We start from the raw sequence: 72,089 nt of genomic DNA on the forward strand, positions 1-72,089 counted from the left end.
CGTAAATTGTAGTCTGTACACTATCTTCCTATGTTTTACTTCCTTAACTCATTTTCAAAATTCAACTCAAATTGTATCTTCCACAAGGAGTATTTCCTGCTCCCATTTTTTCCCCTAAGGGACTTTCTTCTGAGGTCACCTTCCATTTTCACTATATGTAACCTGTATGTACATATTTATTTACACTTTACTGATGAAGACATCAATTCACTCCATCTTTACTTAGGTGGTGAGTCCCCTTACAAGAGAAGGATCATATTGTGTGTGTGTGTGTGTGTGTGTGTGTGTGTGTTGATTTGATTGCTTTTTGCTTTTCTTCATGAATCAACATTTTCCCACAGTGTCTGACATATAGTAAGTGTTTAATAAATGTTTGTTAACTGACAGATTGATAATTAAATTGAATTTTTCTTCATGTCCAAAAAATGATCCATACCACATGTATAATTGCCTGATTACAAATCCTTACAGCTACTTTCCAATAAACCTTTTGTAATAAAATATTGTTTACTATTTCCCCATATCTACCTCATTAATTCACTTGCATTTTGTGACTCTTCCCTTGACAATTTAACCGGCTCATTGAAAAGATTATGTGGAACTGTGAGATTATATCACAATATAGTATTGGAAAAAATACTAAGCATGGATATGCTTTCAATGTTCCACTCTTCCCATCTAATAGGTAATATGGAAAGTTTATGTATTTTAATTGATTTTATAAAATAAAATATTCTGTTAAACTCTCATTTGTTGTTTAGAAGTTTATGAAGAAGATAACTCCTAATGATATGAGAGGAGACTTGAAATTCCTAAGCATACATCACATTGATAAATCACTTGCAAAGACAATTACAGGGGTGGATTGTATCTTGCCAGTGGAATTTATTTGAATCCAATCTTGGAATATGTTTTCTAGTAATTGCTACTGAATATGGTTATATCTTATAATGACAGGATAGATTCTCTTCTTTACCATCAAGGTAGCAAGTTAACAATTCATATAACAGATTACTGTATTGCTACCTTGCTTTTATAAGCTTTATCTAAGCATGGGAATTCTTAGTTGAATCTCTGATTACAAATTTGGGTTCTATTTTCATAGATTGCAAAATCCCAGGGTTACTTACATGCCAACCTGAGACAATAGGACTTTACTAGAAGTTTTTGAAGAAAAGCTGCTCATAATTAAATATCTGTTCTAAACAATAAAAGTGTAATAAAAATACAAATGAGAATTTTATTTGATCTGGAAGATCCCCTTAATAAATGTCTTTCCTTCACTTGTTCCACTTGTTTTTTTCTTTTTAAAGAAGTATATTTATTCCAATTTTATTTGAAAACATATTTGAATTGATAGTTCACTTACAAATTAGTGAATTAGAAATCTAGCTTTGAAACACATCTAAAAGTGAAATTAGGAAATCAAAGTATAACCCTAAGAATTAAAAAAAATAAATAGTGTGTCAGATTACAAGAGGGATATTTCAATTTTCAAACAAAAAAAATGATCGATTACTATTCATTTTGAAATGCTTTTACTCAATGTGTAATAGTATTGAACTGATTAAATTTTTGTTGTTTTCTGTAGTTTATGAATACAGTTTTATTGGTTCCTATTCATAGTTTCTCTGTAAAAAGCTGTAACAGAGTTGCAGTGAGTGTAATTTGAAATTTTCTCAAAAGTGTGGTATGTGGAGGGGTGCAAAGTTCCTGTACATATATGTATTGTTCTCCAGGTAAAGCAGACTCAAAGAAAGACTGATAAGCTATGAAGTTGAAAGGGTAGAACTAGAAGGTGACATCTGAAGCGGAGAAGCAGAGCTCCAACCAGGAATTACAGTAGAAGAGGCTCACAAGATATAGGATCAAAAATCCAAGTTGCAATGTTTTGGTCCCATGAAAGTGATGAAATCCAGAACCACTCAAAGAATCATTGCAATTTTCCATACTTACCTGAGTTGTGAATCTTTATACATTTTATTGTTTTATGTCACACTCTACGGGAAAGCCCAACACTCTAGCTGCTTCACTGTTATCTGGGATAATAATCATATCCTGTGAGCCAGATTTATTCTTTTTCAAGAGATTTAAAATCCATTAAGACTTTGAAGTCACTGAATGTTACAAATAGGTATTAGTATTAGAGTACTAATATTTAGCATTATGTTAGCTGCATAACAAGCACTTAATAAATGCTTATTGTCTACCTTACTTTTTTAATAAAAAGAAAAAAAAATTCTTAGAATCATAAATTTAGAGCTAGAAGGGAACTTAGCCTCCATTGATGCATTTCTCTCATTTTTCTAGTTTAAGAAAGACCCAGGAAACTTTAATCTTTGTTCAAAGTTATGGATCTTCTGGCTTAAAATCCAGCACTTTTTGTCTTCTGCACTGACATTCCTAATGTCATTTCAAATGGGTAATTGGAATTAGATATTTTGATACCTAATTAGCCCAAACAAAAGCACTTTTTTTTGTAAAATAAATGAACTGAATAGCATTCAAGTTGGAGTCTTGAAAATAGGAAGATAATACTGAGTTACCACATAATTGTACATTTTTGTGCCCATTCAAATTGCAAGAAAGAAGATTAAGAACTTAAAGTGTTTTGTTTACTGTGGATACACAAAGAATAATCAACAACAACTACAACCACAACCACTGTGTGCTCCTTGGTGTCCAATTATACAGGCTTTAAAAAAAAAAAAAAAGACTTCCAACTTAGTTCTCAAGGCTGAGAGATAAATTAGACAATTAGTTGTAGGAAGGTCAGTGGAGGAAACTACTTCCTCTTTCTGGACAGAAACAAGACCATAATCGTGATTCACTTTCTTTTTCTTTATGCCCTAAAATCACATAGTTTATTGAAGTTATTATGGGAGTCATAGTCTCCTAACTTAATTAATTGTAATTTCATCTATGTCAGAGTTTTTTTTTTTTCTATATGTTTAATATATAGCAGTGTTTGCTTTTTAAATTAAATTTTCTGGAGAATCTTGTGTGAATTATGAAAAAATTGCCACAATATTTCTCATAGTCTAGAAAGTTCCCTTCATTTAATCATCAAATATACTAATTAATGTATAATATATAATTTAGGTATTAAGTAACTTTTTTCATGTAATCTCAAAATCATATTATTATTCATTTTAAAATCAAATTAACTAAAGGTTTATTTATTTTGTTTTTTTTAATAAAGCAATCTATTGGTTCAATAGTTTTCTTACTTTTGATTTCATTCATCTCCCCTTTTATTTTCAGAATTTTAAATTTTCCATTTAATTGAAGCTTTTTTTTATTTGTTCTTTCCAGCTTTTTAATTGTATGACCAATTCATTGATATACTCTTTTGCTATTTTGTTCAAGTAAGCAGCAAGAGATGTAAAATTTCCTCAAAGAACTTGCAGCTGCATCACATAAATTTTTATATACTGTTTTATTATGGTCATTCTCTCACATTAAATTATTGATTATGTCTATAATTTGTTGTTTTACCCACTCATTCTTTAGGATTAGATTGTTTAGTTTCCAATATTTTTTTTTCCTCTGGCCCTTTATTACATGTAATTTTTATTGCAACATGATCTGAAAAATATGCATTTATTATTTCTGCCTTTCTGCATTTAATTTTGAGCTTTTTCTACTCTAATATATGGTCAATTTTTGTAACGTTTCCATGTACTATCAAAGAAGAAAGTATATTCCTTTCTGTCCCTATTCAATTTTCTCCACAATTCTATCATACCTGACTTTTCAAAAATTCTATTTACCTCCTTAATTTCTTTCTTATTTATTTTGTGGTTCCATTGATCTAGTTCTGAGAAAACAAAGTTGTGATCCCCTCACTAGTATATTTTTTCTACCTATTTATTTTTGCAGCTCTCTTAACTTCTCTTCTAGGAATTTGGATGCTATACCACCTGGTACACATGTTTAGTACTGATTTTACTACATTGTCTATGCTACTATTTAGTAAAATGTATTTCCTTCCTCATCTTTTTAAAATTAGATCTATTTTTTTTTGCTTGAACTGATATCAAAATTACTACCTTTTTTTTTCTTTTACTTCAGCTGAAGAATAATAGATTCTACCCTAGCCTTTTGCCATTACTCTGTATGTATCATTCCTTTAAATGTATGTCTTGTAAACAACATACTGTAGGATTCTACCTTTTAATTCAGTCTGCTATTCACTTTCATTTTATGGGATAGTTCATTCCATTCATATTCACAGTTATAACTGCTAAATGTATTTCCTACCATCTTATTTCTCCAAAGTTATTATACTTTTCTCTTTCATTTCCTCCTTTCACTTCTCTCCAGGGTTTTGCTTCTGACCACCACTTCCCTCAATCTGTCCTCCCCTCTTACAGTCTCTTCACCTTTCTTATCTCTTTTCTCTTCTACTTCTTTTCTCCCCGATATTAGCCTCCCATTTTCCTTTCCCCTTTCCCCTCCCTGTAGGATGAGACAAGTATCTCAATCAAACTAAATATGTCTAGTATTCTCTACTTATGCTAAATCCAATGAGATTAAACTTTACACAATGTCCATCATCTATCCTTTTCCTCAACTGTAACAGGTCTTTTTTGCTTCTTCATGTGAGGTAATTTACCCCATTTTACTTTCTCTTAAATCTTCTTCCTGTAAAATTTCCTTTCTACCCCTAATTGCTTTTTTATATCAACACAATAAAATCAAATTATACTTATACCCTCTAAGTATACCCCTAACTAAGATATAGTTCTCAATTGTTAAACATATCATCTTCCCATATAGGAATGTAAACATTTTAACCTATAAAAAACATGTTTTCCCTTCCCTTTTATGCTTCTCTTGAGTTCTGTATTTGAAGATCAAATTTTCTGTTCACCTCTGGTCTTTTCATCAGAAATAAATGAAATTCCCCAATTTCATTTGTTATCCATCTTTTCCCCCCTGAAAGATAATACTTAATTTTGTTGGATAGTTGATTCTCAGCTAGTCCAAGTTCCTTTGCTGTCCAGAATATCATATTCTAGATCCTTAAATCCTTTAAAATGGAAATTGGTAAGTCCTGTGTAATCCTAATTGTGGCTCCTCAATATTTTAATTATTCCTTTCGGAGTGCTTGCAGGATTTTCTCCTTGATCTGATGATTATAAAATTTAGGTATGATATTCCTTGGAGTTTTCATTTTAGTTTCTCTTTCAGGAGGTGATCAGTGGATTCTTTTAATCACTATTTTACCCTCTAGTTCTAGGACATCAGGGCAGTTTGCCTTGATGTTTCTTGGCTCTTTTCTTGATTTCTAGGCTCTTTTTTCATGTAGTTTTTAGGTAGTCCAAAAGTTTGCAGATTGTTTCTCTCCTGGATCTATTTTTTGGGTTACTTGTTATTCTAATAAGGTATTTTACGTTAGCTCCTATTTTTCACTTTTATGGTCTGGTTTGACAGATTCTTGATATCTTATTGAGTCATTTGCTTTCATTTTTTCAATTCTAAATTTTAGTAAATTATTTTCTTCAATTGACTTTTTAATTTCCTTTTGCATTTGGCCATTTAAGAAATTCTGTTTTTCAAGGAATTGTATTATTTTTCTATTTCTCCAAACTATTTTTAAGGAGTGCTTTTCTTCAAACTATCTGCATTTCCTTTTCCAGAGCACTCATTTCCTTTACCTATTTTTCTTCTAACTCACTATGATATTTTTTGAATTCTTCCAAGAGAACCTTTTGAGATGGAGACAAACTTATATCTCCCTTTGATGCTTCATCTGGAGACTTTTTGTCTTTAGTGTCCTCAAGGTTTGAGATCTATTCTTTCCTGTCTCCATAAAAGCTATCTATGGTCAGAGCTCTTTTTGCCTTTTTATTCATTTTTAAAGAGATTTGCTCTTAGGGCAAAAGGGAGATTTCTCCAAGCTTCCTCTATAGGACACTAGGAGCACTACCTTCTGGAACCAGTGCTGCTGGCTTCCTTCCCACACTGGTGGGAATGGCCAAGACCTGCTAATTATGCTGGGGTTCAGAGGATCACTATCTCCTTTTGTAGTTGTGTTGGAGGTCTCAGAGTTTGTCTGCTAATCCAGTGGTTTCTGATTTAGGACAGACTAGCCAATTCTGTTGTATTAGCTAAGAGCCTCCCAGTAGATTTCCCTGGTATGGGAAGGCACTCTCCATATTATTATGGGTCCTTGTGCTGTGCCCATGCTGGACTGCTCCCCCCTCCCCCAACTTCACTTTCATCCATTCTAGCACACCCTACCTGCTCTATTGAGACAGACCTTTCCTGAATATCTTCCAAAATATCTTCTGATGGAAATATGTTGTGCTCCAACATAGAACCAATTTGACTCTGCTTCATGATTAATTTTCAAATAAGTCATTAATATAGATGTAAATTACCTAGCCTTAATCACTGAAGGGGCACTGAGACCTCTTAAAAATCTAAGCTTAAGAAGGTCAGGATCTCCCCTTTCATCCAGGGCCATTTCTAGTCATTTTGATCTATATCTGGTCACTAAACCCTGTTGGTTCTGGAGGGGAATGTGAGGCCGGTGACCTTGCACAGCACTCCCTAACTTAAATCCAATTCACTTACATGTCATTGCATCACTTTTCTGATGTCATGATCATCTTTGAAAATGAAGGACAAACAACAACAACTAAAGATTGCTAAACTCTATTAAAATTGTCCTACTTTTCTGATATGTTTTCTTCACGTGTATGGGTATATTAGGTCTAAATTAACAAGTGATATAAACTAAAATTCTGTCATAAAATATCCTTGGTATCATGAACCCCATGGCTATGTAACAATAGTATTAGAAATTGAATAATAATAAATATTTATGAAGTGCTTATTATGTAACAAGCACATTTTATAATCAATATCTTATTTGGTAGTTACAAGAACCCTTTGAGATAGATGCTACTTTGATTCCCATCTTATTATTGTTGTTTAGTTGTTTAAATTGTCTCTGACTCTATACGAGCCCATTAGGAGTGTTTTTTGGCAAATATCCTTAGTTTGCCATTTTGATAGAAGAAGAAACCGGGGTAAAAAGGACAAATAGACTTGTTGAGGGTTACAAGCTAGTTTCTGAAACTGGATTTGAACTCAAGAACATGAGTCTTCCTCATTCCAAATCTAGCACCCTATCCACTATCTGCCTACACCACCTGATTGCCCAGTTTCCATTTAACAGATAACGAAAGTGAGACAATGTTCAAATGAGTCCATAGCTAGGAACTATATGGAGTTAATTTTGAACTTTTTAACTCTAGAACCAGTGCTCTAACTATTGTACCTTTAGACATAGTCAAAGAGAGTTCATCTGAACCTCTCATTTTACAAATGAAAAATATTCAGTCCAGGGACAACACTTGCATATTGTCACACAGATAAATAAAAATGAGGAGAGACTGGAATCCAGGAGCCCTGGCTCTAGAGCCAGATTGTTTTTATTATACCCCACTGCTGCCTCTAAGCAATTGTCTCTCAGTTTCTATTCTAATACTCATTACAAACATAGCTCCTTGATGGCAGAGACTGTTTATTACCTTTATTACAGAGCAAAGAGCCTGGCACATAATGATTGCTAATAAATGCTTGATGAATAACTTAGAGACATATTTTGCTTGCTTCACTTAATAATTGGTATATAGCTTGCTTCCTCATTGGTGAGAAAGGGGTAGAGGGAAATAATTTCAGAAAATGAATATTTCAAAAATAGATAAATGCTCATCTATTTGACTCCTGCTGACTTCTGCTATCACATGATAGGAAGAAGAGCTGACATAGAATTTTATCTTGATTGTGTAAAGGTCTCAACCAAAGCCATGCTCTGAGTCCTCATTTTATGGCACAGCTTAGGGTACTTCTTATTTTCATGACTGTGTTGATAAGTCCTAAGCTTTAACTCATTTTACCAAGATGTATATACCTAATAGCTATTGTTCATAGCAACTCATAGAATATGTGAAGAAATGGAGAAAGGAACCATACTTAAGAAATCATGATTTTTTTTTTGAAAAAAAATATTGACAAAATTCTATCCTCTAAAAGAAAAAAAAAGTATGGGGTTTTGGTAGGTGGAAATCAGATTTTTTTCTGTTATCTCTACATTTCACAGTTTTGAACAAAAATCCATCCTACCTGTGATGTTTGAGTAAGCAAATATTTGTATATATACATATATATATATATATATGTATCCTTTTGTTGTAATGTTTGTGTATGTATGTGTTTAAACTTGGTTTTCTGACAAACCAACATACATTTGGGTTTTTATTTTTCTCTGTATCTGAGTCACTGTCTAGTAGTCAGCTGGCATCTAATCATGAAGCATTTATTCTTTTAGCTCACTGGGGGAAATTTACAATACTGTGTTAGCAATAGACAGTAAGATATGTGTAGTGTCCCTATAGAATGTCATCATGATCTTCATTTATTTATACATTTATTCAATCATCTGCACATTCTGCACACACAGTCACCATATGTTCTACCTGCATTAGCAATAGAGTAAAGCAGTCAATTTTCAATTTTACTTGGATTATTTTTCAGCTGAGTTATTTTTATCTTTCCATATTCCAGATTTTAGAGTTAGTTCCTTTTTTCTCTCCCTTAGCAATCAAACACAATGGGCAATTAAAATTTGTGTATAGTCAATAAATATCAATTTTTAAAAATATTTTAACCAATATAACAAAGATGAGGAATTTATTGACATATCTATCAAATGATGCATTTCATATTCCAATGCAAGAATTTGAAAATTATTTTTTCAGATCAGGGAGGTATAGATCAAATCATAGAAGACAGATTTGATATGATAAAAACCAAACTATTCTAGACCTTTGTAGAAATGAAATTCATTTTAGCTTCATGTCTGATACTAGTAGGTTATATAACCCCAGAGTCACTTAACTTTGTTTCTACCTTAGTTTCTTTCTTTTTTAAAAAAAAAAGAATAGGAAAAATAATGGAATATATGGTCAAATCAAATGTGCTATATGGGAAAAATAATAACAATCACAAAACTTTAGAAAACCTTTCAAAATGCTATGTAAGAAGAGATTTGGGTTTAATTGTATATGGATCATTTAGGCAACAATTATACTTATTCTGATCACATTTCATGCTGTTATAGATTTTTGAAATTGGGATCAATACTGAAATGGATATATGATCCCATTGATTTAAGACTTCTTTCTAATGATGGAGATTAAAGTTCATCCATGAATTCCCATCCCATGTATGTTTTGTATTTGACGTCTCATATCACCATACAATGCCCATTCTATGTGCTGGATACCTTCCTTACTTATTTTCTGGCACTGTGAGCATACCCGGGAAACACTCTAGTTATTCAGCTGTAATTCATCATTCATGCCACCTGAACAATTCTTTTTCTCTTCTTATCATGCAAGAAGTTCCTTTTACTCCTGTTCTTTGAATTTCCTCATTAGCTAAATGTTGCCATATATGCTTATATTAACCATGATGATCTCCATTGTGCTCATTTTGATGTTCATTTTTACTCTTCAGATATTTTTATATAGCATATTTCACTAACCTCTTGCAATAGCATTACAATGTCAGCACTGAAAAAATAGCCTTAGCTTTTATGAATAGTTTGATGTCAGTAAAAAAGTTTTGAAATGTTTTGAAAACAATCCAACCTGACTTCATTCTAATTGAACTCTGGATATGTTTCATCCCTCTGTACTCTCTCTACTAGACATACATATTAATGTGTAACTTCTATATAGTGTCTATTAAAATGAATGTTGAAATCTCAGCAATAGAAATTCTCTATTTATTTGATCTTCTCCATATAGGTAAACAGCACAAGCTCCTTTAAGTGAAATAGATCTTTAAGGAGACTTTGTAATTGTATTGAGCTTAATTCAAATTGAAGAACTTCATTTCCAAAGTTCAGCATTTGAAGGACCTCAAAATTCATAATGAAACTATGTCTAGATTCTGTTTCTCAATTTCCTCTAGTACTAAAGATTGCCAAGCATAAATCCCTCAGTGTTACACTTTGCTCAATATTTATCAGTAAAGCACCAGCTCTGAAGTCAGGAGGAACGGAGTTCAAAAATGATCTCACTTCCCAGCTGTGTGATCCTGGGTAAGTCATTTAACCCCAATTGCCTCAGGGAAATTTATATCAGTAGAGAGTTGCTAAATGGGATTATTTCTTTTGTGATATCTTCCAAGGAAACAAGGTACTGTAAAATTGCCTGAAAGGTGCTTCTTTCTGTCTGTATTTGTTTGTGTAGAGAGACAAGAGACAGAGATAGAGAAAGGGAGGAGAAAGAGAGAAAGAGATCACATCTATCTATCTATCTATCTTTTTTTTGTTTGTTTGTTTAGTAGCACATTAGTGAGATTTGAATCTTGGTGAGACTATTTGGCATTTTCTTGGCAAAGATACTTTAGTGGTTTGCTATTTTTTTTTTCCATCTCATTTCACAGAAGAGGAAATTTAGGCAAATAGCATTAAGTGACTAGCCCAAGGTCACATAGCTAGTAAGGATCTGAGACAACATTTAGAGTCAATTCTCCAGACTCCAGACCTAGGGCTCTGGAGCCCTATTATACCACCTAGCTGCCCATTTCTTTTTATCTATCTATCTATCTATCTATCAATTACCTATTTTCTATCTCTATGTGTCTGTATTTATCTCTGTTTCTCTCTCTCTCTCTGTTTCTCTCTCTCTTTCTCTCTCTCTATATATATTTACCCATATATATGATATATTATCTAAGATAACACATAATATATTCTTATACATATTATAGTTTATTCCATTATATATTATCTATGTTTATGACAATGGGATCTTATATTCTAAATGTCTTTCAGCTATTCTTGAAATGAGAAAAATATAGTCCACTGTGAAATATCTCTTATGAAAATGTGCTTGATTCAAAGAAACAACGTGATTAGTGCATGGATTAGTCTCATAAAATTTTGTAGAGAGAAACATATAGGTCTTTAGTTCTCAGTTACCTTTTCCCATTAATAAACATGCATGATTCTTTCCTTGCTTATCCTTGATTCTTTCCCAATTTTGGATTCCATGAATATCAGTCTTTAAAAATTTTCAGGTCTTTCCATTTCTAGAATAGATCATATAGATGGATAAATATATAGTTCAAATATAACTGCTTTTTCTACTTTGTTCTCTTTAATGTTATTTTTATCCATAAAAATTTACATCTAAGTAAGGCTTACTTAATGGAGAAAACATTTTGTTAACATATTTTTTGATTTTGCAAATCTTTTCTATTTTTCTTCTATTAATAGTCTTCCTTCCATGTTCATCCTTGAATAGCCCTGGTATGACTGTACTTAATTGTATATCCAGTCAGACTTGATTTAAACCTATTTTATCTTCACTGATTCTGCTTGATAGGTTTATGCTATTCATAATTATCTATCACCTTCATTGTAAGAGTTTATGAACTAGCCTATAGTTGAACCTGGTAATGACCTTGCTCTCCATCTCTTTCCATTCAGCAAAGAAGGCTTCACTTTATGGCCTTTTTCTTTTGATAATTCAAGTGAACTCAATAAAGTTCACAATAGCATTATTATGTTTGATAATGATATTGTCCATATCCTATTTTCTTCTTTAAATTTTCTATTTTTAAATAGTTTGGGATTAAGTTATATCAATTATGTGTCACATTTTTTCTGATTATTATTTTTTTCTTAAAAAATAGTAATTCTTCTATTAGTCTGACAAATTAGTGAATTGTTTGTACACAGACAATTGACCTGTTACTCAGTTCTTATGAATACTCACTAAACTCAGTGCTTACAACTTCCTTTTTCAATCTAAAGAAAATATTTTAAATCTAGAAAAATGAAATTCCCATTTAATCAAAAATTTTAACCTTTTTTCCTTCATAAATACTATATTCCCATTATTCTGACCTTTATTCACCTTTATATTGAAGACGTAAATATTAGAAAATAATTTATTTTGATTTTAATGTCTTTATATGTTCTTTCTTCTTGATTCCTAAAACTCAATGTTATTCTACAATTTGTACTTGCATTTGTTGTCATATTTCTTTACAAAAACTTAAAATTAATCTTGTAATTCATGATTAACAAATATCCACAGATTTGGTTTTGTCTTTTCTCATAATTTGAAACACACTTCACAAACTTTTTTTTCCATAAAGTACTTGGGATCTGCCCTTCTATTTAGCTCCAACTTGCTACATTTGCCTGGTTTCATTTATAACAAATTTCTTTCTTTTTTTTTAATAGCCTTTTATTTACAGGATATATACATGGGTAACTTTACAACATTAACAATTGCCAAACCTCTTGTTCCAATTTTTCACCTCTTACCCCCCACCCTCCCTAGATGTAGGATGACCAGTAGATGTTAAATATATTAAAATATAAATTAGATACACAATAAGTATACATGACGAAAACGTTATTTTGCTGTACAAAAAGAATCAGACTCTGAAATATTGTACAATTAGCTTGTGAAGGAAATCAAAAATGCAGGTCTGCATAAATATAGGGATTGGGAATTCAATGTAATGGTTTTTAGTCATCACCCAGAGTTCTTTCTCTGGGCATAGCTGGTTCAGTTCATTACTGCTCCATTGGAAATGATTTGGTTGATCTCGTTGCTGAGGATGGCCTGGTCCATCAGAACTGGTCATATAGTATTGTCGCTGAAGTATATAATGATCTCCTGGTCCTGCTCATTTCACTCAGCATCAGTTCGTGTAAGTCTCTCCAGGCCTTTCTGAAATCATCCTGTTGGTCATTTCTTACAGAACAGTAATATTCCATAATTTTCATATACCACAATTTATTCAGCCATTCTCCAACTGATGGACATCCATTCAGTTTCAGTTTTAGCCACTACGAAAAGGCTGCCACAAACATTCCTGCACATACAGGTCCATTTCCTTCTTTATAATCTCTTTGGGATATAATCCCAGTAGTAACACTCTGGATCAAAGGGTATGCACAGTTTGGATAACTTTTGAGTCATAGTTCCAAACTACTTCTCCAAAATGGTTGGATTCGTTCACAACTCCACCAACAATGCATCAATATCCCAGTTTTCCCATCCCTCTCAACAATCATCATTATTTTTCCTGTCATCTTAGCCAATCTGATGCAGGTGTGTAGTGGTATCTTAGAGTTGTCTTAATTTGCATTTCTCTGATTAATAATGACTTGGAGCATCTTTTCATCATGACTAGAAATAGTTTCAATTTCTTCATCTGAGAATTGTCTGTTCATATCCTTTGACCATTTTTCAATTGGAGAATGGCTTGATTTTTATAAATTAGAGTTAATTCTCTATATATTTTGGAAATGAGGCCTTTATCAGACACCTTTGACTGTAAAAATATTTTCCCAGTTTATTGCTTCCCTTCTAATCTTGTCTGCATTAGGTTTTGTTTGTACAAAACTTTTCAGTTTGGTATAATCGAAATTTTTCTATTTTGTGATCAGTAATAGATCTCTAGTTCTGCTTTGGTCATAAAGACATTCCCCTTCCACAGGTCTGAGAGGTAAACTATCCCGTGTTCCTCTAATTTATTAATAATTTCATTCTTTATGCCTAGGTCATGAACCCATTTTGACCTTATCTTGGTGTACTGGTGTTAAGTATGGATCATGCCTAGTTCTGCCATATTAGTTTCCAATTTTCCCAGCAATTTTTATCAAACAGTAAGTTCTTATCCCAAAAGCTGGGATCTTTGGGTTTGTCAAAGACTAGGTTGCTATATTTGTTGACTGTTTTATCCCTTGAACCTAATCTATTCCACTGATCAACTAATCTATTCACTTAGCATACTGCAAATAGTTTTGGTAACTGCTGCTCTATATAATATAATTTTAGATCTGGTTACAGCTAAGCCACTTCATTTGATTTTTTTTTTCATTAATTCCTTGAAATTCTTGACCTTTTGTTTTCCATATGAACTTTGTTGTTATTTTTCTAGGTCATTAAAATGGTTTTTTGGGAGTCTGATTGGTGTAGTGCTAAATAAATAGATTAGTTTAGGTAATGTTGTCATCTTTATTATATTTTGCTCGCCCTATCCAAGAGCATTTAAATATTTTTCAATTGGTTGATCAGAACTTAATTTTGTGTGAAAAGTGGTCTTGATTTTGCTCATAAAGTTTCTGATTTTCCCTTGGCGAGATGGATTCCTAAAATTTTATATTATCAGTAGTTACTTTAAATGGAATTTCTCTTTGTAACTCTGACTGTTGGATTTTGTTAGTGATATATAAGAATGCTGATGACTTATGTGGGTTTATTTATAACCAAGCAACTTTGCTAAAGTTGTGGATTTTTTCTAATAATTTTAGCAGAATCTCTGGGGTTCTCTAAGGTATACCATCATGTCATCGGCAAAGGTGATAATTTGGTTTCCTTTGCCTATTCTTATTCCTTTAATCTCTTTCAGCTCTTATTGCTATAACTAGCGTTTCTAATACAATATTAAATAGTAACGGTGATAGTGGGCAACCTTGTTTCACTCCAGATCTTATTGGGAATGGTTGCAGTTTGTCTCCATTACATATGATGCTTACTGATGGTTTAAATAGATGCTCTTGCATTATTTTAAGGAAAGTCCATTTATTCCTATACTCTCAAGTGTTTTTAATAGGAATGGATGCTGGATTTTATCAAATGCTTTTTTCTGCATCTATTGAGATGATCATATGGTTTTTGTTAATTTGGTTATTAACATGGCCAATTATATTGATAGTTTTCCTATATTGAACCAGCCCTGCATTCCTGGTATAAATCCTACTTGATCATAGTGTATTATCTTGGAGATGATTTTTTCTGTAGTCTTTTTGCTAATATCTTATTTAAGATTTTAGCATCAATATTCATTAGGAGATTGGTCTATAATTTTCTTTCTGCTGTTTCAGCCTACCTGGTTTAGGTATCAAGTTACCATGTCTGTGCCATAGAAGGAATTTGGTAGGACTCCTTCATTCCTATTTTATCAAATATTTATATAGCATTGGGTAATTGTTCTTTAAATGTTTGGTAAAATTCATGTAAATCCATCTGGTCCTGGGGATTTTTTCTTAGGGAGTTGTTTAATTGCCTGTTCTATTTCTTTTTCTGAAATGGGACTATTCAAGCAATTACTTCCTCCTCTGTTAGTCTGGAGTCTATATTTTTGGAGGTAGTCATCCATTTCATTAGGTTATCAAATTTATTAGCATAAAGTTGAGCAAAATAACTCTTATTATTTCTCTAATTTCCTCTTCATTGGTGGAAAGTTCTCCTTTTCATTTTTAAGACTACTAATTTCATTTTCCTCCCTCCTTTTTTCTAATCAGATTTACAAAGGCTTATCTATTTTATTGGCTTTTCATAGAACCAACTCTTAGTTTTATTAATTAGTTCAATAGTTTTTTTACTTTCAATATTTTAATTTCTCCTTTTAATTTTAGAATTTCCAATTTAGTATTTGGATTGGGGTTTTAATTTGGTCTCTTTTGTTTTTTTCGTTGCAAGCCCAATTCATTAATCTTTTCTTTCTCTGTTTTATTCAAGTAAGCCTCTAAGGATATAAAATTCCCCCTTATTACCGCTTTGGCTGCATCCCACAAATTTTGGTATGATGTCTCATCATTGTCATTATCTTCAGTGAAATTATTAATTGTATCTATAATTTGCTGCTTCACCCAATCATATTTTAAGATGAGATTGTTTAGTTTCCAATTACTTTTTGGTCTATTTCCCCCTAATTTTTTGTTGTATGTAGTTTTTATTGCATCATGATCTGAAAAGAAAGCTTTACTATTTCTTTTGTTCTTGCATTTAATTTTGAGGTCTTTAGTGTCCTAATATATGGTCAATTTTTGAATAGGTTCCATGAACTGCTGAGAAGAAAGTATATTCCTTTCTATCTCCATTCAATTTTCTCCAAAGATCCAACATACCTAATTTTTCTAATATTCTATTTACTTCCTTAATTTCTTTCTTATTTGTTTTGTGGTTTGATTTGTCTAATTCTGAGAGTGCAAGGTTGAGATCTCCTACTATTACAGTTTTGTTGTCTATGTCTTCTTGCAACTCTCTTAACTTCTCCTTTAGGAAGTTGGATGCCATACCACTTGGTGCATATATGTTTAATATGGATATTGCTTCGTTGGTTATGCTACCCTTTAGCAGGATGTAGTTTCCTTCCTTATCTCTTTTAATTAGATCAATTTTTACTTTTGCTTGATCTGAGATAAGGATGGCTACCCCTGCTTTTTTGACTTCACCTGAAGCATAATCGATTTTGCTCCAGCCTTTTACCTTTACTCTATATGTATCTCCCTGCTTTAAATGTGTTTCTTGTAAACAACATATTGTAGGCTTCTAACTTTTGATCCAGTCTGCAATCTGCCTCCTCTTTATGGGGGAATTCATCCCATTCACATTTACAGTTAGAATTACTAAATCTGTGTTTCCTACCATCCTAATAACCCCAGATTGTGCTTTACTTATTCTTACCTCCCCCAACCCTCTTTCCCCCTTTTAAACTTATGTACCCCTCTTGTAACACGATGCTTACCCTCTTTATAATCCTCCCTCCCCTTTGAGTCTTTTTCCTTCTTTCCCTTATTACTCTTTTCTTTTCCTTTCTCCCCGTTTTTAATGAGGCGAGAGAAATTTTCTCTAAAACAAATGTCAATTATTTTTCTTTGAGCCAACTCTGATGAGAGAGTTCACTTAATGTCTCCCTCTCTAAATTCCCTCAGATATGATAAGTTTCCTTTGCCTCTTTGTGGGATGTGGTTTCCCTCTTTTTATCCCTCCTTCCCACCTTATTCTGCCATCATCCTTTTTCCATATCTACTTCCCTTTTTTATGTTATATCAGTACAGTCAAATTATACATGTATTCTTTTTGTATATCCACAACAGAAATACAATTCTCGAGTTATTTTTACCTTTTCTGCATCTCTTGAGTTCTATGGTTGGAGATCAAATTTTTTGTTTAGTTCTGGTTTTTTCTTCAGAAACAAATGGAATTTCATTTGTTTCATTAAATGTCCATCTTCTTCCCTGGAAGAAAATGCTCAGCTTAGCTGGGTAGTTTATTCTTGGCCATCCCAAGTTCTTGTGCCTTTCGAATATCTATTCCAGGCCCTTCTTTCCTTTAATGTAGAGGCAGCCAGATCTTGGGTGATCCTTATTGTGGCACCTTGGTATTTAAATGTTTTTTTTTTTGCTGCTTGTAAAATTTTTTCCTTAATCTGATAGTTCTGAAATTTTACCACAATATTCCTTGGGGTTTTTATTTTAGGGTTTCTTTCGGAAGGTGTTCGATGAATTCTTTCAATGCCTATTTTACCTTCTGATTCTATTACATCTGGGCAGTTCTCTTTGATGATTTCTTGTAAAATAGTATCTAGGCTCTTTTTTTCATCATAGTTTTCAGAAAGTCCAATAATCCTCAGATTATCTCTCCTAGAACTATTTTCCAAATCTGTCGTTTTTGCAAGTAGATAATTCATGGTTTTTTCCAGTTTGTCAATTTTTTGGTTTTGCTTGACTGATTCTTGCTGTCTCAATGAATCATTAGTTTCTATTTGTTCAGTTCTAATTTTTAAAGAATTATTTTCTTCATTAGCTTTTTTTACTTCTTTCTGTATATGTCCAATTGAGTTTTTAAATGTATTGTTTTGGTCTGTGGAATTTTTTCCATTTCACTAATTTTTTTTAGTGAATTATTTTCTTTTTCCAGTTCACAGATCCTACTTTCTTGCGAGTTCTTTGTCTTTTCCAATTCACAAATCCTACTTTCTAGTGAATTCTTTGTTTTTCCAATCAAATTCTTACTTTCCTGAGATTTTTACTTTTTCAATCTGTATTTCAGGAAGTTGTTGCTTCTCTTGTAAGGCTTCTCTTTCCTTTCCCTATTTATCTTCTAACTCTCTTTTGAGACTTTTAATGGTCTCTTCTATGAAAGCATCATGTAAAGGAGGACAGTCTGATGCATTTTTGCTGTTTGAGGTCTCTTCAGGTTTGCTGACCTGCTCTTTTTCTGCATAGAAGCTGTGGATCGTTCTTTTCATCTTTTTATTCATGTTTTAAAGCCTTTAGGGTAGGTCTCCTAGGAAAGGGGGTTACCAGCTTCCTCTGCAGAGCAGGGAGAGATGTAAACCGATTTCCGGCTCTGAGGTATGGGAGTGCTCTGAGTGAGAGTTTTCCCTTCCTCCAACAGGAAGTGGATTCAGCACTGGCGGAGCTATCAAACTGCTTAGTAGGGCTGAGTGGGTTAGCGATTGCCCTCGGCTAGAGACTAAGGGGTGAAAGTGTCACTGTCCCAGGCCGGAGCCTCTTGTGGGACTGTGAGTATTAGCAGCTGACCACAGACCACAGACCGCAGACCGCCGGGAACTCTGCCCCAGTGTCTCTGCCCAATGCAAATCGGCCCTGGAAAAGCTCTATGGCCCCAAGCCAAGCTCCCCACTGCGCAGATTGGAGGCTAACCCGGGCTGTGCCCTCCTGCCGTGCAGGATCACAACTGCCCCAAGGAAAAGGCCTGTATTGCGGGTTGGGGCTGCGAGCTTGTGCTGAGATCTGTGCTTTCACTTTCGGTTTGAGGCTCTCCTCAGAACCTAATTTCTCTCCCTGTCTGCACAGATCTCCCCCCTGGCCCCGGAACCAACCTTTTTTGGCGAGACTGCAGATTTTCTTGGGCTGGTGAGTTGTTCTACTTCTTATCTTTACAAATTGTAGCAGTCAAGACTATTTTTGAGGCTCGATATAATATTGATAAAGAGGGTAAGAGAAGAGCTTAGAAAGTCACGTGTCTTCTCCGCCATCTACAACAAATTTCAATATTGATATAATTCAGTTATTATAGGAATATACTTTGGACAAAGCTATCACATTTGTAACACATTTCTAAAAGGTGTTGATTCTTAGTTATTTTGTTATTAACACAACAAAACAGAAGGGAAATGCCCAAAATCAGTTGATTACTTTAAATATCTCTTTGATTCCTGGACCTTTGTGAACAAAGCATCACCCCAAAGTCATCTTACTAGAATTTTGTATTTCTGTAATTAATTAGCTTGATCTTCATAAAGCAGATTTGATCTGCTGCCAGGTTCATATTTAAAGACAGTATGTCATGAAAGAACATACTTAAGCTTATACTCTGATGACATAACCCTTGAGAATGAGGGGCATTAGGAGAAATCACAAATTCAACGTGGCTTTCAAATTCATCTTCAATCCTTGTAATCTAAGAGTAGATCTAATTAAGTAATAAGAAGTAATAATAAGTCAACACAATCAGAAAAGTTTACTTCTAGTCTTAGACCTGAACACTTTCACTACAAAGCAGAGACCTGAGGTATATCAAACTCTTGGACTACAACTAACAGCTTTGTTCTGGTATGGATACTTAGATGATATGAGGTTCTGTGTAGCTGTCTAACCACTAAAGTTAGTCTAATGTCTGAAACAGAGAAGATCAATTAGTAGATTCATTAATCAGGGTCTTGATTACATTTCCATTGTCAGCTCTAATCATCTGTTTTAACTAAACTCTCTTGTTTTCATGACACTCATTAGTAACTGTCAGTAAGGAAGAATGTGCTTGGATTTTAAAAGTATGGGTAAATTTCATTAAGTATGTGTGAATTTCACATGTATTAAATTTTCTGATGGATATATTTTTATAATTTCATGAGATATTTTCACAAGGTAGTTATAATGGAATCTCATTTAAATAAACAATTGATTAGTCTTTATTTTTTGCTCTATTACAAAGAAGAGCTCTGGTAATTTATACATGGTTATTTTCAAAAGATAAATGAGTAAGACTTTGATGTAAAGGGACAGTTGTGACTCAATATCCATAATTTATTATTGAATCTTTTAAAAGATAGGCTATTTTGATGAATGTACCATGTTTTCCAAAATTCCCCAGGCAATTTCTAACCATGGATAAAAAAAAATGCCTTTTTATTTTCACTAACTTTTAAGTTCAACTTAGTAGAATTTTTTTTTGATAGAGAGGAGAGAGAGATGGAGAGAGAAAAAAGAGAGAAAGAGAAAGAGAGAGAGAGAGAGAGAGAGAGAGAGAGAGAGAGAAGAAGAAGAAGAAGAAGAAGAAGAAGAAGAAGAAGAAGAAGAAGAAGAAGAAGAAGAAGAAGAGGAGGAAGAAGAAGAAGAAGAACTCCTGCTACATGAGTTGTAGGGTACTATATTTTTAGTCACAATATAATATTTTCTAAAGATAAATTGTACTTCTCCTTTTATATGGACTGACCCTCCCAGCACTTATATGGAATGACCCTCCTTAGTCATTATATCCAAAAGAGTAATCTTAAATGCATATGGAATGGGAAAAACAAGTTAGGATCCCAGTTTTCTCTTGTGGACACATTAGTAAGCCAAACTATTAATAGGAGTGTCATCTTTATTAGTCCATTCCTCTTCAACATTAGTTTAGTTTACTTCATTACCAACCAGGCAAGTAAAGAACCTTCTATCGTGCTCCTTAGTTAAAGAGCACTAAAGTTTTATTTTTAATTAGCCTATTTTATCATCTTAACCCAGTTTCATTTTGGAAAGCAAAATGTATAAAATAGGATAGCATGAATGTAAGGGAAAACAGTAAAGTCACCATCAGTATGATACAGTGGATATAGAATTGGATTTGGAGTTGGGAGACAAGTTCAAATTTTAGATCTATTACTCTTGACAACTGTTTGACCTTAAAAAAGTTACTTAACTCCCTATATATTTACTTATTTCATCAATAAAATGAGATGATTGAACTAGCTGAACATCAAATTTAAATATTTTATTTAGACATATGTAACCAACACATATGAGAATGAGATAGATTAATTGTACAAAGTAACCAGTTGACTTGAGAATCTTGGAAGAACATCACTGGGGAGAAGGAAGAAATCTGAGAGTCCAGGGAACATCAGAAAATCATATAGATGTTAAGAGATACTCAAATTCTAGTGGCTAGAAACTGGAAACTGAATTGATGTCCATCAGTTGGAGAATGGTTGAATAAATTGTGGTATATGAAAATTATGGAATATTACTGTTCTGTAAGAAATGACCAACAGGATAATTTCAGAAAGGCCTGGAGAAACTTACAAGAACTGATGCTGAGTGAAATGAGCAGGACCAGGAGATCATTATATACTTCAACAACAATACTATATGATGACCAGTTCTGATGGATAAGGCCACCCTCAGCAACGAGATCAACCAAATCATTTCTAATGGAGCAGTAATGAACTGAACTAGCTTTGCCCAGAAAAAGAACTCTGGGAGATGACTAAAAACCATTACATTGAATTCCCAATCCCTATATTTATGCACACCTGCATCTTTGATTTCCTTCACAAGCTAATTGTACAATATTTCAGAGTCTGATTCTTTTTCTACAGCAAAATAATGTTTTGGTCAGGTATACTTATTGTGTATCTAATTTATATTTTAATATATTTAACATCTACTGGTCATCCTGCCATCTAGGGGAGGGGGGTGGGGGGGTAAGAGGTGAAAAATTGGAACAAGAGGTTTGGCAATTGTTAATGCTGTAAAGTTACCCATGTATATATCCTGTAAATAAAAGGCTATTAAATAAAAAAAAAAAAAAAAGAAAAGAAAAAAAAAAAAAGGAGATACATAGGCATAGGCAAATTTTTGTCAGAGACTGCTGAAAGTTTTTCCTAAATTAAGTTATCTTAACCAGGTAAAAAGGAAATAGAGCAGTAAGACATATTCTTTTGGTTTCCAAACATATTGTACAGCTTTTTCTTTGGTAACAGATACTCCTAAATGTCAGAGGGGATAAGAACATCAGTATTTGGAACCCTGAATATGTGAATATTAAATTTGAATAAATGGATTGCATAAAAAAAAAAAGAGATACTCAAATTTCTTAAAACTGGAAAAAGACACATGCTTTCCACAAGTGAAAGGCAGTGTGGTGTAATCTAGATTTGAATCTTGATTCTCGGGCATGTGACCTGGCTGGACTTCAGTTTCCCAAGCTATAAAATAAGATAATAATGTCACCTTTCCTACAGGCTCACTATGAGGAACAGATTATATTGGATGTAAAGTAATCTGCAAATTTGTAAGTGTTGTGAAAATTTGAATAAGTAGATCTACCTTGAAATTTTAGTGTTGCAGAAATAGAAGATCTTGGAGTTTAAAGACATTAAAGAGTCAAGCCCCAACACTGCCAATTACTACCAATCAAATTTTGAATAAGTCATTTGCTTCTCTTTCTTCATTTATAAAATATGGACTTGGACAAGATAATTGAAAAGAGTTTAGTGTTCTAGGAAAGAATTACATTTTTAAAAATATTTTATTATTGGGGAGTGTCTTAAATGAGAGGGAAAATGTTCATTGAATTGAATTCTGAATTCAGAATTTACAGAAGAAAATATGGCATTTATTCTTTCATAAAACAAACTAAAACATAGATTTTATGTCATTTTTTGCTGTCAAAAGTGAATACTCTTACCTGATATTTTCTGGCATATCTTGACTTTAAAAACAAATTAATAATTCATAGCAGATCTAAACATTTTAAGTGAACAAAATATAAAGGTCAATGAGTAAGATTTTGATGTAAAGGGACATTTGTGACTCATTATCCATATTTTTTTTATTGAGTCTTTTAAAAGGTAGGCTATTTTAATGAATTTTTTCAAAATTTCCCAATGTGACATCATATTGAGATGACACTTCACATTGATTTTTGTGGCTGCAAAAACACTTCCTATTTGTTTTCACAATAATTTAATTCCATTTGGGAGAGAGAAGATATCATAAAAGTTATGAGATCTCTGACATTAAATTTCTTTTCTAATTTTTAGTATAATTACTTTAAATTTAGGGAACAAATTTTAGCTTGAAATAGTCATTCCTATTAATATTCACTCCTTTTCTTCTGAAGCATTATAAATATGTAGAACATTGGTGAGGTTACTGATTAGATTCCTGATACCCATAGCTTCTGAGTATTATAGTTCTAGCAATAAGGGATAGGTGGTTTTTATAATGTTTGACTAAACTAAGTGACAATTTTGATATAATTGTTTAAAGTTTTCCCTTCATTATGCCAAAAGGACTATCAAAATGTGCATACCCTTTGATCCAGCAGTGTTTCTACTGGACTTGTATCCCAAAGAGATCTTAGAGGAGGGAAATGGATTCACATGTGCAAAAATGTTTGTGGCAGACCTTTTTGTAGTGGCAAAAAACTGGAAACTAAACTCTCTCTCTCTCTGTGTATGTATGTAGGTATGTATATATGTATAAGAGTGATTCATTCAGCAATTTGGTGAACCTATGGAGAAGTTCTATTGGGGGGAAGTAATTAAATCATAATTAGAAAAACAGTTGGAGGATGGCTGGATAAGTTATGGTATATTATGATATAATAATATGGAATATTATTGTTCTATAAGAAATGATCAGCAGGATCATTTCAGAGAGGCCTACAGAAATTTAAATGAACTGATGCTAAGTGAAGCAAGCAGAACCAGGAGATCATTGTACACAGAAAATACAAGATTATATGATAAACTGTGATAGATGTGGCTCTTTTCAACAGTGGAATGATTCAGGCCAATTCCAATGGTCTTATGATGAAGAGAACCATCTACACCCAGAGAGAAGATTGTGAGAACTGCGTGTGGATCACAGCATAGTTGTTTGCTTGCATTTTTTTTCTCATTTTTCCCTTTTTGATGTGATTTTTCTTATGCAGCAAGATAATTGTATAACTATGTATGCACATATTAGATTTAACATATATATTTTACCATGTTTACCATATATTGGATTACTTGCCATCTAGGGGAGGGAGTGGGGAGAAAGGGGGAAAAACTGAAATACAAGGTTTTTCAGGGATCAGCATTGAAAAATTATCCATGCATATGTTGTGAAAATAGAAAGCTTTAGTTAAAAAATGTTTTGCATTCTCTTGTGTATTTTTTACTTATTTAATAGAAATCTCTTTTTTGTAAACAATTCCTGAAGCAGTGGATGATAAAACACAAATATCCATTTATAAACAACTTATGAAATAGATAAACTAGAGCTAACTACCTGAGGAAAGATATTAGAATTATGGGACATTTCAAAAGACTTTCTGAAGAAGGTAGCATTTAGCTGAAACTTCAAGCTAGCTATACTTGATTTCTAGGTATTTTTCATATTAATACTCCTTGAATAAACTGAATCAAAAATTTTGTTGAAAGAGGACTCTGTCTTGTCTTTTTGTAAAGATTTTAAATTTAAAAGTCATATTTTTTACTGTAAAGAAATTTTTGTTTATAGTTGATTTAATTTTAAACATATATCTTATCTTTTGACAATATTTCTTTCTTTTCTTTTTACTTTGAGAAAAATCAATATAAATACAAGCTTTTTTCCCTTTCAAAAAATAATCATGTTGAATTGAGTCAGAATATCCTTGGCCTCTACTTACTTCTGCCTACTTTTTTCATATTCCTAATGGTGATGATTTTTGTGGTAACTATAGATTTTGAGTGTCTTATTCTAAATACTACTTATTGTTGGAAGCATATCATAAGAGGGCTAAAATAGGCAGAGAAACATCCAAATTGTACTGGGCATTTTTCTTTAAAAAAAAAAAAAAAAGGTAAGACAGGTTGAGGAAAGTTAAGCTAGATTGCTCACCTTTTCTTTGCCACTATAATTTCATGAGTCTTTCAAGTTTGCAGATTGTGTATAACTTGGGAGCATTCAAATAAAGTGATAATGTAAAACATACTAAAAAGAAATTACCCTTTCATGTAATATCTTATATCTATGCAGAGCTTAAAGTTTTACAGAACAGTTTCCTACAGCCACCCTTTAGGTAAGGTACTGTTAGCAATATTATCCCCATTCTAGAGATTATACAACTGGCCTAGAGGGACAAAATTATTTATGTTAGGTCATACAGATAGAAAATATCCAAAATGGAATTTAAACACTAGTTTCATGCTCCCAAGACCAATGCTACTTTCCATATATTGCTGAAATACCTACCTTCAGGATTTCATGGAATGCCTCTCTTCTCTGCTATATTTATTTTTATTATGCATAGGATATACACTGCCCATCCTCACCTGCGTACATAGGAATTAGGAACTAGTTCTTCAGTTGAACTTAAACATTTTTCATCAATAAGATTTTACAAAGGGATATTTACTTCAAAGGCATTGTTAGTAGCCAACAAACATTTTTAACTCTATTTGTCAAGCACTGTACCTAGACCAAAGCAGATGAAAGGAAATGATATAATACAACTAAAAAGGTGAGTTGGAGCCAAGTTATAGATGGCTTTAAATTTCAAACTGAACAGTTTGTATTTGATCCTAAAAGTAAGAGATTTACTGATTTATTTTTTTTTAATCTCAGGAGTATTATACACAGAGTTGTCCTTTTGGAAAATCACTTTGGTATCTATCAGAAGACTTAGAATGCCTATAAGAAGAAAAACTCTTACAATAGTCTAAATAAGGAATGATGAAGGCCTAAATTGAAATGATTTCCATGGAAATAGAGGGAAAAAATATTGTAAAGGAAAATTTGAGGGAATAGCATTGATTATATTAACACAGTCCTCAGACAAATTAAAATCTTTGACCTACACATTTGTCTCATGAATAGATGTTCAATTAAATTAAAACAGATGTATAAAATAATTATACATTATTATAATATAATGCTAATTGATTTTGTAAATATCCTTTATATTGACAACTGGTATAATTAAAATTACAGCCAAAAAAATTGCTACTTTTATACACAGACACATATAGTCATAAAACACTTTCAATTTGAAAATATAATGACAGAGTAATCAGAAAATTTATTGGAATCACAGAATAGATTGGAATTACTGAATAGATTTAGAAACTAAAATCCAACAATATTTTTTATACATGAGATATACTTGAAACAGGAAGATACATAGAATTAAAATAAAGGGGTGGAGCAGAATCTATTATGCTTCATTTGATGTAAAAAAAAAAAAAAAGACAGAGGTAGAAACCATGATCTCAGATAAAAAGAAGCATATGTAGACCAAATTGAAAGATATAAAAAAATAAATAAATAAACTTTGCTACAAGATATTATAGACAAAGTAAATACCAAAAAAATTTTTAACAGCTAATTCCTCTGATGATGGTCTGATTTCTTAAATAGAGGAAATTGAATGATTTAAAGCATTTTTTACATGACAATCTATGCCTTTGATTTTTTTTTCTTCTGAACACTATATGTTCATATCCTTTGATGATTTATCATTGGCGGAATGACTCATAATTTTTTTTTAATAAATTTAATCCAGCCCTTTATTTTAACTCAGTGAATCTCCCTTTGCATAGCCATTGATTCATTAATACCACTGCAATGTCTAAATCCCAAAGTAAACAAAGAGAAATAAAAAGGACTTATATATATGTAAATATATAAAATTGGAAATGAGGTTTGCTTGTTAATTGGAAAATGATGGGATATGATTGGGATAGAGAAATTTTACTAGAGGAAACAAGGAAGGTGGTTTGAAAAAAAGCATACCAAGTTCTAATATTTATGTTTTGCCTGATTTCACATGTATAATTGAAATCATATTATTTACCTCCTCACTGGGTGAAATTAGAGAGGAAATGAGGGAAAAAATATACCTCCAAAATTAAAAAGAAAATGATGTTATAATTAAGCAATATGATAATGAAAATAATAAAACTAGTATCATATTGACATATAAATTCTGTATGACTTGATTCTCTTATCTATAAAAGGAAGGATTTAAATAACTATCTAATTTCAATTATCCATTATCTATTACCAAAATTATCTATTTCCAATGTCTTTTCAATGCCTACAATCATTGGCAAGTTATTTGACCTACATATAACTTTGGAATAAGAAGATTTCAGTTGAAATTCTGTCTCTGAAATACATGCCATGCAGAAATAATAGTTAAAATGCACATAGTAACCACAAACTATGTTTTTCATGAAAGAAAAACAAGATAATAACAAATAAGTTTATAGCAAGAATAATAATACCGCCATATTTCTTTGATACAGACATAAAAATGATACATTTAAATAGATTTTGAAGAAAGGCTTTTTAAAAAAAAACATTTTATATTGATAAAATAAATATTCCTTTGATCCTATTACACACAAAAAAATTACTCAGAAAAAAATTAAATTTCTTTGAAAACTAAAGGTCAGTTTTTGGAGGTATGATACAAACCTTTCCTTCTTCTGTTGATATGGTCCTTTTTTATTGATTGTTTTTTGTCCAGTGATTGTGTCTGGGCCATTCTTTGTTAATTTGTCTAAAACACATAGCCAGCTGGTGTCTCATCACACTGATTGCCTTCCTGATTGGGATAGTTTTAGAAATTATGTTATTTTGAAAGTAATAAGCCAGCAGGTCAGAGATAGAGAGAATAATTTAAGATCACATTAAAAAAAATAGAAGTAAAGTCAAGCAGCCAATATTTGACTGGTTTCTTCTTTCTAAAAATGAATAAATGGATGATTTTATGAGGAGTGTCTCTTTCTTAGTAAGAATTTCTTATTATATCATTTATTAAGAAAATTATGAAGAAAAATTACAAGTTTCAAACGTTCAAAACTGGTATCACCCAAAATAAATGCTCAACCATAGCAGAGTATACATACACACACAAGCACAATATACACACATACTCAGAGTTTCCTTTTTTTTTTAAGTTAGCTTTAATTTACCTAATATTTGTTACAGAAAGATTACTATTCATTTGTTTTAAATTTTGATAATGTAGAATAATCACACAGATTGCTGTGGCAAGCAAAATAATTCCTATTTACAGAAGACAGCATAATGACTCAATAATAGCTAATTGATAAGAGAAAAATAATTTTCCTAGTGGAGTTAACATAATTTGGTGCTAAAAGGACCTCTAAGATTGTTTTATAGGATAAAGGATTTATAGCTGTTGAAAATCTCAAGCAACACATACATCTTATAAAAGAAGCTGAGACCCAGAGAAGTTAAGTAAATTGTACCTTGTATATCCATACCAAACTCCAAATTCTTTCATGCAGTGACAATGACTTCTTAGCCATTCCATTAATAAGACATTCTGGTTTTTGACCCTCAAATTTTTGTTCTGTTTCTTAGACTTTGACTATTTCCTTCCTTGACTCTGCCTGGTGACTTCCCTGACTTCAAGTACAAAATAATATTAAAGCCTTAACAAGAATCTTTCCCAATGTCTCTATTTTATCATATTTATGTACTGTTAAAATATTATTCTTTTTTTCTTTTTTGATTTTCAAATTTTCTCCCTCTTCCCACTTCTGTATCACTATGGAGAAGGAAAGCAATATGATATAAATTTTACATATAAAACATGCTTACATATTTTCTATGTTACAAAAAATAAAGAAAACCAAAATGATGAGTTTAAAAAGTTATTTTTCTTTTTTATTATAGCTTTTTATATACAAGATATATGCATAGTTAATTTTTCAGCATTGACAATTGCAAAATCTTTTGTTCCACTTTTTCCCCTCCTTCTACCCATCCCTTTCCCCAGATGGCAGGTAGACCAATACATGTTAAATATGTTTAAGTATATGTTAAATACAATATATGTATACATGTCTATACAGGTATTTTACTGCACAAGAAGAATCAGACTTTGGAATAATGTACAATTAACCTGTAAAGGAAATAAAAAATGCAAGCAGGCAAAAATAGAGGGATTGGGAATTCTTTGTAGTGGTTCACATTCATTTCCCAGAGTTCTTTAGCTGGGTGTAGCTGGTTCAGCTCATTACTGCTCTATTGGAACTAATTTGGTTCATCTCATTGTTAAAGAGGGCCATGTCCATCAGAATTGATCATCACATAGAATTGTTGTTCAAGTATATAATGATTTGGATCTACTCATTTCACTTAGCATCACCTCATGTAAGTCTCTCCAGGCCTTAAAAAATTATTATTCAATCTGCTTTCAGAGTTTATAAGTTATCTTTCTGGTGGTAAATAGTATTTTTCATCATATGTCTTTTGAAAGTGTCTTGGGTCATTGTATTGATAAGAATAACTAAGTATTTCACAACTAATTATTGTTATTACTGTGTGGAATGGTCTCCTGGTTTTGTTTAAATCACTTTGCATTAGTTCATGTAACTTTTACCAATCATCATTTCTTGTTACATTATTGTGATGCATTTCATCACAATAATATTTCATAATTTGTTCAGTTATTCCTCAATTGATGATCATCTCCTCAATCTCCAGTTCTTTGGCATTAAAAAAAAAAAACTGCTCCATAAATATTTATGTATCTATCTATGTATGTATATCTATATGTATATATATATATATGTATATATATATATATATATGTTTTTTTTTTCTTCTTTTGTTTGATCCCTTTGGGATACAGACCCAATTGGGACATTATTGGACCAAGGGCATGCACAATTTTGTACTCCTTTGATCATAATCTCAAATTGTTTTCTAAAATGGTTAGACCAGCTTGCAATTTTTCAGCAGTGCATTAGTGCACCTATTTTCCCCCCATATACTCTCCAGCATTTGTACTTTTCTTATTCTGTCATTTTGGCAAATCTGTTGATATGAGGTGATAACTCAGAGATGTTTTAATTATCGTTTCTCTAATCAATAGTGATTCAGAGAATTCCTTTTTCATTTAATAATTTAAAGCTTTAATTTATTATTCAAAAAGCTACCTTTCATATCATTTGATTATTCATCAATTTGAAGTGCTGTTATTTTTATAAGTTTGGCTCAGGTGCCTATATATTTGAGAAATGAAGACAATCAGAGATACTTGAAACTCTTTCTTCCCCCAATTTCCAGCTTTCCTTTTGGTTGCATTGGTTTTATTTGTACAAAACATTTTTTATTTCATGCAATCAAATTTATCCTTTTTAACTTCCTGCGATCCTCCCTATTTCTTATTTGGTCATAAACTCTTCCCTTATCCATAAATCTGATAAGTAAGATTTCGCATACTCCTTTAACTTATTTATGATATCACTATTGATATTTAAAACTTTTATCCATGTTGACCTTGTCTTGATATGTTGTGTGAGATCCAGAAATCTTTGCCAAGTGATAAGTTAAGTTCTTTTTTTTTTTAATGTGTTAAATCCAATGTATGCCTACATATTTATACAATTATGGACTGCACAAGAAAAATCAAATCAAATCAGTAAAAAAGAAGAAGCAAAATAAAATTCAAGCAAGCAACAAGAAAAAGTAAAAAGGGTATGTTGTGATCTACACTCAGTCTCCACAGTCTTCTCTCTGGGTGTAGATGTCTCTCTTTATCACTGAACAATTGGAACTAGTTTGAATCCTCTCATTGTTGAATAGAGCCATATCCATAAGAATTGATAATCTTGTTCCTGTGTATAATGATCTCTGATCCTGCTCATTTTGCTCAGCATCAGTTTAAGTAGGTCTCTCCAGCAAGCCTCTCTGAAATCATCCTGCTGGTCATTTCTTATAGAACAATAATATTCCATAACATTCATATATCATTATATTTCAGCCATTCTCCAATTGATGGACATCCATTCAGTTTCCATTTTCTTGCCACTTCAAAGAGGACAGCCACAAACATTTTTTTGCACATGTGGGTCCCTTTCCTTCCTTTAAGATCTCTTTGGGATATAACCCCAATAGAAACACTGCTGGATCAAACGGTATGCACAGTTTGATAACATTTTGAACATAGTTACAAATTGCTCTCCAGAATGTTTGGATCCATTCACAGTTCCCAACAATGTATCGGTGTCCCAGTTTTCCCATATTCCTTCCATTTGCCATTATCTTTTCCTGTCATCTTAGCCAATCTGAGAGTTATCTAGTGGTATCTTAGAGTTGTCTTAATTTGTATTTCTCTGATCAATAGTGATTTAGAGCATCTTTTCATATGACTAGAAATAATTTCAATTTCTTCATCTGATAATTGTCTGCTCATATCTTTTGATCATTTATCAATTGGGGAATGGCTTGAATTCTTATAAATTTGAGTTGATTCTCTATATATTTTAGAAATGAGACCTTTATCAGAATCTTTGATTGTAAAAATGTTTTCTCAGTTTATTGCTTCTCTTCTAATCTTTTCTGTGATAGATTTGTATGTACAAAAACTTTTTAACTTACTATAATCAAAATTATTTATTTTGTGATCAATAATGATCTCTAGCTTTTCTTTGTTTACAAATTCCTTTCTACTCCCCAGTTGAGAGGTAAACTACCCTATGTTCTTCTAATTTGTTTATAATATCATTCTTTATGTCTAAATCATGAACCCATTTCAACCATCTCTGGGCAGAGAGCTCCTGAAGCTGCTGTTGCTGTCACAGCAAAATTGGAAAGTCCTACAAAACCTCTAGCTTATGCAACCCATCCCATGTGCTCAGAACCAACCTCCACTCTAGTGTCAAAGAAATATCCTTCTGGCTATGTCTCACCCCAACCTCTTTTTTTTGGCTATGACACTACAGAATTCAATTTGATATTTCATTTTAAAGGTGTTTGAGGGAGATGTTAGAAGCTTTGGAAGATGCACTTCTACTCTGCCATCTGAAATCTGTTTCAAAAAGTTCCTTCACTCCCTCATAAGTATACTACCTTGCCATTTTTAATCATTTATGTAGGTAGTTTACTTTTACAAATTTGTTATCATCTTCCCCCTTTATTAGACTGCAAGATCTTTGGTAAGGAACATCTTTTGCTTTAATCTTCCCATCCCCCAAGCATTCAACACATTGCCAGTCATATAATACATATTTAGAAAATATTTTTTTTGTTTACTCATAGATAATAGTAGTGGTGATTGGATTTGAAAACAATTCTTCTAATTCCTTTATTATTATAGGCATGAACCAGTTTGTCTCCTCCTTAAATCTTTGATTTTCTTAAGTGAGTTTCTTTTTAAAATTTTTAATAGCACTTTATTTTTCCAAATACATGTAAATATTATTTTCACAAAAATTTTTGCACATATAGGTCCCTTTCCCTTCTTTAAGATCTCTTTGGGATATAAGCTCAGAAGTAACACTGCTGGATCAAAGAGTATGTACAGTTTGATAACTTTTTGAGCATAGTTCCAAATTGCTTTCCAGAATGGTTGGATTCATTCACATTTCTACCAACAATGTATCAGTGTCCCACTTTTCCCATATCCCCTCCAACATTCAGCATTATCTTTTCCTGTCATCCTAACCAATTTGACAGGTGTGTAGTGGTATCTCAGAGTAGTCTTAATTTGGATTTCTCTGCAAAATACTGATTTGGAGCATCTTTTCATATGGCTAGAAAACCTCTAGCCATATGAAAAGATGCTCATTATTAATCAGAGAAATTTAGTCTGAAAATTGTCTATTCATATCCTTTGGCTGTTTCTCTTACCATCTCTGGGCAGAGAGCTCCTGAAGCTGCTGTTGTTGTCACAGCATCTGAAAATTGTCTATTCATATCCTTTGACCATTTATCAATTGGAGAATGGCTTGATTTCTTATAAATTAGAGTTAATTCTCTATATATTTTGGAAATGAGGCCTTTATCAGAACCTTTGACTGTAAAAATGTTTTCACAGTTTATTGCTGCCCTTCTAATCTTGTCTGAATTAGTTTTGTTTGTACAAAAGCTTTTCAATTTGATATAATCAAAATTTTCTATTTTGTGATGAATAATTATCTCCGATGCTTCTTTGGTCACAAATTCCTTCCTCCTCTGTAGATCTGAGAGGTAAACTATCCTGTGTTCTTCTAATTTATTTATAATCCCATTCTTTATGGCTAGATCATGAACGCATTTTGACCTTATCTTGGTGCATGGTGTTAAGTGTGTGTCAATGCCTACTTTCTGCTATACTAATTTCCAATTTTCCCAACAGTTTTTGTCAAACAGTGAATTCTTATCCCAAAAGCTGTGGTCTTTGGGTTTCTCAAATACTAGATTATTAAAGTTATTGACTATTCTGTGCTATGAACCTAACCTATTCCACTAATCAACTAATCTATTTCTTAGCCAGTACCAAATTGTTTTGACTACCACTGCTTTATAATATAGTTTTAGATCTGGTACAGCTAGGCCACCTTCATTTGATTTTTTTTTTTCATTAATTCCCTTGAAAATCTTGACCTTTTGTTCTCCCAGATGAATTTTGTTATTTTTTCTAGGTCATTAAAATAGTTTTTTGGGAGTCTGATTGGTATAACACTAAATAAATAGATAAGTTTAGGTAGTATTGTCATCTTTATTATATTCACTTGATCTATGTATGAATACTTAATATTTTTCCAATTGGGTTAGAGCTGACTTTATTTGTGTGGAAAGTATTTTGTAGTTTTGTTCATATAGTTCTTGACTTTCCCTTGGCAGATAGATTCCTAAATATTTTATACTATCTTCAGTTACTTTAAATGGAATTTCTCTTTGTAACTCTGTTGGATTTTGGTAGTGATATATAATAATGGTGATGATTTATTTGGGTTATTTTATATCCTGCAACTTTGCTAAAGGTGTGGATTATTTCTAATAGCTTTTTAGTAGAATCTCTGGGGTTCTTTAAGTATACCATCATAGTATCTGCAAAAAGTGATAATTTGTTTTCCTCATTACCTACTCTAATTCCTTTCATCTTTTTCTCAACTCTTACTGCTGAAGTTAGAGTTTGTAATACAATATCAAATAGTAATAATGATAGTGAGCAACCTTTTTTCACTCCTGATCTTATTGGGAATGGTTCCAGTTTATCCCCATTACATATGATGCTTACTGATGGTTTTAAATAAATGCTACTGACTACTTTAAGGAAAAGCCCATTTATTCCTATACTCTCAAGTGTTTTTAATAGGAATGGAGGTTGGATTTTATCAAATGCTTTTTCTGCATCTATTAAGATGAAATGTTATTTTCAAACATTTATTTTTGTTAGATTTTGTATTCCAAATTTTTATGCCATTCTACCTTACCTCCCCTTCCTCAAGACAGCAAGCAATCTGATAAAATTAAAGATGTGCAACTCTTTTAAACATCTTTTTATCTATATCTTGTTGTGCAAAAAGCAATAATAACAAAAGGGAGAAAACTATGAGAAAGAAAAAAAACAAACAAACAACAACAAAAAAAGAAAATACTATTTTTCAATCCACATTTGGTCTCAACCGTTCTCTCTCTGGAAGTGCATGACATTTTTCCATACTACTTCTGTTAGAATTGCTTTGAATTGCTGCATTGTTGAAAAAAGCCATCACAGTTGATTATAACATAATCTTGTTGTCACTGTATACAATGTTCTGTTGTTTCTTCTTACTTCTCTCAGCATTAGTTCCAGGCTTTTCTGAAGGCAGCCTGCTTATCATTTCTTATAGTTCAATAATATTATATTGCATTCATATACCATATCTTATTCAGCCATTCCCCAAATGATGGGCATCTACTCAATTTACAATCCCACTTAATTTGGTTTTCAGAAGGATCTTTCCTTAATTCAGATAGTTACAAATGTCTTTGAAATATATACCTTCTGGAAATAACTATGGGTTAACTAGGAGGGGAATGATCTATGTTTTGCACAAATGCAAAGCAAGATAAAAAGTAAAAGACATAAAATATAGTTATATTGTCTGATCAAAAATACAAAATAAAATGGAAATAATTCATTTGTTTAGTTAAAATTCTTCATTTTAATTGACTGCCATGTTAATTTTCATGAATAGACATTATCATGGTGGCTCACAATGATGTGAGAAATCTCAGAGACAGAGAATGAGACAGAAATACACAGAGAAATAGACAAAGACAGAAAGATATGAAGTATTTAAGTATGCACCTTAGAACTGTCATGTTTCTAGCTGGAGTGTGAAGAGACTATGCAGAAAGATCAAACAGAAGGCTACTAAAACAGGCAATGACAGCATGTACCAGGACAGTGGCAGTTTCAGATAAGAGGAAGGAGACTATAACAAGATGATGGGCAGGATGAGGGAGATGTTACTAAAGCAGAATCAATGGAACTAAACAATAAATTTTACAAAGATGAGCAGAGAACAAGGAAGACAGTTTAGGAGGAAAGAAGTGATCAATTTTGGACACACCGAGTCTAAGTTCTTCATGGGATACTGAGTTCATAATGTCCAAAAAGACTTTTGTATAATAGGATTTCATGTCAATAGAGAAGTTAGAACTAGACAAATAAGTTTAAGAATTATCTGTATAGAGATTATATTCTATTCATGAAAGCTGCCAAAATAACCAAGGTAAGCAAATAGATAGAGAAAAGAGAAGAAGATTCAGGGCAATGTATGAGGGTAGGGTTATCCCTGATTAACAGATGCAATTGGAATGAAGATTCCTAAAATACATAATAAATCAAGTGGGAGGAGAATTAAAAGAGAATAGAGAAAAATATTCCAGAAATCTAGAGAGTAAAACCAGCTAGAAAAGGTTTTGGAGAGGCCATGAATGGTAAGGATTGAGAAAAGAATAATTGAAACAACATCGGAAACATTGGAGAGAGAATTCTGAATTTAAAGATGAATTCAAAAGCCATTTTAGAGATAAATATGAAGAAAGTGAGAGAAAAAGAAGTAGCAATGCTAATTGTAGATGACCTTCTTGAAGAGTTTAGCCATGAAAGAAAAAAAAAAAAAAAATATATATATATATATATATATATATATATATATATATATATATACATAATCCCATGGCCAGTGGGATGGAGAGATCAGCTAAGTTGTTTTTGTTTTGTTTTGTTTTTTCTTTGTTATAGCTGTTGTTAAAACACATCTTTGTAATTAACAGGGAAGCAAGCAACTAGTAAACAGGAAAAGAGTGGGACATGATATAAGGGGCAATCTTCTGGAGAAAACCCATGAAATAAGATTTGTGCACATTGAGGAGCTTTGTCTTGGCAAGTAGAAGAGCTACTGCTTTTTGTGGGGCAGAGGTGAAAGAAAAGCTATTGTGGGTAAATTTGCAAGTGCTTTTGGTGCCCTTTAAATGTTGGTCCTCTGCCCTCTATTCTATTCTCCCAGGCCCAGCTTTGTATTTCATTTTTCAAAAAAAGTGACTTAAAAAAAATAACAGACTGAAATAAACTCTGGATACATTCCATACTTTGGACATGCTAAGTAGCTGGCTTTGAATCCTATAATATACTTTTCTCTAGGAATAATTAAGCAATACAACACAAAAGATAATAAGATCTGTGTCAAAAGTCACCTCAAATAGCATTATATATAATACAGGAAATGTTAGGCTGAGTAGATTTCAATAGAAATGATAAGTAGCTACAGTACTTCTTAAGGGGTTACTATATTTTATTGCAATTATAAGTGGAAATGTCCATGTAGGGCCATTATGAATATAGCAGTGTTAATTAGAGGAAATGTAATTGTTTCTAAACTTTTTAGTTATTCGTAATAATTCTTGAAATAGATGATACTGTAGATTTCAAGGTTTCTAACTGGCTATTACCTTTTTTATTTTTTTTAATTTAATAGCCTTTTATTTACAGGATATATACATGGGTAACTTTACAGCATTAACAATTGCCAAACCTCTTGTTCCAATTTTTCACCTCTTACCCCCCCACCCCCTCCCCTAGATGGCAGGATGACCAGTAGATGTTAAATATATTAAAATATAAATTAGATACACAATAAGTATACCTGACCAAAACGTTATTTTGCTGTTAGAAAAAGAATCAGACTCTGAAATATTGTACAATTAGCTTGTGAAGGAAATCAAAAATGCAGGTGTGCATAAATATAGGGATTGGGAATTCAATGTAATGGTTTTTAGTCATCTCCCAGAGTTCTTTTTCTGGGCATAGCTAGTTCAGTTCATTACTGCTCCATTAGAAATGATTTGGTTGATCTCGTTGCTGAGGATGGCCTGATCCATCAGAACTGGTCATCATCTAGTATTGTTGTTGAAGTATATAATGATCTCCTGGTCCTGCTCATTTCACTCAGCATCAGTTCGTGTAAGTCTCTCCAGGCCTTTCTGAAATTATCCTGTTGGTCATTTCTTACAGAACAGTAATATTCCATAATTTTCATATACCACAATTTATTCAACCATTCTCCAACTGATGGACATCCATCCAGTTTCAGTTTTAGCCACTACAAAGGGCTGCCACAAACATTCGTGCACATACAGGTCCCTTTCCCTTCTTTATAATCTCTTTGGGATATAATCCCAGTAGTAACACTGCTGGATCAAAGGGTATGCACAGTTTGATAACTTTTTGAGCATAGTTCCAAACTACTCTCCAACATGGTTGGATTCATTCACAACTCCACCAACAATACATCAATGACCCAGTTTTCCCGCATCCCCTCCAAACATCATCATTATTTTTTCCTGTCATCTTAGCCAATCTGACAGGTGTGTAGTGGTATCTTAGAGTTGTCTTAATTTGCATTTCTCTGATTAATAATGACTTGGAGCATCTTTTCATATGACTAGAAATAGTTTCAATTTCTTCATCTGAGAATTGTCTGTTCATATCCTTTGACCATTTTTCAATTGGAGAATGGCTTGATTTTTTATAAATTAGAGTTAATTCTCTATATATTTTGGAAATGAGGCCTTTATCAGAATCTTTGACTGTAAAAATATTTTCCCAGTTTATTGCTTCCCTTCTAATCTTGTCTGCATTAGTTTTGTTTGTACAAAACTTTTCAGTTTGGTATAATCGAGAATTTTCTATTTTGTGATCAGTAATGATCTCTAGTTCTCTTTGTCATAAAGACCTTCCCCTTCCACAGGTCTGAGAGGTAAACTATCCTATGTTCCTCTAATTTATTAATAATTTCATTCTTTATGCCTAGGTAATGAACCCATTTTGACCTTATCTTGGTGTACGGCATTAAGTATGGATCAATGCCTAGTTTCTGCCATATTAGTTTCCAATTTTCCCAGCAATTTTTATCAAACAGTAAGTTCTTATCCCAAAAGCTGGGATCTTTGGGTTTGTCACAGACTAGGTTGCTATATTTGTTGACTGTTTTATCCCTTGAACCTAATCTATTCCACTGATCAACTAATCTATTCCTTAGCCAATACCAAATAGTTTTGGTAACTGCTGCTCTATAATATAATTTTAGATCTGTACAGCTAAGCCACCATCATTTGATTTTTTTTTTCATTAATTCCTTGAAATTCTTGACCTTTTGTTTTCCATATGAATTTTGTTGTTATTTTTTCTGGGTCATTAAAATAGTTTTTTGGGAGTCTGATTGGTATAGCGCTAAATAAATAGATTAGTTTAGGTAATATTGTCATCTTTATTATATTTGCTTGGTTAGATTGGTTAGATCAGACTTAATTTGTGTGAAAAGTGGTCTGTGATTTTGCTCATAAAGTTTCTGATTTTCCCTTGGCAGATAGATTCCTAAATATTTTATATTATCAGTAGTTACTTTAAATGGAATTTCTCTTTGTAACTCTGACTGTTGGATTTTGTTAGTGATATATAAGAATTCTGATGACTTATGTGGGTTTATTTTATAACCAGCAACTTTGCTAAAGTTGTGGATTATTTCTAATAACTTTTTAGCAGAATCTCTGGGGTTCTCTAAGTATACCATCATGTCATCAGCAAAGAGTGATAATTTGGCTTCCTCATTGCCTATTCTTATTCCTTTAATCTCTTTCTCAGCTCTTAATGCTATAGCTAGCGTTTCTAATACAATATTAAATAGTAACGGTGATAGTGGGCAACCTTGTTTCACTCCAGATCTTATTGGGAATGGTTGCAGTTTGTCTCCATTATATATGATGCTTACTGATGGTTTTAAATAGATGCTGCTGATTATTTTAAGGAAAAGTCCATTTATTCCTATACTCTCGAGTATTTTTAATAGGAATGGATGTTGGATTTTATCAAATGCTTTTTCTGCATCTATTGAGATGATCATATGGTTTTTGTTAATTTGGTTATTAACATGGCCAATTATATTGATAGTTTTCCTAATATTGAACCAGCCCTGCATTCCTGGTATAAATCCTACTTGATCATAGTGTATTATCTTGGATGTGATTTTCTGTAGTCTTTTTGCTAATATCTTATTTAAGATTTTAGCATCAATTCATTAGGAGATTGGTCTATAATTTTCTTTCTCTGTTTTCAGCCTACCTGGTTTAGGTATCAGTACCATGTCTGTGTCATAGAAGGAATTTGGTAGGACTCCTTCATTCCCTATTTTATCAAATAATTTATATAGCATTGGGGCCAATTGTTCTTTAAATGTTTGGTAAAATTCACATGTAAATCCATCTGGTCCTGGGGATTTTTTCTTAGGGAGTTGTTTAATTGCCTGTTCTATTTCTTTTTCTGAAATGGGACTATTCAACAATTTACTTCCTCCTCTGTTAGTCTGGGAAGTCTGTATTTTGGAGGTAGTCATCCATTTCACTTAGGTTATCAAATTTATTGGCATAAAGTTGAGCAAAATAACTCCTTATTATTTCTCTAATTTCCTCTTCATTGGTGGAAAGTTCTCCCTTTTTCTTTTTAAGACTACTAATTTCATTTTCCTCCCTCCTTTTTCTAATCAGATTTACCAAAGGCTTATCTATTTTATTGGCTTTTTCATAGAACCAACTCTTAGTTTTATTAATTAGTTCAATAGTTTTTTTTTTACTTTCAATATTTTTAATTTCTCCTTTTAGAATTTCCAATTTAGTATTTGATTGGGGGTTTTTAATTTGGTCTTTTTTTGTTTTTTTTAGTTGCAAGCCCAATTCATTAATCTTTTCTTTCTCTGTTTTATTCAAGTAAGCCTCTAAGGATATAAAATTCCCTCTTATTACCGCTTTGGCTGCATCCCACAAATTTTGGTATGATGCCTCATCATTGTCATTATCTTGAGTGAAATTATTAATTGTATCTATAATTTGCTGCTTCACCCAATCATTCTTTAAGCTGAAGTTTTTTAGTTTCAATTACTTTTTGGTCTATTTCCCCTAACTTTTTGTTGAATGTAGTTTTTATTGCATCATGATCTGAAAGAAAGCATTTACTATTTCTGCTTTCTTGCATTTAATTTAAGAGGTCTTTATGTCCTAATATATGGTCAATTTTGAATAGGTTCCATGAACTGCTGAGAAGAAAGTATATTCCCTTCTATCTCCATTCAATTTTTCTCCAAGATCCAACTATACTCTAATTTTTCTAATATTCTATTTACTTCTTTAATTTCTTTCTTATTTGTTTTGTGGTTTGAGTTGTCATAATTCTGAGAGTGCAAGGTTGAGATCTCCTACTATTACAGTTTTGTTGCTATCTCTTCTTGCAACTCTCTTAACTTCTCCATTAGGAAGTTGAGTGCCATACCATTGGTCATATATGTTTAATATGGATATGCTTCGTTGTTTATGCTCACCTTTAGCGGATGTGTTTCCTTCCTTATCTCTTTTTAATTAGATCAATTTTTACTTTTGCTTGATCTGAGATAAGGATGCATACCCCTCTTTTTGACTTTCACCTGAAGCATAATCGATTTGCTCCAGCCTTTTTTTTTTACTCTATATGTATCCCCCTGCTTTAAATGTGTTTCTTGTAAACAACATATTGTAGGGTTCTGACTTTGATCCAGTCTGCTATCTGCCTCCTCTTTATGGGGAGTTCATCCCATTCATTTCGTTAGAATTACTGATCTGTATGTTCCTGCCATCCTAATAACCCCAGATTGCAATGCTATTTTTCTTTGCCTCCCCAACCCTCTTCCCTTTTAAACTTATTTCCCCTCTTGTATCACAATCTTATCCTCTTTATAATCCCTCCCTCCCTCTAGGTCTTTCCCCTTCCTTCCCTTATTACTCTTTTCTTTTCCTTTTCCTCTCCCCGTTTTGATGAGGCGAGAGAGAATTTTCTCTAAACAAATGTCAATTATTTTCTTTGAGCCAACTCTGTGAGAGTATGTTACACAATGTTCCTCCCCTCTCTAAATTTCCTCAGATTGTAAATTTCCTTAGCCTCTTTGTGGGATTGGTTTCCTCTTTTATCCTCCTTCCCACCTTATTCTGCCATCATCCTTTTCCATATCTACTTCCTTTTTATGTTATATCAGTACAATCAAATTATACATGTATTCTTTTTGTATATCCACAACAAAATACAATTCTCAAGTTATTTTTACCTTTTCTGCATCTCTTGAGTTCTATGCTTAGAATCAAATTTTTTGTTTAGTTCTGGTTTTCTTGAAACAAATGGAATTCATTTGTTTCATTAAAGTTCCATCTTCTTCCTTGGAAGAAAATGCTCACTTAGCTGGGTAGTTTATTCTTGGCTGCATCCCAAGTTCTTGTGCCTTTCGAATATCATATTCCAGGCCCTTCTTTCCCTTTAATGTAGAGGCAACAGATCTTGGGTGATCCTTATTTGGCACTGGTATTTAAATGTTTTTGGCTGCTTGTAAAATTTTTCCTTAATCTGATAGTTCTGAAATTTTGCCTACAATATTCACTTGGGGTTTTTATTTTAGGTTTCTTTCAGAAGGTGTTCGATGAATTCTTTCAATGCCTATTTTACCTTCTGATTCTATTACATCTGGCAGTTCTCTTTGATGATTTCTTGTAAAATAGTATCTAGGCTCTTTTTTTTTTCATCATAGTTTTCAGAAGAGTCCAATAATCCTTAGATTATCTCTCCTAGATCTATTTTCCAAGTCTGTCATTTTTCAATAGATAATTCATGGTTTTTGCAGTTTGTCATTTTTTTGGTTTTGCTTGACTGATTCTTGGTGTCTCAATGAATCATTAGTTTCTATTTGTTCAGTTCTAATTTTTAAAAATTATTTTCTTCATTAGCTTTTTTTACTTCTCTTGATATGTCCAATTAGGTTTTTAAATGTATTGTTTTGGTCTGGAATTTTTTCCATTTCACTAATTTTTTTTTTTTAGTGAATTATTTTCTTTTTCCAATTCACAGATCCTACTTTCTTGCGTGTTCTTTGTCTTTTCAATTCCACAGGATCCTCTTTCTAGTGAAGTCTTTATTTTTCATTCACAATTCTTACTTTCCTGAGATTTTTACTTTTCCAATTTGTATTTCATGAAGTTGTTGCTCTCTTGTAAGGCTTCTCTTTCCTTTCCCCATTTATCTTCAACTCTTTTGAGACTTTTATGGTCTCTTCTGATAGAGCATCATGTAAGGAGGACAGTCTGATGCATGTTTGCTGTTTGAGGTCTCTTCAGGTTTGCTGACCTGCTCTTTTCTGCATAGAAGCTGTCGATTGTTCTTTTCATCTTTTTATTCATGTTTTGAAAGCCTTTAGGATTCCCTCCTAGGGAAGGGGGGTTACCAGCTTCCTCTGCCAGAGCAGGGAAGATGTAAACCGATTTCGGCTCTGAGGTATGGGGTGCTCTGGTGAGGAGTTTTCCCTTCCCCAACTGGAAGTGGATTCAGCACTGGCCGAGCTATCAAACTGCTTAGTAGGTGGTGGGTTGTGTCCCTGGCTAGAGACTAAGGGGTGAAAGTGTCACTGCCCCAGGCCGGAGCCTCTTTTGGGACTGTGAGGCATAGACTGACCAAGACCGCAGACCTGGAACTCTGCCCCAGTGTCTCTGCCCAATGCAAATCGGCCCTGGAAAAGCTCTATGGCCCCAAGCCGAGCTCCCCACTGTGCAGATTGGAGGCTAACTCGGGCTGTGTCCTCCTGCCGTGCAGGATCACAACTGCTCCAAGAAAAGCCCGTACTGCGGGTTGGGGCTGTTCTCTTGTGCTGAGATCTGTGCCTTCACCCTCGGTTTGAGACTCTCCTCGGAACCTAATTTCTCTCCCTGTCTGTGCCGATCTCCCCCCTAGAACCAACCTTTTTGCAGACTGCAGATTTTTCGCAGGTGAGTTGTTCTACTTCTTATCTTTACGAATTGTAGCAATCAAGACTATTTTTGAGGCTCGATATAATATTGATAAAGAGGGTAAGAGAAGAGAAGAGCTTAGAAAGTCGCGTGTGTCTTCTCCGCCATCTTGGCTCCACCCCGCCATCTAACTGGCTATTATCAAGACCAATAATACCCAACAAATGTACAATTACATCTGTATCTAATTCTTGCAATAACTTCCAAGTCATTTCTGATGTATATTCTTTTCATTCAGTTTATTTAAGAATGCTGTTTTAATATATATTAAAAACATCCTAATATCTGTTAATATATATTAAAGACATTCTAAAATTTGTTTAATATCTGTTTAAAATTATTACTATTTAAAAACTGCTTTGAATTCATTTACCTGTGTAATCCCTCTACCAAAGTAGATTGTAGTCATTCCTTATTTTAATTTATGAATTACAATTATTTTTTTTATTTTAATCAACATAGCATCACCAACAATGTGGTGATGAGCCTCTGTAAGTATTTTGTAGCCACAATTGTCCTTTTCTTCTCTGCTTTGGTTGAATAACTCTGTCCTTTCAGAATAAGAAAATATAAATTCCTTGTTACACTTTGCCCCTTCAAAGTCCATACAACAAGTTTACATTCATATTTCCCCAACTTGTTGCTATCACATTTATCTGTAGTCTACTCTCCAAACTTTTTTTGAGGCAATTGGGGTTAAGTGACTTGCCAAGGGTCCCACAGATAAGAAGTGTTAAGTGTCTGAGACCAGATTTGAACTCAGGTAGGTCCTCCTGATGTCAGGGTTGGTGCTCTATTCACTGTGCCACCTAGCTGCCCCTACTCTCCCAACTTTCAAAATTACTTTGGTTTATGGTCTTTCTCTTAATCCATTGAGAGACATAAATATCCACCTTGACAATATCCTGAATTAGAAAGGTATTCAACTCCAGATATGTTTCCTCTATTTCACTTTAGTTTCATGCACCTCACACAAGTTTACTTTCTCTTTCTCATGCTTTCTCCACAAAAAAAAACCAATTCAGGCTGCTGTTAACCATAACCTTACCTTTACCTCACAAAATATTGTCAAAAATGCAAAAACAAAGTAGAAAAAAAGTTTTTTCTAAATAACAAAAAATCATTAATGATAAATATTACTGATTATAGGCAACAGTAAAATCAAGGGAGAAAAAAGAGTGAAATTACACAAAATTACACCTCAGTCTTCATTTTCAATATGATCTTGCACCACATTCACAATACTGAATTTTAAAATTCCTATCTCTAGCTACAACCTCTATTTTAATCTGTTTCTTTTACTTTCTCATTCACACTAAACCTATTTTTTCATTCTCATGTAAATTTCAATCTTTTCCCCCTTCTATATTATCCCATTTTACCTTCACAACTCTAATTTCAGCTATTTTCATAGTTGACTCCAGAATATCCATATTCTGCTAATTTAATGTTTCCCTAGCCACCATACTAATAGTCCCCATGATTTTCCCTTACATTTTAATCATTCACAAATTATAATCTTCATTCTCACCTCATCACCATCATCCTACTTCTTTATTTCTCTTCCTTATCTGATTAGCATTAATGAAGAAAATCATGAAATTTTACACATTAGAAATCTGTCAAATAAGTTTAGGATCTTTTAAGCTCACATGAATCAAAGTAGAATTCATGAGCCAGCTAAGCAGTTATCTCTTTTTCTAGCCTTAGAGAGTCAACTATCTCACCTTTGATATATATCCCTTTGATGACATTCTCTATATTGTTCTTTGATGCTATGCTTAATTTGTTTTCACAAACTTATACACACACATACACACACACACACACACACTGTATCTTTGCAATATCTCAATATCTAGCATAGAGTTCAAAGAGGGAAAAGATTGTCTTTGGATGGTGAGATTCTTCAGATTCTGCTTTTTTGTTGGAGACATGTAGAGTACTGCATTAAATTCCTAGAACATTGTGGAACATTATGGTCTAGATCAATAATCCTTCAACTGAGTCCATTGTGAGGAAAACCAGATGTATGATGAATATCTATTTTGTATATTCAAGGCTACCTGAATAATAATCTAGGACCCAATGGATTGAAAGTTGAATTTTAAGCATCAGCTGCAGTTGCTGTAAAGTGTAAAGTCTGGTAGACCTCAGGGATAGAAAGTAGATATTATCATAGCTTCCCCTATCAAGAGAAAAAAAAATCTATTTTTAACATAGTGATTTATTTCAGTGGGCTTAACACTTCTCATCTTTACTCATTAGAGACTCAAAAATGTTTATTTAAACAAAAGAAAAATTAACTTATCTAACTAAGTAACCAAAGTACAAAAACTTACTTTGCTAGAATAAAAAAAATTATTATATAAAATGTATGGCTTAAACCTGAGCACAATTATATTCCCTACCAGGACACTGTGATAGAAGACAAGGAGAAAAGGAATGATGCTATAGACAAAATTACTCCTTCTTGACCTGAGCTGCAGAATCATCACATATTAACTCTTTAATATTTCTTACTGTTCTTGGACTTAAAAGTAGTTCATTTATGGGGCTCATGAGACACTCTTAGGGGAACAGAAATATAATATACAAACTTATGCATCCGTTTCCTTAGACAGAGCTATAGCAGAGAGCAGAACACATTTACATGCAGGACAGAAAATGCTTAAGAATCCCAAACCTTTGCAGCAACTGTTGCCACTATAGTCATTGTTACTTTTTTTTTCTTTTTTCTACTCTCACTTGATCAAGTTTGATGGGAAGTGAGTGGGAGGTCAATTTCCATGTATCAGTAATGTTTGATTGGTTCTCTTTTCATAATCAGGCAGCTTTCGTGAAGCCCTCATATTAAAAAATGACTGTTGTAATTCCCTTAGACATACAGAATAGTTCCTGCTCTCTACCAAGCCTCCTGGATTTACTTTCCCTGCTAATCTGGTACTATTAATAAATACACAAGAGGCTGAGAACATACATATTAAGTAGGTCAAGATACAAAGTACTAATTGTTTTTTTTTTCAGCATTAACTACTTTATGGAAAATCATACAAAAATTACATATAAATGAATAAATAGCTAATGAATAGGTAATGATATATATATACTTTGCATATTTGTATATATGTATAAATATAATATATGTCTGTTTATATAAAAAAGATAACAGGACTATTAATTTTTTTTCCTTTGGTTATTGCAATGTCATTTGCATGTCCTAGGTTCTTATTTTATTGAGGTTAGAAAAGGTAAAATAACATTTATATAACAATCCAGTGGTAAACATTTACAAAAATTCCCCTCTATGTCAGGCATTATGCAAAGTGCTAGGGTTACAAAAGGAGACAAAGATAATTCCTCTTTCCAGGACCTTATAACCTAATGAGAGGTAGATAAGATGCAAACAAATTTGCACAGAGAAAGTTATATATCTATATCTATATATATATATATATATATGTAATATATAATAATAATAAATAAATAATGATTAACAGAGTGAAAAGTACTGAATTAAGCGTAGTTGAAGAAGATTTCCTGTATTACATGAAATTTTGGTTGGGGCTTAAAAGAAGTCAGACACATTAGTAATCAGAGTGAAGAAGGGAGATAATTCTAGGTATGAAGGGCAGTGAGAAAAAAAATATTGTGATCCTGTAGATGTCTTGTTTGTGGAATAACTGTAGGAGCGACCAGCATGTGTCAGAGAATCAGGTGTTATATGACAAGAAAGGTAGAAGGGAATTGGCTTATGAAGTTGATTCAATGCCAAATCAACCATTTTGGCAATAGGAAGAACAAGAGGTGACATGTTCAGACCTGCCTTTTAGGAAATTATTTTAGTGACTGAGTGGAGGATAAATTTGGATGGAGACAGATTTGAGGTAGGTAAATCTACCAGCAGGCTATTGGAATATCCTAAACATGAGGTGATGAAAGCCTGTAGAAGGAGGAGGAGGAGGAGGAGGAGGAGGAAGAGGAGGAGTGTCAGAGAAGACAAGGAACTAAAAGAGATATGTTGCAAAGTGAAATTAATAGGGCTTGACAACTGCTTCCACGTGGGAGGGTGAGAGATAGTAAGAAATCCTGAATACTCTTAGTTTGTGAACGTGAAGGACTTGGAGTATGGTTTTGCTTTTTACAATAATAGAGAAGTGGGGAGGTGGAAGTACAAGGGAAACTATAAAGAGTTTTATTTTAGGAATATTGAGTTTATGATGTCTCCTGGACCTCCAGTTTAAGATATCTGAAAGACAGTTAAAAATTAGCAGAAAAAAATGGGAGCAACATAGGTAGTTTTGAGAACCAGTAATTCAGAGATGGTTATGAAAGCTGGTCAAAAAAAATGAAGATCATCAAGTGAAATAGTATATGGGAGAAAGAAAACTCAGTCCAACCCAGAACCCTAAAGGACATCAATGATTATAGAATGTGATCTAGAAGATGATCCAGCAAATGCACGCTGAGGATTGGTCACATAAATAGGAGGTGAACCAAAAGAGAGAGCAAAACCCTGAAAGCCTGAAGAAGAGAATTTAAAATATGAGATATCAATTCAGAAATTTAAAGGAGAATAAGGATTGAGAAAAGGCCACTGGATTTAGAAATTAAGATATCATTACTAACTTTGGATAGAGCAATTTCCATGGAATGATAAGGTAAGAAACCAGATTGTAAAAAAATTAAGTAGAGAGTTAAAAGGAGAGGAAATTGAAAAAAAAAGCTGTTGATAGCCTTTTTGAGGAATTTTGCTAAAAAGGACAGAAGAGATACAGGTCAATAATAAGCAGGAATGGAATGATCAAATGAGGTTTGTTTGTTTTTCAGAGTAGGGAAGATATGAGAATTCTTGTAGGTAGATAATAGAGAGGGAAAGATTGAAAACAAGTATAAAGCTTAACCTTCATAAGAAGTAAAGCTATTTCATCGTATAAGACTGAAAGAAAGGGGGGAAAGTGACAAAAGACATCTGAGTGATAAGAAATGAGGAAGAGTAAGAAGTTCATAGCAAATTACCTCAATTACATTTCACATACATATATAATCTATACATATTGTATAGATATTCATTATAAATATATATTATAATATTATATATAATATGAATTAAGGTTCTTAGTTCAGAAAAAGAGAGCACCTACTATGTTCCGAGTACTATGCTTACAAATATTATCTCATTTCATCCTAAAAACAACTCTGAGATACTGAAGAAAAAGTGTTTATTTGCTGGTAAATATATGATACTGGATTTGAAATCATCCATTGAATTCCATTAAACCAGTTAGATGCTTATGATATAAATAATCTACCGGTATAAACATGTGATTACATGTGTAAACAATCTACTTGTCAGCTATTATTTAAATGATCTGATCTCTGCCTTATTATACATTGCTCCCCTTTGCATACTCTTTGTCTAACCCAATAGGCTTTTTTGTTATTCCTCACCTGCAATAATTATCATTCTATCTCAATGCTTTTATATAAAACTATCTCCTCCAGACTCTGCATGAAGTAATTACTTCTTATCTCCATTTCTTAAAATCCCTGTGTGTATATTTTTAACTCACTTTGGACCTCACAGCTGGACCTCAAGGTCCAACTTAACTCACAGTTGCATTTTTTTCTATCGCACAGCCCTACTATACAGCACATAGTGGATATTTAGTAAATGCTTGCTGATTGATTAATTTCTTACTTGAGATCTCTCTATTAGCCTTATAGATTCTCCACCAAATCTATGATGCAAATTGGATGCCTCAATAGAGACTGCTTAGTGATTTTCCATACATAATGATTGTAATACTCTAGTAAATAAAATATTATTATCATGAATTCATTTGCAAATTTATTTTGGAAATTAATTTGATTTTTAAAAATCATATCAAGTTAAGCCAATAAAATTCTCAAGTTCAGCCCTGTATTGCAGAATGAAACATGTGACATAGTTCAATGAACCTTTACAGAAAAATATCTTTGATTTTCTTAATTTTTGAAGAGATCAGATGCAGAAATGAAGGAATGCTCTGAGCTAGTCCCTAGAAGAATTTTTCTTTCTGCAGTATATTCCTCCAAATCCCCAATCCAATTTAGTAAAAATAAACATCCAAACCTTCTGTTTCTCAACATTTTTAATCTTTATGACTGTTTTCTGTGACTAATCAAAGTGGAAATTCTAGATCCTTCGTCTTGGTTGCTAATTACATGCTCTAATTTATATTATGTAGACATTTTATGGTGTGTGTTATGTTAGAGACAAAGCATATCAAAAATAAACATCTCTAGCTTTTCAGAAAATAGACCATAGGGTCTATTTCATTTAATTTTTTCCCTCTTCTGTTGCAATCAAATCTCAGTTACAAGATTTGGCAAGAGCTGATAGTACTGTACTGCAACATTGTGACCTTTTTAATTATTAAAATATACTGTATACAGAATAATTTACTTTAAAATATTTATTATTGTTTCACCTGTCTTAAAATGGGATGAATAACCACCTAAATAAATGGATTGGAAAGTAGTCTTGTTTCCATAGACATCTTGGAATGAATTTTAATTCTTAGTGAAATGAATTGTCAATGTTTTTTGATACAAAAACATAAAAGTGCACACATGTGTATTTATATATATGTGTGTATATATATATATATATACATATATATATCTACTATCTCTATCTCTATATATGTATTTATCTATATTCATATAGACATATTTATCTACACACATGCATATGTATACAAACATTATATGCATATACATAAATACACAAATATATACATGCATATATAAAGTTTATCTATTACTGAGAAAGACTTTGTGGAGTGGTTGATAGAGGACTATCATTATAGTCAAAAAGACATACACTCCATTTGTTCTCACCATACTAGCTTTATATCCATAAGCAAGTTACCATAACACTTCAGTGGTCTAAGCAACTTGCTATGACTATAAATTTTAGAGGAATTTTGAATCTGCATCAGTTGAGAGAGTTTCTCCTTGAGGAATACCCTAAGGTGAATGAAATCACAATTTAGTTGGTGGGGGGGGGATTCATCTAGATTTTCTTTTCATCCAATTGCTACAAGAAGAATAATTTTGTGTCTACTTTCCCCTGACTCATATGCCTTAGTGGAAGAATATTAACAAATGGAGTTATAAAAATGTAGAATGAGGAATCTTTGACTTAGTCAAAGAATACTAGAAGGTTCCACACTGGGTATTCAAAAAGCAGTAAGTGGAGGAATGATCAGGCAATCTGATCATTTGTGTAACATATCATAAAATACAACGAATTAGGCTTTTAGATTATAGAATCATAGATCTATACCTGGAAGCTAATTAGTTAAATCACCAACCCCCATTTTACAGCTGAAGAAACTGAGATCCTGGTTGATTTAGTGTTTTGCCAAATGTACAAGTAATAAGTATGTAATAAGACTGGCAATTTCTTAGCAGGGAATGAATTTTTGTTCATTACCGTACTCCACTTATAAAATCACTGGTGATTGAGTTTCTGTGGCAGTGTTGGTATAGATACTGAGGCCTTTAATTCAATAAATTAGTGAATTCAAAATAACTATAAACATTCACTTGTGTGCACATATATACACTCATATATGTACACATATATACAGACCATTCTTAAATTAGTCATGAAAAATAAATACCATTTTATTTTTTAATCAATTTTTAAATTTTAATACTCTTTTTAAATAAAAGCTTTCCATTTTCAAAATATATGCAGATAATTTTCAATATTCACTCTTGCAAAATCCTGTGGTTTAAAGTTTTTCTCCTTCCTTTCCCCCATATCCCTCCCCAAGACATCCAATATATGTTAAGCATGTGCAATTCTTCTATACATATTTCCACATTTATCAGTCTACATGAGAAAAATCAGATCAAAAAGGAAAAAAAATAAGAAAGAAAAAAAGCAAGCAAACAACAACAAAAAGGGTAAAAATACAGTGTTGTGATCCACATTCAGTCTCATAGTACTATTTCTGGATGCCGATGGCTCTCTGCATCACAAATCCATTGGAATTGGTCTGAATCACCTCAGTGTTGAAAAGATCCACATCCATCAGAGTCATCATATAATCTTGTTGCCACTGTGTACAATGTTCTCTTGTGTCTATTCAATTCATTTAGCATCACTTCATCCAAAACTCTATAAGCCTTTCTGAAATTATCTTGCTGATTGTTTCTTATAAAACAATAATATTCCATAACATCATATATGATAACTTAGCCATTCTTCAATTGATTAGCTTCCATTCAGTAAGAAATATGATTTTAATGCAAAATTAAATGCATATCAACAGCTAATTGAATGCTTTGATTGTAGATCAAACTCTAGAATACCCAACCTTCTTTAAAGAATGATTTTGTTTGAATTGGTGGAGTAGATCATCACAACAATCATAGATAGCTGGCTATTTGATTTCACTTGCTTGTACAATGTATGTTTGGAGCTATACAGGATATGTTTTTTTATTATTACAATAACTTTTTATTGACAGAACCCATGCCAGGGTAATTTTTTTTTAAAACATTATCCCTTGCACTCACTTTTGTTCCTATTTTTCCCCTCTCTCCCTCCACCCCCTCCCCTAGATGGCAAGCAGTCCTATATATGTTGAATATGTCACAGTATATCCTAGATACAATATATGTGTGCAGAACCGAACAGTTCTCTTGTTGCACAGGGAGAATTGGATTCAGAAGGTAAAAATAACCCAGGAAGAAAAACAAAAATGCAAACAGTTTACATTCATTTCCCAGTGTTCTTTCTTTGGGTGTAGCTGCTTCTGTCCATCATTGATCAATTGAAATTGAATTAGGTCTCTGTCAAAGAAATCCACTTCCATCAGAATATATCTTCATACAGTATCGCTGTTGAAGTGTATAATGATCTCCTGGTTCTGCTCATTTCACTTAGCATCAGTTCATATATGATATTATTTATAATCTCTTGTTTAATTCTGAACTGAACCAGAATTTTTGGCTTGTATTATCCATAAGTCAAAAAGAAACATTTCGCCAAACTAGTGGGAGAGACAGACTGAGATTAAGGATGCTGCTATTAAAATTTCCAGCTTTGAGATTCTGATGAAAGATTCTTAAAATGGGTCACAGAAGAATCATTAGTTGTAGCTTTCCAGACTATTACCTCAGCACATTTACATAACAAATAAATGGCTTCTCAGCAGGAAGTCTGGTTGTCTTGCTGTGACCCTACTTCCAAAAAGGAGATGGTATTGTGGTGCTCCAGGACTTTATAAAGTGACCTATCTGTTTCACTCTTTCAATTAAATGTTCAGTAACACACCAGGATTTCTCTTATTTTTTGGAATATTTAGTGAAGTACTTTATTAGAAACCCCAAGTACTTAGTATTTGGAGATAGATCATGAGGTTTTGATGGCTCTCCTTAACTCTATCCCCTAGTTTTCTAGAGGGAAATATTTTAGAAAAGATATACTTGATATAAGTGCCTGTTTTTGAGAAATAATTCTTTTTTTTAAGTGTCCTTTAACTTAGAAAAAAAAATTTAATTTAGATAACATGTTGAAATAGCGGATGCCTTCTACTAGTCTATTTACATAAATACCAGACATTTGACCATAGTACAACTAAGAAATGAGATCAAGTTTGTAGCCTTTATTGTCTATTAGCTGATTAATAAGGAGAGAAGAAGGGAAAGAAAAAGGTGAGAAGAGAGGGGTATGTGGATTTCATGAGGAGTCCTTTTCACAGACCACAGTTTATTTAATTCTCACTGGCAAGAACCTGCTAACTACAGACCAAAGACTTATAAGCAATTAATGCCATCTGAAGAAGAAAAATGTGAGAAACCCTAGAAAAAAAAAAAGTAAAAATATTCCTAAAAGGATGCCTTGCTTAGGAGCAGAGACATAAATTATTCCTTGTATCCAAAAGAAAATTCATAAAATGCATCAGGAAGTGATTAAATGAAAGTAAGTCTGGGGAACCATCTTGCAGCAAGAAAGACAGAAACCCTGCACAGGGGACTCCATTGTAGACACCCCATAAAATAATGAGTCCCTGAACTTTAGAGACTCACTAAGGGAATTGTAAGGACAATTAACGTAGGGCTGTGAATGAGATGGGGCAAACTCAGTGGAGCAGGAGATAGAGTGTAAGACCTGAAATCAGGGAGATTCATCTTGCTGAGTTGTGTTCTGGCCTTGGACACAATTGTATGACCCTGTTTGCCTCAGTTCATTTTCCTCACCTGTAACACTAGCTGGAAAAGGGAATGGCAAAACACTCCAGTATTTTTGCCAAGAAAACCCCAGATAGATTCAAACACAGTTGAATGATATTGAAAATGACTGAAGAAAAAGCTATTGGGATAGATACTATGGAAAATATGGGGAGAATTAGAGCAAGGCCAGGTAAGGTACAAATTCATTTTCTGAAATATAGTCTACTAGATTCCTATTTTAATTAATATTCTAGTTAACTAGGCATTAAATCAATTATTTACTGAGCACTCAAAATTCTTTCAACTCAGTCATCCTGCCTTCAAGGTCATGTTTCTTTGAGTACAACTAAGATGTTAAAAAGAGTTGTTCAACAAACAAGTTAAAGACAAGAAGAAAGCAGAAACTATTTTGAAAGAAGAGAAGGGAAGATATAATATTCTTCTCTAAAATGTAATGTTGTCTGGGAGCAGGTTTCTTGTGGGGCTTCTAGGGGAAGCCTTTGTTTCAGTTCAGAGTAATAATCACCTCAAATGCACCCAGGAGTTAAAGTCCAATTCCTTTATTGTTTCCTTCAAAATACCCCAGTTAGCTTTCATAGAAGCCTATCTCTCTCCTTGGTTCTGAGAGCTCTTGCTGCTAGTCCTTTGTCTCTTCTAGCTTCTGCCTCTAGCTCCCAATGTCTCCAGCCAGCACAAAGGTGGAAGATGGAATGAATTGACTCTGCCTCCAAGAGTGGGCTTGTGTCTTAGTGGACTTATCCTTTAGTGGGCTCCTCCTTATATAAGCTCCCTTAAAGGTGTGAATCTTGTGGAACTCTAATAAGTACTAAGTACAACTAAAGAACTGTTAAGCACCCTGCTGAACAACCATTGTCTCTATCAATTCCAATAACTTAGCACCTTGTAAGAATTCTAGTGGCTAAAAACTGGAAACTGAATGGATGTCCATCAGTTGGAGAATGGCTGAATAAATTGTGGTATATGAATATTATGGAATATTACTGTTCTGTAAGAAATGACCAACAGGATGATTTCAGAAAGGCCTGGAGAGACTTACACGAACTGATGCTGAGTGAAATGAGCAGGACCAGGAGATCATTATATACTTCAACAACAATACTATATGATGACCAGTTCTGATGGACCAGGCCATCCTCAGCAACGAGATCAACCAAATCATTTCTAATGGAGCAGTAATGAACTGAACTAGCTATGCCCAGAAAAAGAACTCTGGGAGATGACTAAAAACCATTACATTGAATTCCCAATCCCTATATTTATGCACACCTGCATTTTTGATTTCCTTCACAAGCTAATTGTACAATATTTCAGAGTCTGATTCTTTTTGTACAGCAAAATAACGTTTTGGTCATGTATACTTATTGTGTATCTAATTTATATTTTAATATATTTAACATCTACTGGTCATCTTGCCATCTAGGGGAGGGGGTGGGGGGGTAAGAGGTGAAAAATTGGAACAAGAGGTTTGGTAATTGTTAATGCTGTAAAGTTACCCATGCATATATCCTGTAAATAAAAGGCTATTAAAAAAAATCATTGACCACTGGTCATATCAAGGAGAGTTTTCTGCTCTGACCCATAAACACATCACATCTCCCCTCAACCCCAAAGCTTATTTGTGTATTTTAGAAACTGGTAAAGAAGAACTTCATCTTAGGGATTGAATATACTTCAAATTCCTATGGAAAATAAATCCAATTTCCTTCCCTTTTGATCTGATTTTTCTTACACCGCAGGATAAATATGGGAATATGTTTAGAAGAATTGAACATTTTAAACCTATATAGGGTTGTTTACTGTCTTGGCAAGGGGGAGAAATGGAATGGAGAAAAATTTGGAACAAAAGGTTTTGTGAATATTGAAAATTATCTTTGTATGTAGATGGAAAAATAATAACACTATTAAAAAAGAAACAGAAAAGAAAGAAAAGAATAAGTCATATATGCCTAAAGCCGAATTGATATGAATTTAAAAACATATAAAGATAATAACGTTTGATTTAAAGACTTAAATTTACATATGTTGGATTGATAAATATTAAATAAACTTGAATTAATAATAATAATAAAAAAGAATTCTAACAGGAAGAGAGGATAAATGCTATAAATTAAGATTCATCCAAAGATTTTCTCACAAAAAAAATCTGGAAATAGCTTTTTTTTTTTTTTTATTTGGACTTAGGCAGAGAACTGTTAATTGGAGGCTGGAAATAATTGAGTCAGAGAAAAAAATGTGGGAAAACTTGAAGAAAAGAAAGAAAACAAGGAAATAATAATGACTGACCTTTTCCATAAAATATTATCTCATTCAATAGCCAGAATATCCCTCTGGCTAGATGCTATACTCATGGATATCTGCACTTTAATCAAAAAAAAACAGGTTACTAGGGAGTTTCTGTGATTTGCCTACATTTCAATGAACAACAAGCAGGATTCAAAATAAGCAACATTCTAAGCCAGTGCTCTTTCCACCACATTCCAGGAAGGTAATCTACATAGTTGCTGCTATAGAGTTAAAGGCAAACAACATTAAAAGGCTGATGAAAGATGAAATGTCATGATTCATCTTGGTTTTGGAGGATAAATGATGAAATACCCTATCCTCTTAAATTCAAATCAGTTCAACTAGTATTTATTGAGTTACTACTATATGTCAAGCATTATAGTAGCCCCTGGGGAAAGAAATGAAACATTCTCTTCCATCAAAGATGTGTATTTATGTAGATGGGTGGAGAATGATAGGAAAATATAAGGAGAAAGAGCAGCTGCAAAATGTTGGATTGTATTCTCTGATGTAGGAAGTCACCTATGTTGGCTGATTTAGCTTATCTTTTTTTTTTTTTCTTTCTTATAAGGATAGTTTTGTTGGTTAAGGGGGAAGAGAGCAGAGAGCCAAAACCACTGAGGGAAAAATCCTTTAATAAGAAATAATTAAGGAAAAAAAAAACTAGTTCAAAGATCCTACTCCTGAACCCATTCTCAAAATGGAATCTCTAGCAGAGTAAAGTAGTGTGATTAATAAGATATAAATCAACAGATCCTCAAAGAGCAAAATACTTGACATATATAAATTAATGTATAGATCAACAAATGTGCATTTATTAAACACCTGCTTTGTGATACATACTCAAGAAATCAGTAAAAAGGATGATATGATCTCTATTCAAAAGGAACTTACATTGGAAGAGGGAAACATGCACAGATATCAATAAAAAATTGAGTTTAAACAAATATGGTAATCAAATACAAAGTGGTTCTGAATTGAAAGGGCTTGAATTTAAGGACAATAGGAAAAACTTTAAGGAAAAGATGATTTTTGAGCAAAAGCTTGTTGCCATAAAGGAAGATAAATGTGAATGAGGGAGGCCTTTATTTCAGGAATAAGTAGACAGTAAAAGAGTCCCAAGATTGGAGATGGCCTCTGGTAGGAAAAGGGGAAAAAGTAGTTTTAAGAGACCTCTATAGAGGGTTGTTGTGCAGATATCTGAGAAAATTCAAATGGAAAGCAAAAGAAATTTCTAAAGATATAATTAAACAATTGCTTTTGTAGAAATTTTTGTTCAACCCATTCAGCTAAATGAGATTATCAATGTAGGAAGTATGAAAAAGAAGAGGAGGTCCAAGATATCTCTTTGAGCAAGGGTTGTGTCTAAGGGAACTTGGGTAGGAAAGGGAAAAAATCATATAACTTTATTATATATTTAAAACAAATAGCAAATTGAATGTAGTAGATTTACAATATCATGTGCAGTCATCTTTTTAAATTAAAATACTATGTTTCAGATATGCTTAGTTTATTCCACATATGTACATGTATATATGTGTATATGTGTATGTGTGTGTGTGTGTGTGTGTGTGTGTGTGTGTATGTGTGTCCCTTGGGGAAAAAATGGCAATTTGAAAAAAATCAGATAATATTGCTAATAACAAAATTTACTCTCTTGTCTAAAATTTGACCTAGAATAAACAAAGATATTATCATGATATTGGGACAATGATAATTTCATTTAACTTATCCAGGTAATTCTGAAATGAAAGTGCAAATTATTTTTTTGTTATATTATCCAGAAAAGCACTTTATATCTTTAAATTTCTTTTGGTAATACCATTACTCTGAAGATATTTTTTCTAAAATCATCAATGATATTTTCCTGGACAAATACATTTAAATGCACACACACACACACACACACACACACACACACATACACACACAAGCAAAGATGTATCCTGGATGCGCCAGTCCAAAGTCACCAACTTTCCTGATCCTCTTCCTGCTGAAAAGTGAGTCTCTGGACTCTGTCCACAGACTCAGCCCTCTAGTCCTTACCTATGATTACCTTAACACCAAACATTCACCCAGCATCAACTGTGAGAAGAGCAGTTTATCCAAACATATGCTAATAGAGTCATTGTCTCATATTGAATAGGTAATTAGCCTTAAGTGCTCAGTTGTCTGATTCAAGCATATCTTTTTCAGAGTTTCAGCCCTTTACAAATCATTTTCTTTTTTCTCAATCATTATGAAGCTATCATATAAGATTTTCAGTTAGGATATTTTATTAAAAGTATTCAGGAAATGAATACCAGATCATTTGAAGAAACTGAAATTAAGAAATTTGCTTTCTCTTAAGTACTGCTTATATTGCAGGGTAACACAAGTATCTAGATTTCAAGTGAGATCAAAATCAAGTATTCTACAACTGTTCTCTTAAATCTACAGTTTCTGGAGGTTCTGATTTTCCATCACTAATTAAGTAATTTTTATATGTGATAAAGAAGTATGAAGTATTGATGTTTTGAAGAGCCTGTTTCAATACTCCTTTATTGCCTATGAAACTTTTTTTTTTATTATGAAGTATGTATACATTTTAAAAGACAGAAACTGTATCTTATTAGGAAAAAGAAACAATAATATCAGCAACCACATAAAATAGTTTAAAATAAGGAAACTCAGGAGCTAATTTCCTTGTGGAAGCAGTGCCACCAGATATGCATGATATATAATATCTCATTTTTTTCCCAAAATGAAGTCTAAAGTGAGATTTCAAACAATGAAAATTAAACTTATCAATTTTTAATGAACTTGAAGTTATTTATTCAGTAAGTGTCTATTACTATATTTTGTGATATTTGAATTTTACAGAGCTTTCTTATCTCCTTATATGTCTTTAAGAATAGATCAATTTAAGTAGAGGATTGTAGAGTGGAAAGAATTCATTATTTTATAATCTATAGACCTGGATTCTAATTTTTCTTTCTGCTATTCATCCTAGACCCAAAATAGTGTTAATCAAAATATATTTTTACCTCATTCTGTTCCTCTGAAAAGTAAGAAATTGGACTTGGTAATCTCTAAGATTGTTTTATTTTCTAGAATTTAATAATGCCATTGATACCAAAGCAAAAAAAAAACATTAATAAGTGGAATAATTCAATAAAGTTTGTTGTCATATAAAAGAATATGGCCAATTAATTGGAAGAATTAATTGTGGGGGAAAAACAGATCTTAGAATCATAAATTTCAGAGCTCTTTTGATGGCAATACTTGATATTTGGATAAATGATAAATCATCACCATGTCCAACTCACACATTTACTCAGAAACTTCACACAAAAGTTCAAAGAAATAATTTGCAAATCCAATTTTGTTGTTGTTTTTTCTTTACGTTATTGTACTTCTTACATAAAGACTTCACTGATTTCATTCAATGAATTTCTACAACCTTTATAATATAATCTGGTTCTCAGATGTTAGCAATTGTTTATAGCTAAATAAATATTATTCTTTTGTTATTACATCTGACATTTAGATTTTAAACTTCTTGAGGGAAGAGAATAAATATCATAATTCTATCTTGAAGAAAATTAATTTGGGATTTATTATTTGATAACATGTTTTCCTTCATTTTGACAGACCCCACTTCTGAAGGACAAGGTGGAGTAAATTAATCTCTTCTAGTTGCCTAGGCATTTTTTCCGTAATCAACTTGGATTACTCCTCTCATTTTATCTCAGAAGCACAGAAACCATCTTGAGTTAGGTTTTGCCTAATCAAAGTTAGAGATGACCTGACCAACATGTCATAAACCAAACCAGAGAGAATCTGACTGAACTAGTTTATATTTTTTAGCTAAGATTGTTAGAGGCAACTGAGTTGCTGAAGTTACTACAATTCTTTATGTGTCATAGAAGGGGCAAATTTTTTAAAATACGATTTTATTTTTCCAAATATATGCAAAGATAATTTTCAACCTCTATAAAATCTTGTGTTCCAAATTTTTCTTCCTCCTTCCTTTCCCTCCCCTCCTAAGGCAGCAGGATTAGATATAATTAGATAATTAGATATAAGTTTTAAATGTTCAATTATTCTAAGCTTATTTCCTTACTCATCATTCTACACAAGAAAAATCAGATCAAAAGAGGAAAAATCATAAGTAAAAAAAATAAACAAACAAACAAACAAACAACAACAAAAGTGAAAGTACTGTGCTTTCATCCTATCAATCTTCATAGTTCTATTTCTGTTGGTAGCATTTTCCATCCCAAGTTTACTGAAATTGCTTTGAATCACATCATTGTTGAAAAGAGGCAAGTTCATCACAGTTGATCATTACATAATCTTCTTGTTACTCTATACATTGTTCTCTTAGTTCTGATAACTTCACTTAGCATCAGTCAATTTTAGTTTTTTCAGGCTTTTTGATAGAAGCCTGCTCATCACTTCTTTGGGAACAATAATATTCCATTATATTCATATATCATAACTTATTTAGTTGTTCCCCAGCTGATGGACATCCACTCAATTTTCAATTCCTTGCTACTATAAAAAGTATTGCTATGAATGTTTTTTTTTTTTTTTTTTACATATGGATCCTTTTCATTCTTTTATGATTTCTTAGGAATACACAGATCCAGTAGAGACACTTCTGGATCAAAGGGCAAACATGGTTTTACAGCCCTTTGGGCATAGTTCCAAAGTAAGGTCCCAAATTTGAAGGCTGATTAATCCTTTTACCTGAGAAGATGTCCTGCCTACCCCCATGATGAACTTATATGGAGAAGCTGGAAAGAATTAACCTTCTTCCTCATTAAAATGTCCAACAATTGTGATTGCCTTGCTTTTGAGAGGGGAGGTCAAAATGATATAGTTAGGCCAATCACAAGGAAAATAAACCTAGATTTCAAAAAACCCTTTCATCCAATACTCTCAAGCTTTTGATACAATTGGAGAGAGACCAGACACCCCTTTATTAATAGATTCAGAGCCTTATAAATAAACTTGCTTAAAAATTGCCTCAGTTTACTATTTTTTTTTTAATTTTTGCAGTCCCCATCCATACCTCAGCATATACCTCACCACAATTTTTATTAGAATGTCAAAAGTCAAAATAACTCCTGTCAAGGCTAAATTTAAATATCCTTTTCTTCACATGGCCTTTTTTTGATTCTACAAGCTATTATTGTTCTCCAAAATCACACCTTTATATATATATATATATATATATATATATATATTCATAAACACACACATATATATGCATATGTATGTGTGTATTTACTATTGTTTTTAGTAATGTCTGATTCTTTAAGATCACATTTGCAATTTTCTTGGCAAAGATACTGGAGTGGAGTGGCTTGCCATTTCATTTTTCATTTCCTTTTATCAATGAAGAATTGAGGCAAGCATATGTATAAGTATATACCCTACCCCCACACCTCCCAAGTAAAATTATGTAATTCTAGAGAGAGACAGAGAGAATTTTTCCCCCTTTTCCTCTTGTATCTCCAGTGTCTTGTACCAACAAACAATAAATCCTTTTTGAATTGAATCAATATGAATTGAATCCACTGGGATGGTGTATAAAAGGTGAAAGAAATTTTATCATGTAGCTTAACTCTTTCACTTTGTGTAATGCATCTAAAAGGGGAATGAAAACTCTCAGAATCCAGCAGGTGTTTTTGGAAAGAACTGCCTGAAAAAAGTATGTCTCCTAACTCCTATCTCATTGGTCTTTCCACAAGAGTGCACTTCATAAATACTTATTGGTTCATTCTCCTTCAAATATTTAAGCTATTAGAGGTCACTTCATCCTTTTCTGAACAGATACATTATGTTCTTATCTTTAATTTTTTTCTCATCTCTCCTACTTTTGTTTTTAATCCAATCTGGCATTTAAATGTCAATCTCAGTTTTCCTTTAGAATGCAAAATCCTTTTTGTGGGTTTTGTATGACACATCTGAATCCAATCGTCTAAATTGGCAAAAACTCTGGTGATGAATGGGGCATGCTTTAGTTGACTGGATATAAAATTGGATGTATCCCTACCCTGTTTGGATTGCCAATATGTAGCTGGCACCTTAGGAGACTATCTGGAGCTATGTCTAAATACAACCACTACTCATAAGTGAACCATAAGTTTCAGTCCCTAATGAATATTCTCTGCCCATTGACATGACTAGAAACAAATGAATCAGCTAAAGCAGGGATCCATCTGCATGCATCAACTGGTCAGATCACTAAGAAATCAGGCATCTTCTCTATATTGAAGTATTGGCTTCCAAACGAAATAGATTCCAAGAAAATGAGTGTGGTTGTTTCAGAAATAAAAATAAATTCTGGTGAGATAACACTCCCCTTGAAAATATTCAAAACAAAAGAAATTAAACTATATTAAAGAGGAGAAATATGGGCTATAATGGCTGGCCTGTATTTGTGTTCACATATCCATTTCTCTAGTTCCATTAGTTGGAGAAACACAACCCCCATGCCTGCAAGCTTGACCCCAACTCAAACTCTGGGAAAAATCTAGTATCCACAAAGGGAAAACATAAAAACCTATAAATTCATTTTTTTTTTTGTCTCTAGTATTTCAGCATCAATTTGGTTCAGTGGACACTTTTTTAAAGCTTACTATGTTCAGGATTTTTTATTGGATGCTAGAGAGACAAAGAAGAAAAAAGACAGAATCTATATTTATAAGAGCTCAGTACAGGAGAAAGGTTTATGCATGAATGACTTCAATTTAAGATAGAAATGTATCAAGTACATAGGAAAGCATGAATAGAGAAAGATGAGAAATTTGGAATGAAAGAAATAGTCAATATGTAGGAAGCTCTGGAAAGGTTCAAAAAGAAAATGATGACATCAATTTGAAGAAGAATAATGTCTATGCCTGAAAACTCCCATCTTTTTTTATTATGGCTAATGTTAAATAAATAAATGAAATGACAATGATATCAAGTCCAGTCCAGAAATGTAGGCTTGCAGGTGAAAATAGATACATGAAGGTGAGAGAAAGGAAAAAAATCACTACTATTCCATTATTGTCCCACTTATAAAGAGACAATGAACATATTTTTCAGGGGGTGCTATCAAATTTAATTGGCTCTGCAAAAACTGATTCTCAAGAGATTTACTCCAGATTATGGAAATCCCCCTCAGAGAATTTTTCAGTATTGTCTTTATTAGACCACAATTTCGACTCTTCAAGTCTCTGTTTCAACTTTCCCTGTAACCACTTCTGATCTTTGGTTGAGAGTGTCCACCAAACAGCTTGTTCCCTCAGGTCTTGGAGTGACTGTAGGTAGGTATTAATGACAGGCTTAATCACTGATAAAAGTTTCCTAAGGTTTTCTCTATATCTACTCTTCATTGGTTTCATGGCTCTAATCTTAGCAGATACTGGAAACTCTCGGTCAGAGACCATACAGTGATTTCCATACTGAGGTCCTTCAATTCTCATCCCCATTAGAAGAGATCTCTTGGAATCACTTGATCACCAGCTTCATTAGCTAGTATCTGACATTTTTTGAAATGTCAAAAAGACATTTTTGACCAAATGTCCTAAATTTGGACATTCTGGTTGTAGCATTTTCCATCCCAAAATGGAATGGGACCAAAAGATCCAAAGACTCAAAGACCAGAAGGGCTCTTAATAGGAAGCTATAAAATGTCCTGCTATGAAATCAGGCAACCCTTGTCCATATCTGGAGGATCTTCCCCCCACTTTATCCAAGCTGTGAGCCACAAGGCCAACTGCTCTCATTTCACACTGCCCATACTACACAAAATGTCATGGTCTTGGTCTAATGCAAGCTGTCTCTTAATTTAGGTCCCATGGTGGGATGAAATGAGGCATCTGCACCTCACTGGACACTTAACAAAGTCTTGATGAAATTCTGATTGTTGCCCACCTCCTAGTCACCTCAGCCCTTACCCAAACCGCACAGAAATCCTTAATTACTCATTGATAGGTTCAAGTCTACATGATCTCAATCTCTATTCTTCTTCAAGTTTAGACATCTTAGATGTATGATAGAAATCAATCAATAAGAAAGTAGCACCAACAGAATGTAGAACAGGACATTAAACTGCTAATTTCGATATGCTGTGCCCATGTACTATCCTTCTTTGCTGTCCTTTGGGTAAACATATGATGAAGCCAAATTGATTATAATATCATTACCATACTGTTCTATAGCCCTAGAGTGAGTTTTTATATATACATTCTGGGCAACCACATGTGCAATTTCATCAAGGCCTTAGCATCTCTCCATTTGAGCTTATTCCTCCTGTAACCTTAAAATCTACGTATCTAAGGATATAATCAGATTCCATAAAAACCTTTGTTTTGTTTTCCTGGGCTTTTTAAAGGAACACAGCTGCTATGAATTGTGAATCTCCATAAATCTTAATAAATGTCTTTCCTTCATTTGAAGGTGGTCCAAGTCTTGAATTCTTTTAGATGACATTTCAAATTATCTGTTTGAACTCCAACAGTCTGATCAGTAAGTCATCAGAGTTTGGCTTGGTGACATATGTGGGCACCCCAAAGTTCTAAGGGGTTCCAAGAACAGATGGCTCAGATTTTTTAAGACTTTTAGCCAGGAGGCAGGTTCAAAGAACCTAGATTCAGTCAGGTTTCTTGAGAAGAGGAAATTGTATTAGGGAACTCAAGGAAGCTGTGTCAAAAAAAAAAACTACTGATCCTAGTACAACTGCTGATCCCCTTCAATATCCACTATTTCTATCACCAATCCATTCCAAATCCTGCCAATGTATGATTATACATTATAATTCTACCCTGAATATAGGCCTTTCTCTTGTACCCAAATCAATACCCTTCTTTCTATCCCTCTCTATCTCACAGCTTCCCTACTAGTGAGATCTGCTCTGTTCTTAATACTATTTTTAGAGAAGAGGAAGAAGCCCCTGATACCCTTTCATAGTGTCCAATCTTACTATCAGTGCTTCCTGAGAAGTTTGGAGAATAGATTTAGGAATGTCTTCCTGTTTATGGTTTGACTCCCATCGCTTCAAAACTGTCCACTTTCCTGCACTGCTGTAGCAGATAACTTACTGCTAAATCCCTTCTTCTGGTCTACTTGCTTATGAAAAATTCTTGATGACAGAAAAAGATAATAATAGATGTTGAAGGGAATGTGGGAAAACTAGGACACATGCATTATTGGTGGAGTAGTGAAATGATCCAACCATTCTGGAGAGTAGTAGGGAATGATGCCCAAAAGGGATATAAAACTAGGCACATTCTTTGACTCAGCAGTGCCATTTATTGGGAGCGTATTCCTAGGAAATCATAAAAGAAAGAAAAGGACGCACACATATAAAAATGTTTGTAGCAGCTCTTTTTGTGGTAGAAAAGAATTGGAAAAGGAGTGGATGCCCATCAACTGGGGAATGTCTGAATAAGTTGTTGTGCATAAAAGTAAGGAAATATTGTTCTATAAAAATAATGAACATTCTGATTATAGAAAGTCCTGGAAAGATTTGAATGAACTGATGATGAACCAAACAAGTAGAACCAGGAACATTTTGTTCCCAACAACAGCAAAAATATGCAGTGATCAGCTATGAAAAACTTGGTTCTTCTCAGAAGTTCTGTACTCTGAAGCAATCCCAATAGACTCCAGGCAGAAAATGCTATCTGCATCCAGAAAAAGATCTAAGGAGACTGAATGTAAATTAATACATGCTATATTAACTTTTTTTTCTATTTTTGTATCTCTCCCATGGTTTTTCCCTATTGCTCTGATTTTTTTCTCTCCCAACATGATTGATAAAACAATGTGTACTAAAAATAAATAAACTTAGTAAGATTTAAAAAAAAGTTTTACCAAAAAATTTCCTCCTTTTTTCCATACATTCTGGGCCCTTGGGTTTTCTTCAAGTTAGGCTAGATTCTGTTGACATTATTAATCATTTAGGAATCATGATGATAGTAGCTATCAGGAAATCCTTGATAAGTCAGTATGACTAGCCTCCTTTGATTTAACCAATTATTATCTTTTTTTATGAGAGGTTAAAACTCAATATTGGAACTGATGTCTTTCTCTTCAATTGGTCAATGAATGTGACCCCTTCCCTCCCATATTGAACTATTGAAAAGAAAGCTATGAGCAAGTGAATCAAAATTGGGTAACATTGGGTCATTTTTTTGGTTCTCAAAGAAAACTAGTTGCTCTTACTACAATTTAGGACAAGATTAGCTGAGAACTGAATATTTGAAAGGAGAAAGTAATGGCTAAAAAAGAAATACCTATCTCCCTGGATGATAATGAGAATTGAATACAGTAATGTTTGTGAGTGCTTAATATAGCAAAAATAGTAGGCACTTAATAAATGCTTCCCCCCAAAAAGCCCACAAAACACACTATGACAAAAGCTTTTAAAAATGACTCTGCAAAGAGTACAACTATAACCATTATTATTAGGAAGCAACACTAATGATTCAGACCACTGGTGTCTTATGGACATTATTTTACTCTTTCCCTCCCCCTACCATATATATAACCAATTTTATTTTAGTAAGTTATGCAGAATTTCTCAACTGTGCTTTTCCATTTTTGAATCATATGCAATTTTCTGCTACACTAGCTTTACCCAAGATGTTAAAAGGTGAAATACCTTTGCTGAAAATTGTATAGATAGCTACACACTAGAACTATTGATTTAAAATTCATTAAGCAACAGCCAGAAAAGATGATTTATCACAGTATGGTGTTCTGACTTCAGAAATCCTTTACCTCTGATTAGCCATTCCATCTTTTTTTATTTGTTTTCATTGGGTGCTCTAAATACATATATAAAAACTCCTTAAATAGGGACAGTCCAATGGGTTACTTAGTCATTATATTTGCTGATGGCCTTTCTTCTCTCTCTCTCTCTCTCTCTCTCTCTCTCTCTCTCTCTCTCTCTCTTTCTCTCTATCTTATTTTTTTCTATCACCCAGTAAATGTCCTGTTGTTGTTATCTCTGCCTCACTGAACATTCTGGTGACTGTTATACTCTCTGTTCCTCTATTTTTTTCTAACAATCTGTTTTCTTTGCTTAGCAAGATATATGTTATCTTAGTAACTTCAGACCAATTGGTTTTGTACTTCAAAGTATAAGTTTCTTCTTATAAGAATAGCCAAGACAGAAGTCAAAAATGCATTCTAAATAGGATATCAGTACATATTTATTCTTAAAATAAAATAAAATCTTAGAGGATATTATTGCTTGCCCTGAGGGATAAAGTGTGCCAATTTTTTTTTTTTTTCATTTAATTACTTTTAATATAAGAAACATGGGACAGACTATTCAGTATATTGCCTTAGTAGTAAGAAAACTTTTGGAAAGTCTTTGTTTGCTTTTGCTGTTGGGATATATTAATTTTATTACTGATGTTTATCTTTTTGGAACTTGATCCCCAACACATTTTTTAAAAAAGTAGAAGTTATTTTCTTTTTCTTTTAAAAATCCTTTTGTTCTGTGTTTTCCCCCAAGCTTAAAGCAAAAGAAATCCACACTTTGGTCATATCTAATAATATTTCTCTTGTTGCTGAGCCTCTAGTCTATCACTTTTATGTCAAGAAATAGGAAACAGGTTTTATCACGAATTTTCTACGTTCATTGTTGGTCATTGCATTGGTCAAAGTTCTTAAATCTTTCAAAGTTATTTTGTTTTAAAATATAATAGTTTTTACAGATTGTTTTTTCTCCTGGTTATGCTCAATTAACTTTAGATCAATTTATGCCAGTCTTCATAGGTTTCTCTGAATCTATTCATCCATTTTTATAGTTTTTATTCCTTTTTTAGAGTTATAATTTAATTTTCTTTCTTTTAAAAATCTTTATACTCTTTGTCTTCTCCCAAGCATAAAGCAAAAGAAATCTACTCATTGGCCATATCTAATAATATTCACTTCTTACTGAGCCTCTAGTCTATCGCTTTTATGTTAAGAAATAGGTAGCAGGTTTCACCATGAATTTTAAAAATTCATTGTTGGTCACTGCATTGGCCAAAGTTCTTACATCTTTCAAAGTTGTTTTGTTTTAAAATATAATAGTTTCTGAAGATTGTTTTTTCTCCCAATGTAGAACAATAATGTTTAAATTATATCTTCTGGATCTATTTTCTAGGTGAGTTGTTTTCCCAAGGAGATATTTCACTTTTTTTCCTTTTTTTTTTTTTTTTTTTTTTACATTTTTGGATGTATCTTGATTTCTCATAAAGTAATTACCCTCCATTTGATTAATTCTCTTTCTCAAGGAATTATTCTTCCCTGTGAGCTTTTATACCTCATTTCACAATTGACCAGTTTTGCTTTTTAAGGCATTCTTCTCCCCATTAGTTTTTTGTGTGTCACAGACCTTCTCCATTGACCTTTCATGTCCTTCCTGGTGTCGCTGCACTGAGAGGTCCAGAAGACTCTACCACTGCTGTTAACTCAGAGATCCCACCTCACTGGCTCTGATGCCTGAGCTGGATTTGGGGCCAGGGCTGCGCTGGCTCATTCTCTACAGGGATTGTAGGCTGGGTTCCCATTCTGGCTCCATAGACCTTTCTGCTAACCTTCCAGATCCTCTTTGGTGTCTCTGAGTAGAGAGGTCTGGAAGTCATCAATTCATTCAGAGATCACACCAAGAATGGGTTGGGACTGGGTGGGGGCTGTGCAGGCCTAGCCTATACTGGGACTGTACCACTGCATTCCCACCCTGGTCGCACAAACCTATTCTGCTGAGCTTCTAAATTGCCTTTACTTAAATATGTTCTGTTCCATCTTTTGGGATGTTCTGTTGCTCTAAAATTTGTTTAGCCTTCTTTATTTAATGAAAGTTGGAGCAGTTTGAGGGAGAAGTTGGGCAAGTTCTTGCCTTTACTCTGCCGTCATGATTCTACCTCCCCTTAATTCCAAAACTTCTAATACTAAGCAGACAATATTTTCCTTTTTATCTTTTGGGATATTTATTATTCTTTGTTCAGTCAAGAACCCTTCCATTATCCAAAATAATTGGTATAATCTCTGTCCCTCTCTTCTAATTAGTTTATGTGACTTTTTAGATTTGAATCATTCATTCATCTGGAGTTACTGTAGTATATAAATGGTTTGGTTTAGATGTATTTTTTTTTCATAATTCTTTTGAGATTCCCCAATAGTTTTTTTTTTTTTTTTTCTGGAATAACAAGTATTGAGTCCAGTAATCAATGATTTTTGGATTCTGCTTCTTCCTGAATTTTCTCCCATATGTTGCTCTGCAGATTAACTTGCTTTCTATTTTTAATTAATTCTGATTTATTTTGCTGATTACCATTAAGTTCTGGCAATAATATCCCTGCTACTTTATGCCCTTTCTGTATGAATTTTCTCTTTAAAAATACCTCTAACATAATCATTTGGTAGTTTAATTGGAATGATATTGAATAACTTAACTTAGGTACTATTTTCATTTGATTGATATGGTTAAATATAAACAATAAATATCTTTCCAAATATTGTCTTTTTTTTAAGAGTCAACCATTTTTTAAATTAAGTTCCTACTATGTGCCAGGTATTATATAAGTGATAGATGTACAAAGGCAACATCCCACCAAAAAAAAAAAAAAACAAAAAAAAAACTCAACTTCCTTTTTTCAGAGGGCTCACATTGAAGACAACATAACATCTATGAAGAAACAAATTACATAGGCAGAGTATATTGTGAATAATGATGTTAGAAATAAGGAACATTGGAAAAGACTCTTGCAGAATAAAAGACATCACCTTAGCCTTGATGAAAGACAGAGAATATAAAGATAGTGGATATAAAAAAGGAGAGCTTTCCAGGCATAAAGGATAGCCAGTAAAAATGCTCAGAAATGAGAAATGCAGGTTGTTTGAAAAAATATTAAGGATGTCAACATCATAGGCATTACAAAAAATGTGAAAGAATATAATGTATAAATAGATTGAAAATGTAGGAAGGAGTAAAATTATGAAGGACTTTGAAAGTGAAATGGTGAATTTTATATTTAATCTGGAAAATGATGACTATTGGAGTTTAATGAATAGAGTAATGACATGGTCATATCAGTCCTATTTTGAATGATTAATTTGAGAGCTGAGTAAAGGATGCATTATAATGGATATAAAACATTGAGAGAAACCAGGAAGCAAGAAATTGTAGTAGTCTAAGTCTGCTGTGGTAAGAGTCTGCATCAGAGTGGTCGCAGTGTCATAGAAAAGAAGGACATAGATAGATAGTAGATAGATATACACAAGAGATGATAAAAAAAAAAGTTTTAAATGAAAAGAAAAAAAAATAGATATAGGGTATGTGAGAGAAGAAAAAGGCAAGGATGATAACTGAATCTACAGAGACTAATGCGATCAATAAGAGAAGTAGTATGAAAGGATAAAGAGGATCAGGTCCAGGATAAGGCTTTCAAAGATCCATATGGTTAACTAGACTGGTGTGGATAAAATTTCAGCAAAAAAAGGAAGAGAAGCAGAGATCAGGTAATTATAGAGGCAATAGTGTTACAAAAGCCTAAATGAAAGAGAGTATCAAAGAGAGGAAAGTGGTTAGAGTTTCGAATGCTACAGAAGGATAAAGATTGAGAACAAGTCATTAATTTGGTATTTAATTCATAACGAGAGAGAAAAATAAATTGTATGACTGATAAGATTAGAAGACAGACTGAAAAGCCTTAAGAAGTGCATAAAGACATGTAAAACCTACATTGAATTGCTTTCTTTCTCAATAGGGATAGTAGAAAGATCATTTGGAATTTTAAAAAATTAAAAAAATATGTTAAAATTGGTTTTACATGTAATTGGGAAAATAAAATGTTAAAATAATAATCTATAAAATTAAATTAAATGTAAAAAGAAGAAAATGAAAAGAAAGGAAGTGCAGATACCTATTATTTCAAAATTGCTGCCATATAATTCTTCTTTGTGTGCTTGTGTACACTTTGTGTGCACTTCTTAGTGATTGCATTTCTACATATTTAATAAAATCTATTTATTTTACAGAGAATTTCATTCTTCCTCCTGGATTTTATTGACAATGTAAAGAAAGGCTGAAAATGTATATGGCTTTATTTTGTAACCATTTACTTGGCTAACAAATTTTAGTTGAATTTCCAGGATTATCTATGTAGATAATCATATAATTTGCAAAAAGTGATAATTGTATTTCATCTTTAATTAAGTTTTTTCTTTCAATAGCAGAGTGTTCTTATTTTTTAATAGAAGTTAATTGTTAGAAACCTGGGGGTTTTTTTTGCTATTTGGGGCATTTTAGTACTAAAATATTTTTTTTTTCTTTGAATCATCAATAGAAATTCATGTATTCTCCACTTGTTCTCGTTTGTTTTCTTTGAGGGGTTGTTTATGCCTTCTTTATTTTTACTTTTTTTTTTTTTTACTATGATTAGACTACTTAAATTCTCCATTTCTTTTCTGTTAATAGTTATGTAATATTTGTATATTTTCCCATTTCACTTGCTTTCAATATTATTGGTATATAATTAGGAAATTTTATTTCTATTGAATTATTTCACTCATGTCACACTTTTCATGAGGCCAATTGGAGTTTTCTTGTCAGAGACAAAGGAATGGTTTGCCATTTCCTTCTACAACTCAAAGTTACAGAGTAACACAGTTAGTAAGTGTCTGAAGTTGGATTTAAACTCAAGAATATGAGTCTCACTAGTTCCAAGGCTAGAGCTCTTTCCACTTAGTTGTCCATAATTGGGAAATAGTTCCCAATATAATTTATTTTATTTACTCTTCATTTTTTATAAATCTTTTTTTTTATCAGTGGCTTAATTTTATTTTCATAAATAAACCACTTAAGCAATGGTGTACCAATTACACGCTCTTTTTCTCTCTTCATTTTATTGCTGCCTGTAAGGAGCAGTACTTTTATTTATTAATTTTTTTTTTTTTTGTTATTTAAAGAAAGCTTTTTTCTACTTCCTTATTTGCATTTTGACAATGTTTTGTGAGATAAAGATAAGATTATGGTTAACATTACCCTGAATTTGTTTTGTGTGGACAAAGTATGAGAAAGAGAAAATAAATTTGTGGATAATTAAATGTACTAAATTCACCCAGAATATTTGGGGCATCCCGATGTGGCCATCAGCAGATTGCCTGAGGTCACAGATAATATTCTCATTATACCTATTACATTTTTGGGGGGGGCTTTACTGAGAAAAGATGGAATTAGATCCTTCATCCTAGCATAACCAGTTAATTTTATTTTCTCCAAAGAGATAGCTTGTTTTGCACCAGGATTTTGTGTTCTCCTCTATCTTCTGAAGAGAGAAAATGAAAAACAGGATAGAAACCACAAGACTGAACCATGCCCTAATCACCTTTGCTGGTCAATGTATGAAAGAAGTAGGAATTATAATAATAGTAAACAGGTAAATCATTTATTTGAAGAATACTCTAGTCTTTTAATTAGAAAATGATCTTTCCACTTTAAGGGGGAATCATCCCATTTTTGAATTTATTTTCAAAAGTTTCACTCTATGTGAAAGTGAGGATTCACTAATCCTCCTTTTTAAAAGCCACAAGATGCTTT

The sequence above is a fragment of the Sarcophilus harrisii genome, chromosome 6, assembly GCF_902635505.1.
Source record: "Sarcophilus harrisii chromosome 6, mSarHar1.11, whole genome shotgun sequence".
NCBI classification, from domain to species: domain Eukaryota; kingdom Metazoa; phylum Chordata; class Mammalia; order Dasyuromorphia; family Dasyuridae; genus Sarcophilus; species Sarcophilus harrisii.